Source organism: Amborella trichopoda, chromosome 2 (genome assembly GCF_054954075.1).
Source record: "Amborella trichopoda isolate Santa Cruz 75 chromosome 2, AtrichopodaSantaCruz75HAP2 v2.0, whole genome shotgun sequence".
NCBI lineage: Eukaryota > Viridiplantae > Streptophyta > Magnoliopsida > Amborellales > Amborellaceae > Amborella > Amborella trichopoda.
The window spans coordinates 1,481,849-1,544,988 of record NC_142337.1 but is presented as its reverse complement, the minus strand read 5'-3'; the positions used below and the strand labels follow the sequence as shown (position 1 = coordinate 1,544,988).

The 63,140-nt window shown below is 36.5% G+C and overlaps 4 protein-coding genes and 1 long non-coding RNA gene across 10 annotated transcripts; 1 reads left to right on the top strand and 4 right to left on the bottom strand.

Moving 5' to 3' along the window:
- Nucleotides 1-6,931: 6,931 nt before the first annotated feature.
- Nucleotides 6,932-9,465, bottom strand: LOC18427249 (F-box protein At5g46170). The gene has a single exon (XM_006836302.4). It carries the CDS (start codon nucleotides 9,178-9,180, stop codon nucleotides 7,999-8,001), a length of 1,182 nt encoding a protein of 393 aa, XP_006836365.1. The 5' UTR covers nucleotides 9,181-9,465; the 3' UTR covers nucleotides 6,932-7,998.
- Nucleotides 9,466-15,308: 5,843 nt separating this feature from the next.
- DELTA-OAT (ornithine-delta-aminotransferase) lies at nucleotides 15,309-21,637 on the bottom strand. The gene is made up of 10 exons (XM_006836303.4): nucleotides 21,462-21,637; nucleotides 20,104-20,212; nucleotides 19,474-19,704; nucleotides 18,790-18,949; nucleotides 18,592-18,647; nucleotides 17,865-18,017; nucleotides 16,968-17,065; nucleotides 16,767-16,847; nucleotides 16,307-16,540; nucleotides 15,309-15,762 (listed from the first exon to the last, which is right to left on the bottom strand). The coding sequence occupies exons 1-10, from the start codon at nucleotides 21,602-21,604 to the stop codon at nucleotides 15,600-15,602; spliced, it is 1,428 nt and encodes a 475-aa protein (XP_006836366.1). The 5' UTR covers nucleotides 21,605-21,637; the 3' UTR covers nucleotides 15,309-15,599.
- Nucleotides 21,638-35,055: 13,418 nt separating this feature from the next.
- On the bottom strand, nucleotides 35,056-43,652 carry LOC18427252 (RNA-binding KH domain-containing protein). Of its 2 annotated transcripts, XM_020662978.2 has the most exons (9): nucleotides 43,397-43,507; nucleotides 43,085-43,197; nucleotides 40,947-41,562; nucleotides 38,673-39,173; nucleotides 37,511-37,756; nucleotides 36,906-37,157; nucleotides 36,673-36,731; nucleotides 36,297-36,390; nucleotides 35,056-35,655 (listed from the first exon to the last, which is right to left on the bottom strand). In XM_020662978.2, the coding sequence occupies exons 3-9, from the start codon at nucleotides 41,520-41,522 to the stop codon at nucleotides 35,524-35,526; spliced, it is 1,860 nt and encodes a 619-aa protein (XP_020518637.1). In that variant the 5' UTR covers nucleotides 41,523-41,562; nucleotides 43,085-43,197; nucleotides 43,397-43,507; the 3' UTR covers nucleotides 35,056-35,523. The 2 variants fall into 2 exon arrangements, with proteins under 2 accessions (XP_020518637.1, XP_006836368.1); XM_006836305.4 differs by lacking the exon at nucleotides 43,085-43,197 and having other exon boundaries at nucleotides 43,397-43,652.
- A 3,967-nt stretch (nucleotides 43,653-47,619) lies between these two features.
- On the bottom strand, nucleotides 47,620-62,228 carry LOC18427253 (Leucine-rich receptor-like protein kinase family protein). Of its 5 annotated transcripts, none has more exons than XM_088857279.1 (4): nucleotides 58,185-62,228; nucleotides 55,500-55,883; nucleotides 54,115-54,156; nucleotides 47,620-47,638 (listed from the first exon to the last, which is right to left on the bottom strand). In XM_088857279.1, exons 1-3 carry the CDS (start codon nucleotides 61,105-61,107, stop codon nucleotides 54,140-54,142), a joined length of 3,324 nt encoding a protein of 1,107 aa, XP_088713405.1. In that variant the 5' UTR covers nucleotides 61,108-62,228; the 3' UTR covers nucleotides 47,620-47,638; nucleotides 54,115-54,139. The 5 variants fall into 5 exon arrangements, with proteins under 5 accessions (XP_088713405.1, XP_020518699.1, XP_020518700.1 ...); XM_020663040.2 differs by lacking the exon at nucleotides 47,620-47,638 and adding an exon at nucleotides 50,018-50,572; XM_020663041.2 differs by lacking the exon at nucleotides 47,620-47,638 and adding an exon at nucleotides 52,746-52,905.
- On the top strand, nucleotides 48,281-50,581 carry LOC110006672 (uncharacterized). Its single transcript, XR_002279803.2, has 2 exons — nucleotides 48,281-48,639; nucleotides 50,140-50,581. It is a non-coding gene; the product is annotated as an uncharacterized LOC110006672 (long non-coding RNA).
- Nucleotides 62,229-63,140: the final 912 nt, after the last annotated feature.

Sequence of the window (63,140 nt, the reverse complement as noted above, 5' to 3'; positions counted from 1 at the left end):
AGATGTTGTTCTCTATTATATCATTTGATGGCATTCAAATAATCACCTTCTACAACACATAAATGGCTCGAAAGTCTTTCCTCAAATAGCTTTAGGCCTTGCAGCAAAGAAGCAAATTCAGGTTTGCTGTGGCAAGCCCACAAAGACCGGCATAACACTACAAAATCTCTGCATTCCAATCTCTTACAACCCCCACGTCACCACCTCTGGGTTACCCATAGAACTTTTATCAAAATTAAGCTTATAACTACTAAAAAGAGGGGGCCTCCCATTTCATCCTTTGTCAAAACACTCATCTTTACAAGATTCGCTACATCAATCTCGGAAATTCCCCATCGCTCTTTTGTTTTTGAAAACCAACACCACAAAGTATGTATAATATTACTCCAAATCCTCTCCATTGACAAAAAATTACTCTTAAATGTCGTGCGATTTCTCTCATTCCACATCTCCCAAAGAATAACCCCTTTAACGATTTTAGCATGTCCCACTTTAATACAAAACTCCAGCTCCAAATGATTGACACAAAGGGCAATGTAAGAGTGTGTTTTTTTTAAAGAGAGACAGATTCCTACTTCCAGCCATACAACAAACCTGTCAAAACAAGGAGTAGAGGGCGTCCTTACTTTTAACCAAACACCTTACCTTTCAATAAAGAGTAGAGAGAGAGAGCTTTAAGTTCTAACCAGACAACCTTGCTTTCAATAGGTATAGTAAATGCTTATTTTTAACACAAATTTGGAGAGTGCTTATATTGTTGAGAGAGTGAGAGAGAGAGATGGTGGTGAGGTGCATTTATGTGAGAGGTTCGCTGCCTCTCTGTCTCTAATTCTAAATGCTGGCACATGGGGTGCAGGGAAACTTAAAGGGGATCTCTCTCTCTAAATGAGAAGTTTCTTTTCTTCAAAGTGACAATCAACACTGTTGCTGTTGTCCTGCAACTGTTCTTTCAAAATCCCCCCCAATTCTCCACCTCTCCTCTCCCTATCTCATTATGAAACCTACACTCTCTCTCTCTCTCTCTCTCTCCATTACAAATACAGTTTTAATAATTTCACAGTGAGTTCAAATAAGATCTTCCTCCCTCTCTCTCCGTCTTCTAAATTTACAGTCGATTATCTCAACAGAGGGAAAATGTGAAGATTAGATTCAACAAATTTAAAATAAACATTAATAAATAGTAAAAATAAGATCTAAAATAGTATAAATTATGACTCAAAGTTTATTTTTTCAAATTCATGATTGTAGTTGTCGATATTAGAAACCTTTATGTCCAAAACCAAGATATAACGGTATAAATGTATAGTTGCACACCAAAAACCCATCGTGGTATAAATATCTCTCTCCATATTTCCAACTAAGCAAAGTAATACTAACTACTATCATCTATACTCCTATGTTTGTTGGGTCATTTCCTAGAGGGTGTAGTTTATACAAGACAACTTTATAAAAATAAGGTTTTAATATTCGACATTATTTATTTTAGTTGGACGGTGTAAATTTCATGTAATATTAAAAATAGTATAAAAAAGTGACATGTCGTATCAGACATTATCAAATCGACATGGTTCAAATAAAATTAACAATATACATTCTTCGAACCTTGCTTCTACGAACAAAGTTGACCTTACATCAATCAATTTGTTAAGAAAGCGGTTCTTACAAATTGTATGGGCTATATATTGGGATATGGATATCTTTGGTTCATATTGATATACATCATTATATATATATATATATATATAAGGTTAGGTATCTAAAAGATAAAGACCAAGTTACTTGGTCATCAAGTTATCATATCATAATTATCTTTTCTAATTGTGTGATTATCCTCTATATATATAGAGGTACTTCAGATTAAACTAAAATAGTGAAGATGTAGCCGGTTGGGCTTTGGATTTGTAGACGTAAGGATTCGGTCTGAATCACGTAAATCTTGTGTTATCTCTGTTCTCTCTTCTTCTTTTTCCATTCTATGCTCCCACAAATTATAACGCTATAGTTCATAAAGGGAATCATCTACCTTTAATAATGTGGTTCCGTTTTTTCTAATGCGTATGAAAGAGAGACTCTAGGGGCCAAGTTCATGATGACCAGAATGAAATGGAAATGTAAGCATAAGGGGTTGTTTTAAACGACTTTTACACAATATGAAAAGATTTCCTATTCCTGTGGGAGTATACTATCTTTTTACTCCATTGGGCAAAACTTATTTTAGGGATTTTTTTTTTATCTCAAATTTTGGAGATGTGATATCAAGAATTTGGCAAATGACTCCAAGAAAAAATTTAACTTTCAGTCTCTATGTTCCTAAAATGTACAATTGTCCCTCTTTTTATCACTTGGGCATGGAAGGTTCTAGAGAAGTCTAGGTGGTCCATGTGAGCTCTAGAGGGATTTTAGAATCAATCTAAGAAAAAAAACTAGCAAGGAGCTCCCTAGAATAATGTATAGCTAGAATGTTCCTAACTGTTGGATGCCTGACACTTGTACATAATTTTGACCATTGGTTGTAAGGCCAGTGCCTATATATCAAGGTGAGGACCCCTCATTTGTAGAGCACCTCAAAACTTGTAAGCATTTAAGTTTTAGTTTAGTGGAATACTAAGTGCTCTTCCCATTCAACTTGTGTGTCCAGCAGCTATCCTTCCGTACTTAGTTGGTGCATACTTATGCTCGTGGTTGGGAAGACTAACTTGTCCTTGACGCATTGAGGTGCCAGTGCAGCACGGCCAACGCACGTAACTTCACTAGGGCCATGACAAGTGGTATTGGAGCCCAGTTCGTGTGGGCTAAGAGGGAGACGCCATGGCTTCTAGGGTGACTGATGGTGACCAGGCTCGTCCCGGACCATCGCTTGGGACAAGTCCCGGGACCCTTTGGCTGCCTTCGATAAACTACTTCCACAATTAGATCTCATTGTGGCTGATGACAAGACCAATTTCGTGAAATTGGCTACAAAATAGAGGGTGAGGAACTCAGGAATGAGACATTGGTTGCACTGAATAAGATGACGGACACCCAACAGAAGGATGGAGAATCTTTAGAGACCAAGATGATGGCCATCCTTATGAAACTGTAGCAGCACTTACAGAAACTGAGAGGTGATCTGACTCCATACAAAAAAACTGTGGGCAACGGAGGCCTTGTGGTCCGAGATACACCTAAGGTACGAACCCCCAATCCTAAGACCTTTGGTGACTCCAGAGATGCTCGAGAATTAGATAACTTCTTGTGGCAAATGGAAAGATACCTTGATGTCACCTACACGAGGGATGAGAGGGCCAAGGTACATAGCCACTATGAACCTCATAGACACGACCACCCTGTGGTGGCGAAAAAGGCATGCTGACATTGAATGAGGTAGTTGTGCCATCGATACTTGGGATGATTTCAGAAGGGAAAGTAAGAAGCAATTCTATCCCGAGAATGTGGCATACTTGGACTGCAAGAACCTAAAAAGACTGAGGCACACTGGGTCAATTTGATACTATGTCAAGGAATTCTCGATCCTCATGTTGGAGATTCCTGACATGGCAGAGAAGGATATATTCTTCAACTATATGGATGGCTTGTAGCCATGGGCTGAGCAAGAGTTGCAACAACATGGGTGAAGGACCTCGCATCGACCATGGCTATGCAAGCAACCGGTGGAATTCAAGAGGAACGGCCCATAGTGGCTAAGGAAAAGGTGGGGGAGATCTAGAGAGAGCCTCCACCCACAGAGAGGTTTCTTACAAGCCTCCAAGCTGGAAAGATGGCAAAAGTGACAAAGAAAACAAGACACGGCCAAGCCCCATATTGTAAAGTGCTTCATTTGTGATGGAGCACTCCGGGGAAAAGAATTCGCCAAGAGAAAGGTCCTCATTGCCCTTGCAGTGAAACTAGATAACCCACCCACTCAAGGGAGATGATGCAGAGTCTCAGATAGGTTTGTTACAGCTCTTTAATGGAATAAAGGACTGTGCCTGAGAAGCCCGTACCACTAAGCAAAGAGCTCATGTATGTAGAGACAAGGATCAATGGGAAGCCCACAAAGTCCATGGTCGATACGATACGGGTGCCATTCATAATTTTGTCTCCGCTGAATTGGTCAACCGGTTGAAGTTACAATTTGCCAAAGAGACTGGATGGATTAAAGCTGTTAACTCAAACGCCAAGCCTATGCATAGAGGCCGAGGGGTTAGACACAAGAAAAAATGTGGAGGCCTATGTTAGGACTTGTGTACCAACTAGACAAGGTAGAGCAACAACGACCAGGAGGACTCTTGGAACACCTCCCCATGCCAGAAAGTCCATGGCAGAGCGCATCGATGGATTTCATCTCCTCCCTACCCGAATCTGAAGGGTTTGGGTCAATGTGGACACCTTCATTGTGGCAACACCACCGAGAAAGCTAGACGGCTATTCAAGAAGAATGTGATAAAATACTGGGGTATGCATGTCACGAAGCATTGTCAATAATCGGGACCTGCGGTTTACCAGACGGTTTTGGATTGAGCTATTCAGCCTATTTGGGGTCTGACCTACTTTTCTTAACCAACTTCCACCCACAAATTGATGGACAGACCCAAAGGATAAATGTGCTCTTGGAGCTACACTTTGTGTGAGCGCTAGAGAAAACTTACTTGACATATAGTTCAACTTTCTTATAAGGGAAAATTACAGATAACTCAAAAAAAATAGACCAATTTACCCCGACCAATTTTTTTTTTTTTACTTTTTACCTTAAATTTAATTTTTCTAGTAAATACCCTCAAGTCATAGAAAAGGCAAAATGAAAACCAAAATACCCTCGGGAAAGCATGCAATCCCCCACAAAATGGGGCAATCCGACACTTTGCTTTTGGAAAGCGTTGGGGCAATCCGGCACTTTGTTTCTGGAAAGCGTACATTCCGTCATAAAATAGAGACAGTTCAACACTTTGGGCATGCAATCTGACACAATGGGGTGGCACTTTGCTTCTAGAAAGCAAGCAGTCCATCACAAAATAGAGGCAGTACTTCGGACGTGCGGTCTGGCACAAAATGAGAGCGGCCCGATGCTTTGGGCTTCTAGAAAGCATGTGATCTAGACACGAAAAAGAGGCAGTCCAGCACTATAGGTATTATATGAATTTTTTTATTTGAGAGATATTTATTAGAAAAATTCAATTTAAGGTAGAAGTTGCTTAAAAAACTTTGTCAGGGGTTTGAATTGTTTCTTATAATCGTGAGTCTATTCCCATTTGAGTCAGTGACGCTCCTAATTCCCTCGTGGCTGGCCAGGTGTGGGCAAAAGCCCTGCAGCTTATCACGTGAAAACACAGACTTGGCCCGATGAAAAAGTGGGTAGATAAGTAAATAGGGTTGGTCAATGTGGGAGATTTGGGGCTCCAACCCCAACAGTTCAAAGTGTTTGGGAAGGTTCACAAGGGTTTGGTATGAAGGACCTTTCCTTATAACCGAAAAGGTAGAGGTTCAACTACACCGAGAGAGAGAGAGAGACAACTCCTTCCCTGGCCCTAATTTTACCAATGTAAAAACAAAAACCAACATGGACATAGATGGGCCATTGGCCTTCCTTCCACCTATGTGAATCGTGAAGTCATTGCATTTCTATTAAGGCCAGGCATTTACGCACAAAGCTATTTTACAAAGGGAAGTTATCCTAATTTGGTTTTGATTTCTCAATAGTGGCCTTCAAATTTAGCTATACTTTTAACAAGGAGGAAGCAATCAGTTATCATCAGGTGATGGGCTTCCATGAAATTCAAAGAGCATTAAGTGATGTTTTGATACTTCACATGGACCTCTGTGTGAAGAATTAATGGCTTTGCCTGTTAAAAAGTTGGGTTGTCTTCCCACATTAAGGCCATACAAAAGAGAGGGACCATATTCATGCATGTTTCCAACATTTAGTTAAGAGGTGAAAGAGAAAGAGTTGCATGTTTCCAACATCTAGCATGATACATTTAGTAAGAGGGGAGAGAGTCAATACCTACACCCACTGTTTTATGTATCTTTCCAAAATTTAGGAAGAGGTAAGAGAGACTTGAATACTTGATACCTGTGCGTGCTGTAGGAACAGGTTATGCTTTCCACATTAAAGCATTATGGCCCTCAAGAAGCCACATCAATCCTGATATTTTTCAGTGATTGAAACAAAAGCAATTACACTGAGTTGGTCATCAGCAAAGACCCAAAGACCCATTTATGAGACCCCCCACTCTCTCTCTCTCCACCTTGACCTCTTTCTTTTCAGCGCTATTATCAGTTATCACATAAGAATCAATAACAAAAAGAAGTTCCAAATTTTGTAATATTATTTTTACAAACGGAAAACAGTTAGGAACAGACGAGAAAATGGGAGGGCGGTGTTTTAAAATATAGAATCAAGTTTTGAATTGGCCCTCAGGTAAAACCGAATCGGACCTGCCGAAAAGGGCATAAGCCAAATGGGGAAATTGGAGAAAATAATGATAAAAAAGTTAAAAAGGGTGAGAATTGGGCAATTCCAGGCGCCACAACCCAACTTCCCCACCCAACTAACCTGATCCAAATGGAGATCCAAACCGAGCAATTCTGACCAATGTCTCCATTTTTTTTATAATCACCAGTCAATGGCTTTAAAGATAGGGAACTCCAAATATTCAAGTTTATTATCCATGACATTGAGTGGAAAAACAAGGCCAGTATAGAGAAGGGAGAGAAAAACATTAAGCTCCATTCACATATTTCAAACTATCAAATGGACCTTAAAGAGCAAAAGAGACGAGGTGAGTGATGGATGAAAAGCAACATTAAGGTTGCAAACTCTCATATGTGTATGTGTGTGTGTGTGTGTGTGTGTGTGTGAGAGAGAGAGAGAGAGAGAGAGAGAGAGAGAGAGCAACTGTGCATGGCCACACACGACTATACCATATTTCTACTATGGATGGCAATCAAGATGTTTTCAATAAAACTTCTTCCCTATGATTTATACAGGTACATAGTCCTGGAAACATTTCAGAATTACAGCCATAGTATCTAAGCAATTTCATTAACACTATTCCTAAATGAAGTAGAGATGGCACATTGATTCAGAGTATGACACTGATTTGGTGGGTTTAAAGGAGTACTTAGCCCCGGCAAGCATTAGAAGCAACAATTGTACAACATCTAAACAATGAAAGGTTCCTGATATCTAAGATTCCAAAGAGTTTACAGACACTATAAAATTGACTGGCAGGGTTGATGCAAATAAAGCACTCACTTGGGTTGATTCCACAGTCTACATCAGCTTTTCTTGTTTGATAGGCGTCTCACACCACAACATTCCTTAGGCTTTGGAAAAGGACATTACAGATGGAAATAGGTTCCATACAGCTAAGCCATGGCTCCCTGATCAACAGTGAATATAAAGCAACTTACACAATGGGAGACCAGACCAAGATTCCAAATGACCATATTCTCCTTCCTGTAAATGCCCGCCATTAAAGCACCAAAGCTATGTTAAAAAAGATCGCTCATTTCGGTCCAAAAGTTCCCCATTATGAAGACTATAAAATGAAATACAGGGAATCACCATAACTTAACCAGTCATAGATCCACTATAGAAGAAAAGAAACAAACCCATTGATCTTGAACTTGTTTATTTCATAAGAATTTCCTTCTAACAAGTTCACATATTTTATGGGCCAAAGTAACCTTCACCCAAGACCATCTTTCTAGTTGCAGCGAAGGAGCCCCATCATGGATAAGCAAACATCTTCTCTGTACAACTCGCCCCTTCCATAGATCATTCCATCAAATACCCATAACATTTATATATAAGAAGACTCGTAAATCAAAATAAGAACAGCAAAAAGTTTCATACTTTATCTCCTCTATACAACCTCTCAGACCCAAGCATTTTTTCGCTGCTCTCCAGCTTCCTCTGATCACTTAAGAAGAAGAAAAGTCACAGATCTTTCCAGGAAACCCACTTCAAATTTTGCATTATCTGCACCCAATCCTTCGAATTCCCATGGTTAGAACTTAAAAGGAATTCATCTCTAGACAATAAGTCCGGCGCTTAACAAGCAAACTTGCAGCTGTTCTAAAAGGCTCTTCAAAAGCCAAAGAAACCCAACCATCAGGAACCTTTCGAATTGGTTGCTCACTGGGCCTAATGGCCACAAGAGTTGCACCTTTCAATACCATACCACCAGGTAACTCCATATAAGGTGCATACCAGAGTTTCATATTAAGAGCTGGAACTTGGGTTCTGCTTGATGAAGCACAAGGTGATAAAGGTTTGACCCTAAGCTCGTGTAACTGCTCTTTATTCATCGACAAAACGCCTTGACCATCAGAATCAGTTAAAACCAGATTTTCCAAAGTTGGGTGATCTGAAATAATCTGCTGAAGAAGATAATGCCTAGCTGATGCAGCAATTAAGGAGCTTATGGTCCAAACTACTCTCAATTTCAACCCCCCATTTGTGTAGAAAGGGTCAGGGAAATTGGCCCCATCTTCAATAGCCCCAGGGTTATTCTCGGAAACGAAGCCATCTTCTTCAAAAGACACCGTAGTTTTCTCTTGGTTTGTAACAGAAGAGGCCCCTAAAATCACACAACTCTCCAATGTTGTGCCAAAATCTGCCTTCCATTTCAACAAAACCCCCTCTTCAATCCCCAATTCACCACCAGGAAGAACAATTCTGAGGCTTTGGATCTCATTGAAGTTTTTCAAAACCTCATTGGGAGAATGGTGAGATACCTCGGTTAAACCAGTTTTTCTTGGGCCTAAAAGGTGTTGCAGAACCTGTAATGGCTTTGAGAAACTGCACACAAAAAACTTTAAAAAACTGCTGAAAACCCCTTTCCCCTTTCCTGATATCCCTGTTTCTTCATTAGAGATGACGCAATCTACCTTAACAACAACGTTATCTACCTGAGGAATTAGGGCATGGAACCTCTTTGAGACAACACAGCATCGACCTAGAGCTTTAACATCCCCGATCTTGTTGAAGACCAGTAAAAGAAGAGAATCAGGTAGCCTATCAAAGTGATCCAACTGAGAAGACGGCGATGGCTTACCTGTAACCACTGAAATTTTTTCCGGCAAGCTCTTTCCGGCGTGTTTCGGGAATATATCACACAAATGAGACGCTTTTCCGGTCACCTCTGCAACTTCTTCCAGCCAGATTTCTCCGGCGAGATCAGGCACGAGAGCCATGGCTACGTATGACCCTCAGCAGAGATAGAGCAAGTGTAAGAGCGGGCGACTCAAACCCTATTCCGCCATAACAGTGGGTAACGTCCAACGTCTCTGCAGATCTAGGGTTTGGCCATTAGGGCAGGGACCAGGAACACAGGCAAGAGAGAGAGCCTGAAACCCTAAGCCCCCATTAATGCGAGGGTCTCTGTAGATCTAGGGCTTGTAGTTTGTACAGATCTAGGGTTTTGCAGATCTAGGGTTTCGTGAATCAGGGCTTTTCCTTTGGCACTTTCTCTCTCCTGCAGGTTTTTTCCTGGGTAGTTTAGAGAGAGAAGGAGATCGCAAAGGGAGGGGTTTCAAAAGATGATTGGACAGAGAGGAGGAAAAGAGCCAAAAAATGATGAAAATAGCCTTGCGTTTTATGGAAATGACGAAGCATCCCGTGACGAGAAAAGACGAACGCGGTGCCACTTTGTCTTCTTATTCCCGAAACGCCCTCGACTCTTCTGGAAATGTCAACAAATTAAACATAACCCTGACTTATATGAAATTGTCAAGAGACTCCCTTGCATTTATTTTTCGAGAAATTTACCGAATGCAACTAAGAATTGAAAACTGTTTAATTTTGGTTCTAGGTGTATTTTCATAATAACCTCCAAGTTTTATTTTGATGTGCTATTTGAAAATCGAACGAAAATCATGGTAGACAATTTGAAAACAAATAAATAAAAAACACGAGTAAAATATTAAATAGTTCAAAACAGTGTTTTGAAACTATGTGATTTCTGTTCTAGGTCATTGATTCAATGAGCGGAATCTAGCCGAGATCCAATCGGTTCCAGAATGTGCTCCCCTAAAACCCTCATTATCATTTTTTTTTTTTTCGTCTTTCTTTAAACTTATACAATGTTTCATGTGGCCCATGTATCCCTACTCTATGAACCTCTATTGTAATTTTCATTTTATCTTATTTATTTTTTATTTTTTTGGATCACCAATCAAGATGATTCGAGAACTATTTGGATCGCCGATCTAGACCGAGATTCGGGGTGGACGATCGGCACAAGGAAGGACCTTTCGATTGATCATTTTGACATCTATGAATAAATACAAAAAAAAATCTAAAAATAATGCTATTTGTAACATATTATCTTTAAAAAGAAAGTATGTGGATAGTGGAATTAATAAAAATATGGGAAGAGTAGGATATTGTTATTTGTAACATATATATAAGATGTATATTGTAATCAATAAATATGGAAAGAGTAGGATATTGTGTCTTGTATTTTATGGTAAGTCTGTGTATAGTTTAGATGTCTATGATTTAGTTAGTGTCATCCGTAATTTGTCTATAAAAGACAAGTCTGTATATTTATATCAATTAATGGACACAAGGAGTTTCTTCATAGAAATATGAAACTGTTCACATGATATCAAAGCTAAATTCATCTTAACTGTATCCATTTCTTGTCTCTAAAGTATTGTCGCCGATTTTCAAGGTGAATCTGTTGCTCACCTAGTCGATGCAACTTTTGTCAAGTAGTGTTTCGCCTTTTACGATGTGCGATCTCTACCGAGTTGTATTTCCACTTTTTGATCTGTCTATCCGTGGAGTTGTGTTTCGACTCTCTGATCTGTCTCTATGCCGAGTCGTGTTTCGACTCAATTGGTGGACACAAGGAGCCTCATCAGAGAAATCTGAGACTCTTGATATTATCTAACCTATCTATTTCAAAAAATAATTAGTATTTACATATCAGATCTACATCATTTTTTCGATATCAAAATTAGGGGCCTAAATAGATTTTTAGATTATTAAAAGGGTTTCCGACACCTTATTTGAATTAGGGGTGAAAATAGATTTTTAAACCATTGTAAGGGATTTCCACACCCGATCGGTATCTTTCAGCAAGATGTAGATATCTTGATTTGAAGATGACAACTTATACAAACTGGCACCTCTAAAAAGAACACGCATCTAAAATTAATTACTACTTAAAAAAAAAGAGATAGAGACTAGAGAGAGGGGGGCTTTTCCCTCGAGAAAGATAGGGTGTACAGAGAGTTAATAAGAAAAAAAGCTTGGACTCGAGGACATAAGGCAAATATGGAGTAGAGAGAGATTAAAGCAGCTGTGGAAGAGAGAGAGAGGGAGTGTTTTTTTTTTTTTTGACAAAAAGAAATGGAATAAAGAGAGTTCATAAATAAATAAATAAATAAATAAGAAAAAAAAAGAAAAAAGATATGGTCTCTACAGAGAGAGGAGAGAAATGGACATCTCTGGTTGAGAAGGGAAACATGGAGTAGAGAGAGAAAGATGGGTTATTGTTCTTGAAAAGATGTGGTTTATCGAAATGGATGCGTGAAGAAGAAAAAGAAAGTGGTGACGCATGAAAGCTCCTTTGTGAGAAGGCATGGGTTGGCAATTGGTAGTCCACTAATCTAGAGAGAGAAAGAGGAGTGTCATTTCGAGTAGAGAAAGAATCTTTTGTGGCACCCACTTCACTTTAGGTGTTTGCCTCTTAACCAGTCTCTCTCGCTCTCCAGACAATGTGTGGGATTTGGTGGCACCCACTTTAAATGTCGTCTGAAATGTAGCATTAAGTAGTAATATCTCTATACTTTTCTCTCTCTTGATCTCAAATCTAGCATTTTGAGCGATCTCTCTCTTGATCTCAAATCTAGCATTTTGAGCGATCTCTCTCTTGATCTCAAATCTAGCATTTTGAGCGATCTCTAGAGAGACCCATGTCATCAAATCTCCCCTCTTTTTCTCACCCTGTGTGAAAATTAGTGGGGTCAGGTCGGGGGTGCAGGTGGGTTCAAGGTTAGATACGAAAAAAATTATGATACGACCCGAATTTGAATAAAAAATAAAAAATAAAACTAAATATTTTATTATATATATAATTAAATATTATAATTAAAAATATAAGGTTGTATTTAATTAAACATTAATAATTAAAAATATAAGATTGTATTTAATTAAATATTAATAACTTTATTCAGATTGGGACGGTTGCGCATGAATCCGGACTTGAATAGTATTCGGGTCCAATTTTTGGACCCATACCTAGGTTAGGTCTCAAGCCGGATCCGGGTCCATTGCCATTCCTATTAAGTGATAAAGAAAATCACTGGCTTGACTTGGAATTCATGGAGTTCACTAGCCCCATAGCGGTACCACTGCCCGAGTCTGAGTGAGTCGGCTTCGCATATAGTATGGTGAGAAGAACATGAAAAAAAAGTATTTAATTTTCAATTTCTTAACCGCTAAACATATCTTACCTCCTTTTTGACCGATTTAGACACAATCAATCCCTCTTTGCCCCAAACCTTTTTTTTTTTAATCAACATCTGCATTTAGGTGATGTTTTTTTTTTTTATATATAAAAATCTCATCATTTTATAACTTTAAAATCTGATACACCTTTCTTGCACACTCTTTCTCATTTCTCAACCAAATCATTTTAGTTCAGAAATGTTGGTATTGGAGCCCTTTAACAGACACTGATAACAATTTGTTGTCCTGAAAGGTAAAAGATAAGAAATTAGGATTCCAAATTTTGCGGTTTTCTTAACCCAAAATTGGAAAAAAAAAATTTCCCTCATTTTCCATCAAATTTATTCAAACTTGTCCCAAATGTTCCTAATACATTTATCTACAAAGCTCTGACAAAATCTTTTGAATCAAATGAGATGTTTTATTTTTCAGCCATTTTTTGCCATTCAATTATTAAAAGTTTTTAGTTTTATTATTTGATTTGATTTTGATTTTCAGATATATGAAATCAAATATTTGGCTTCGAATATATGATTTTATAATTTCTTGTTATTTTTCTATATTTTCTCCTTTCTCTATTTTCGAGCGTTGACCCGACCCATCGGTCTGATTTTTAAAACATTGCTCTCTCACTCTTCGCTATATGCATGTAGCCTAACAAAGGTGCATTTGGCATCAAATATCTTGGGTTTGGCCCTGTTTGGACAGACCAATAATGACGGGTAAAAGCATCTTTTTCAAATAGAATATATTGAAAAAAAAATATCTGTTTGAAAAAATAGCCACTAATGAACGGTCTAATTAGACATTTTATCCAAGTTGCCCCATTTGCCCTTGGTGATAAACTGCATACCGATAAATTTTTTATAAGGTGTTAACTTTATACTATGGAAGTAAGGTGCCCTCCAAATCTCCATTTAAAAGAGTTGTTCTAATGTTGGAAACCCCCATCTCGAGGTGTGTTGAGATGAAATATATTTTTAGGTCCTCATAGGAGTTCGTGATATCACAATTACATGTTGTAATAGGATTTAGAGATGTGAAATAATTTGATTGTTTAAGGTTGACACCTTATACAAACTGCACCCTTCATTGCATATAGCTTTTTAATTTACAAATTGGAATTAAAAATAATAATAATGCGTGGACTTTGAGAAAAAAATTAACTAAGCTGCTGCTATCGAAACTATAGGGCATGTTCGTTTCGTGAAAGTCATAGCGTTCGTGTTTCTTATATGGGAAATACGACATTGTTTTGAAAGTTGTTTCAGTAACTTCCAAAACGATGTCCGGTAGACGTTATTTTGTGGAAGCCACTGCCTCCATGCTAACCCCCAGATGAGATGCTGCAGATTTCAAACGATTTGGAAGTAGGGACCCCCAAACTATTGAATTCACTAAAAAAGACTACCCAACTAGCGTTTGAAAAACCTCCTGGCCTGATCAAAATCACCCAATCCAACATGGGATTGGTAAGGGAAGATCCAGATTTCTTACAGGACCAGAATTGGCTGCTTTTTGCCCTTTTCATCATTTGATTGATTCCTCTCCTTTTGATCCCATCTTTTCTCTAAGGACCGCATGACTCCCATCGTTTTAGATGCCTTGGGACAGTCTACGGGAGCTCGAGCAAGTCCCGAACCTAATCTATGTTGTTTAAAACACTGATCCTAATGCATGTATTGCAAAAAGATTACAAACCACATATCATCAGACTGACAAAAAAGACTAATTGTTACAAAAATAACATTTTTCTAATTGTGAACTTGGGATACAATTAGGCAATGTTACTTCTACTTTGGGGAGATTTGCACATGGTGATATACTCTCGAGCTGGGAAGTTTGCGACTATAAACTTCTCCGAATGCATACACACATTCGATGAGGGTAAAATGGATTTTCAAAATTTTACCCTTATCGAGGCTAGTCTCATTTTTAAGCATACTTGCACCACTTTCCTATCACAAAGGGTGTCACAACCAAACGCCTCCTAAAGGACTGTGTGCATTGTCGACTACTTATGTGGGTGTCCAAACAGACCCTAGAGATATATCATGCACATGTGAAGCCCCACTGCTAGAGTATGACACAAAATATAATTTCTTTCTTGTTAGAACTAGTACTGCTTTGGCATGCTATTGTTCTTTAAAAATATTGGCAATGATCATTTTGGTTAGGGAAATGTCTGGCCAGAAGCCCTGCTTAGGGGAGTGAGATCAATCAATGGCTAGCTAAAGTGAGTCCCTTTTAAATTTATTTGATTGATGAAGAAGGGCACATTTGTGGAGAGATTTGTTTGAATACAGTGAAACCTTTATAAACTAGATGTGTTCTATGAACACATGTTGATGCATCATGGATAAATGATTGTCGGATATTTAAGAAAAATAACTTCTTTTTTTTTACCTCACATCTTGAAATCTTACTGTAAAAATACTTAATTTCACCTAACTATCTCCTTGTTCATTAAATGGTGTGACAATTTAAGTCTGGTGTTTTTGACACATTTATCAAATAACTCGTGTGCCTACATATGCATATGGGTATGTGTGCGAGGTAATACTAGTAGGCATATATGCATGCTATGTACTTATCTACCTGTGTTCATTTATGCATGTTGATAAAACGGGGCAGCCCCCTTTCTTCTCTAAACACTCACCTGGAAATTCTAAGGTGGATATCAGAATTCCTAATAAAGAAAACCCTGGTCTTTTGCCTGAGGGAGCTAGTGTACAATTTGCTCAAGCAAAAGCACAGTTTTCGAGTGTTCATTTCAGAAGCCAGTCTCAATATGTGAACTGACTTTTTTGTTATAACTGTTGTGAACAGTTGCTCTGTTTGAAGGAAACCGAGAGATGCACAATTGAAATGCAAAATCTGCGAGAGTGCACATAATGGTGCACATCCCCTTTTATGTTATGATATTATTCTCACGGCAACAACAATTCCAAACTTCTTTCCCCCAGGTTAATCTTACAGTTCAGTCATAACAAGCACCCATCTGTGACCAACTTGAGCAGGTGACTGCTCTCTCTCTCTCTCTCTCTCTCTCTCTCATATACGTGTATAGTGGTACAAGGTTCACTCCGATTGCTATATATATAACACCTTGGATTACCTGTTGTCCTTTACTTTGTATATCCAAAACCAAAAATTAGGATTCTGTATCCGGGACTTTGTATGTATGACGCCAGCACCTGTCGCAAGGTTCATGAGGAGTTGGTTTGTGAGCATTTGGCATTTGTTTCCTCATCACTGGTAAATCCATCTCTAGCACATTTTGTAACACCATCGATGCTTCATTTAGCTCCTCCAAACTGGACAAATCACCAAATTTTATCATGAGGTTCCTCTAGAGTCCACACTAGTTAATAAATAGTGGTTCCACACTAATTTATAAATAGTGGTATAAGTTTCATTGAAATGGGACAATGGGTGCACCTTATTCCAGTTATTGGCATAAAAGGAAGCCTCGAGTCAGTAGTACTCTTGCTATAAAGAATAAAGATAGTAGAAGTTTGTATCACCATGACAACTGATTTGAGGCTCGCACATGGGTCTTTTCTTTAGATTTTTACAGTTGATGGCAAGTCCATCAAACCTTGTGCATGGGTTTCTTTCTTCAAATGTGGATTTTAAATTTAGACCATGCTAATTACGTCAATTAATGACTGGGTTATGGACTAAGATTAACTGGACAGGAGAAAACTTTGCTTGCAAGTATGGTGCAAGCAAGAGAAACAAGTTGGCAAGAATGATGCAAGCAAGAGAAACAAGTTTGTTGACCTATCTGAAGAATGATCTCTCTCTCTCTCTCTCTCTCTCTCTCTCTCCATATTGACACAAGAGGTAGCGGCAAACCTTATAGTCAGTGGAGGCGCCAGTCTGATTATGGTGTCATGAGTGGGTTTCGCCAAAATCCCTCTTTCCTTCATTTTGAGACAGATATCATAAGCAGAAACAGGAGATAACTCCTCCTTATTCAGCTCCACAGCATTGAGCAATCCTCTTCCTCTAACCTCTTTAATTATTTGTGGGAATTGCTTTTGGACTTCAAAGAGCTGCTTCCTGAATTCTTCCCCCATCCTAATAGCCCTGAATAAACAATGACAAACTTTGAACAATAGGAGAAAAGTATGCTTTCATTATTCAAGATTTTTAAGATTCTCAGAAGTTAGGAGATTTTCCTCAAATGAAGAATAGTCACTGGAGCAATATTGTTGTTCCCTTCAGATAAATTAGAGGCTTCTTTTCTCAATTCGGCATTGTATGAAAAAAGGAAGTACTACTTTACGGCACTGAAAATTATAGAAAATAGTACCTCTCAGCAAGCCTTTCGTTTTTTACAACATCCAGTGCAGCAATTCCCACTGCACTTGCCAAAGGATTCCCACCAAATGTGCTGATAATCAATATCAAAAAATCAAACCCCAAGCCAAACATAAGATTAACAAGAGAAAAGAAACAGTACAAAGTAAACTCCGTAAAGCTAGATATCAGAAAAGAGAGCAGGGACATTAACCTTCCATGTTCTCCTGGTTTGATGCAGAGCATGATTTCCTTGTCAGAGAGCACTGCACTCACAGGTATTACACCAGCACCCAAAGCTTTTCCTAGTATCTGGATTACATGGGTCCCAGTCAAATTTGCATAAAGCCTAACGAGAAGACTTTTAAGTTCATTTACTCTAGATGTACTGTGGTTTGAGTGTTTAATCAGAGATATATGAGAAGCTCATTAGATCATCACACTTGAATACATGAAAGTCTAGTAGAACGAAAGTAATATTAAGCTCTCAGTGCAGTTGAAGTTCAAGAACTCGGAGAGAAAAAAGAGACATATTAAAGGGCTATGCTTGGATTTACATAAGGCTAAATTCGATAAACCATTTCCTATCACCCTAGATGAAGGGGTAAGATAAGGGTAAAAAAAAAAGAGAGATCTTCATCAGATATGACACTTGAATCTAGATAAAGCAAATCAAAATGACCTTTTAGGTTTCTTGGCCTAGACTCTAAATACAGTTCATGAATTCAGCGAGAGAAACAAAAGAGCAGCCTTAGATGGTTACAACTCAAATTTACATAAAGAAAAAGCAATAAACTATAGGTGTCTCCTATACGAGAAAGTTCAAGATTGCAGTCAGAGAAAAAAGGGAGCCTTATTAGATTAGTTCCACTCAAATTTATATACAAATAAACAAGATGAAATTTAATGATTCTTACTCCAGATGTAGCATGATATTTGTTAAAAGAACATAAGAGCAGCCTTAGATGGTTCAAGAATTCAGTCAAGAGAAAAATGAAGCCTTATTAGATAGCTCCACTCGAAGTTTTATAAAATCAAACAAGATAAATTCTGAGGTCTCTCACTTCAGATGAAGTATGATAATTCAGTAAGAAAAACGAGAAATCCTCACCACGACATCAGGGCGGACGTCTTCCCAGTCACAAGCCAGCATTTTTCCTGTGCGTGCTATACCAGTCTGTATTTCATCTGCAATCATCAGAATGTTGTAGTTGGAACAGAGCTCTCTGACTTGTTTCAAGTAGCCATCAGGGGGAACAATAACCTGGACATAGTTGTCGATAAAGTAAAGGAATTGAAGTAGAACATGCATGTATTGGTTATTAACTACTTATTATTACCAGGCACTAACTTCTGTCAGAAGGTTATCATTCTACTAATTAACTACTCAAGATTAAAAAGCTAAAACAGGCTAAAGCATACCACTTCAAACATTTAATGATCATAGATGAGAGAGCATAGATAAAAGAAAACCTACGACTATATGGCTCTCACACCACATTAAGGTGCTCAAAAATGGAAAATGATAGTGGAATCATATACTCCAAGTGCATGGAACTACTGACAAATATACATTTACAATATGGTAGAAGCAAAGAGAACCAAAAGGCATATTAGACTGTCCCCCATGCAGGTCCAAGTACAACAATTGAGGAAAATTTATCATACCACCCTTTATACATGTATAAATAAAATACATCTATGTCGAGAATAATTTCTGAGATTAGAAGAACCCAATTTGCTGAAAATCCGTAAACGGAATATTCACAGAACTGTACATTTGTAGATGCAACTGAAGAAAACAGATACACATAAGCATATGACTAATCAGTACTTACTCCTGCCTCTCCTTGAATGGGTTCAAACAAGAATCCAGCGATTCGATCTCCATGAGCTGTAATTTCAAATAATGGAGTAATAAGCATTGGGGAAAGTGATAAAAAGAGTGAAATGCATTCTCATGATCAACTAAGAATCAAGTTATGCATTTGAAATATAGTCAGTGACATCACAAGGATATATAAGTGAACACAAACCTTCAAAGATGTTTTCAAGTGCATGTGCATCACCATAGTCAACCTTAAGGTGGCCAGGTAACAAAGGTCCAAATCCACGAGTTGCTTCATTATCACAGCTCATAGAGATCACAGCCAAGGTGCGCCCATGGAAACAGCCACAACAAGAAACAATGATAGCCTGCACCAAAACTAATCCTTTAACCTTGGGCAAATCCATGCCATAACAAATAAATGTTGATAGGAAAAAAGCAAGTATTTCATGCACATTATCTTGTGCTACGCGATTTAGATCTCTGAAGTATTATACATTTAGTTTTTGGGGGTAGATAACTGTGCAATTACGTAGTTGTGTAAATTTGCAAAGATCAAGTTCCTCATCATGATGCAAGTTTTCTGTCTATTTTGAAATGGTGGCCAAGTTTTCTGTGTCTATTATGAAGATGTGGCCAAGAAAACATTGAAACTAGAAGACTTCCATAAGAACAACTCTTTTTTGAAATTCACTAAGCAAAATATAATAGAGCTCAATGGTGTCTTATGATAATTCCACCACAGGAGAATCCTATGCTTTAGGTCAAAACGTATATTAAGAATGTCTCAGTACAAAACTTAAGAACAGAAATTCGCCCAAATGTGTTTCATTTGTAGGTATGCACATAACAATGTTATTAAAAGAATCTTCATGTGTGAATCATAATTCACCTCATTTGGTTGTATCTTTTTCTTCTCATAGCCCCATTTCCTCACCAATTTTAGGGCTGTTTCGACACCTTCAGCACCTGTATTCATTGGAAGCATCATTTCATACCCAAACATGGTTGTCAACCGCTCCGCAAATATAGGAAACTTATCATTATAGAAGGCTCGGGAGCTCAAAGTGAGCCTTTGAGCCTGCTCAACCAATGCATTTGTAACCTTTGGATGGCAATGACCCTGTCAAATAGAAGACATGGAATAGCCATGAAGATGCAGAATCTATGCTCATATCTCAAAAAATAAACCCCATATTTTTTTATGGAAATTAGAAGGATAGAAAAAACACAGTTGACTGAAAGAGTATGCTACTTTCCAATAAACTATGGGACAAACACAGTTCATTGGCTTGTCACCATCCAACCAATAGTGGACAGTGATGGGAGGGAGCAGGGCCCACCAGCAGGGTATGAACTGTTATGGTGGGTCCCCACTCTCCCTCCATCACCATCATTTCGAAAGACAGTGTGTCCGAATCAACCATAGTTTCATCATAGTACATTTAGTTATATTATACTTCCCTCGTAAAATATGGCAGTCTAGATCTTAAAAAAAAAAATCTGATAATGTAGTCCTTACCTGATTGACTGCTGAATAAGCAGAAAGGAAATCAAGATATTTGTTTCCTTCAGGATCCCAAATACAAGCTCCCTTAGCTTGTGAAAACACCATAGGGATAGGATGGTAACTGCATTCAACCCACAGAAGAAATCAAGTCAAGGAAAAGGATAAATTGCAACTCTAAATTCCCCAAAAAAAGACTTCCTTTTTAAATAATGAACGAAATATGCAAATATCGATTCAAGGAGAAGACCAGGGGAGTGACATAATAGCGATGATCATTTAACTAACCTGCATAACTGGATAAAACAGTGGGAGAACATATAAATTCTTACAGCTTGCAAAAAGCAGACCTTTTTATTCCACGTGAAAAAATAAATAAAAGTAAAAAAAAAATTTGTCACATTCAGATTTCAAAAACAAGAATAGATGAATAATAAATAAGAAGTAATTAGTGACTTAACAAATATAAGTGGAGAACTGATAAGTTTCTAAGGATAATGATTCTTATAGTTCCAAACAGAGAAATAATTTTAAGCACCAATTCCAAAAGATCAAATTTCATATCTCCATGTGTTAAAAAAATGCTACGGGCATTTCTCATGGTGAGAGTGACAGAAGAACTGGGCTTCATGGAAAATAGATTCTAAAACTAGGAAGAACAGAAAAGAAGTGGGTTTTCTCCTTGACAAAGATAAGGATGAAATTTGTCGAAACAGAGGGAAGAGGGATGATTCAGAGTTTCAGACTTAAAAAGGCACATTTTAGCAGGGAGTTCCAAACCATTGATTTGTAAATGCGAACCCAATCACATATACCTACATGTTGATTCATCAGAACAAAGAAAAAAATTGAAAACAAACAAAAAAAAGGCAAAAAATTCCTATATATTCAAAGAAATAAAAGTTCAGTTGGTACTGTGTACTGTTTTGGTACTTGTTGCAATCACTATTTAAGCCCAACCACTAATAGAAGAATGGTCTTCAAAGTTTTTACATAAATAGATGATGATATCTCTCAAAGGCCAAAGCCTTAAACAAGATGTCATCTCTCTCTAGAGTACCAAAAAACCAAACCATGGCAAAATTCTAAAAACCTAAAACAACTAGTAATGAAAAAACAAACGACAGTAAAATCAGAAACTAGAAAGTAATTTGAGATACAACTTGCATCAACAAAATAAGGATTGTTTTTATCCTTTCAATTGATGCCAATGGCTTATTAGAAAAAAAAGATAATCCTTTCAAAGTTAAGCCTACATGATCATATCAAATATATACTCATTTTGAAAATAAATGATCCCAAAAGATAAACATATGCATCAAATAAAATTCCAGATAGAAAACCCATACCCCAGAGCTTGATGCAATACTTACTTGTGTGCACTGTACTCGTATTCATATTTCATCAGTTCTTCAGAAGAGGAAGCCATTCCCTCCGGGAGTGCACAAAAGTTCCTCTGTAAAATCCTCTTCAGAGGATGGAAAATCTGCATTCTACCAACCACATAAGCCTTCATATTTCTCTCTCTTGAATTACTAAGAAACCTCTCTCTCTCTTGAATTAGCAAGAAACCTCTCTCTAGAATTATTGACCGAAATGGAAGTGGGTGATTCTGTATCTGGAATCACTTAGAAAATGGGAGTGGGCGTCGCTCTATTCCTTAAAATAGTGAGACAATGGAAGTGGGTGATTCAGATTCCATTAGAGAGAGAGAGAGAGAGAGAGAGAGAGAGAGAGATTCGGCTTTGTGGTTCTTCCAAGGCAGATTCAGAGAATAGATATCGAACAATGTGCCATGAATGGATAAAGCCCCGCAAATCAAAGCTAATCGAACTTCATCATCATTAATACGCATCAGAGCGTGCGTATAACTGGGCCGTAATTTCTTTTGTCTTTGAGTGCGGTTTGTATAAGGCGGAGGATCTAAACAATAAAAGTAAGGCGCACCTTCAAGTAACATTGAATGAGGTTAGTTTTAGTACAAGAAAACTTTGTGATGGCTTAAAACCTTATTTTTATGGGTGCGGTTTTCAAAAGGTTGCAAGTTTAAATAATTTAACTAAGGTGCACTTTCAAATTTTATCATAATATATAATTTTGATGTAAAGTGTTCTTAAGATTATTTCAAAATCTATTTTTATGTGTAATTATAAAATTTTAAATTTCAAAAATGATTAAAATCAAGTAGATCTATAAATACATGAAAATCTTGAAAATGGACGGCGTAGATAATATGTTGTAAGATGCATTATTTATGATACTCAAAATATTTTTGTTTTTCATAGTCATACATCTCGATGTTGAGATGATCAATCACAAAGTTTTTCAACATTAAAATAACCTTTTCCGATGGATTTTTTAGGTGCATATGTAGTTCTACATTTTAAGGTTGCAACCTTATATAAACTTTTTCTTATTTTTATTTCAAATTTTAAAATTTGAAACTTTAAAAATTGCATATATCGAGCAACATCTCTTAGCACTGAAAATTTTGAAATGACAGTCTAAAAAGTGCAATACAAGATGTACTATTTTGAAGATTTCAAATCTATTTTTTCTCATGTATACATCTTGAGGTCGAGATGATCAATTTGATTATGTTTGGGCATCAAAACAACTTCTTGTAGTGAAATTTTTGAGGTGCGGCTTAATTTGATTGTTTAAATACTTACTCACATTTATATTAACTTTTTCAATTTTGTTTTGGAAAAAGTTTATATAAGTGCGAGGCTCTAAACAATCAAATTAGGGCACACCTCAAAAATTTATTATAAGATGTTGTTTTGATGCTCAAATATCCTCAAATTGATCATCTCACCCTCAAGATGCATGGAAATCAAAATAAAATGGATTTAAGTTTTGAAAATAGTGTATCTTGCAATGCATTTTTTAATTGTCAATTTTTTAGTTTTCATAGATATGCTCGATTTACACTATTTTTGAAATTTAAAATTTCACAATTAGAGATGAAAATATATTTTAAGTCTATCACAAAGATTTCTAGTATTAAAACCATATTTTTTAATACTATTTGAAGATGTGCCTTACTTTGATTAGTGCCTCTGATTTACACAAACCGCACCCTTATGTTTTTATGGGAAGAGGTTGAAGTAGATGATGATAAAGGGTAGCCCACCACATCTGTTTCGTGTGATTTCGTTTTGAAAGTTCAAATGCGGCTCCCTTCAATGGTACCCATTGCCAAACACATATTCAGACTCATGATTTTGCGTTGTAGCAAGGAAAAGTTCTCATCAACATACGGTTCACAAATATCCCTAAATAAATTATATTTAAAATGTTGAAATTTTTATTTTAGAAAAGTATATAAAGAGACATTTACTTTTGAAAAATAGTTTTATGCGGGTTGCACTGCATTTCTACAGTCCACACGAGTAAAACGTCCATCTTAAAGATGGATGCAAATGGGTGGTCTATCTAAAAGTAAAGGTAACTAAGAATCCAAATGTTTTCAAAAAAAGATTATTATTTTTCTATTAATGAAAAATCCGATAGGGGACTTTTTCCTCCACTGATTTACCCAATATATATATATATTATCTCTAGTCTTTTTTAAAAAATTCTTTTTTCTATTCATGATCTCCACGTTAAAGATTATATATTTTTTAAAAATTAGGATCAAATCATATTTAAAAAATATATTTATTGCCATGCCCATATTTCTATACTATGTGGGCTGGCCGCATAAAAATTGTGTCATTTACTTTTTTGTATAAGGATGTGACAATCAATCTTGTCATGTAAATTTGAAAATGTATGGTTGTATGAGTGTCATGAAATAGACTCAAAGTTTCAAAATATATTTGTTGGATTTTGCTACTCACCTCAACCATCCAATTTAGTATCTAATGAGCGTTAGTAATTGTAACATCCTTGTAACAAAAGTGAATGTCTATTTGTACATTATCTTTTCTTTTTTGAAGTTATCTTGAAAAGAGTGTGGTTTAGCATAGGAATACATTGTGCACCAACGCCCTCGGGTAAAAGGGCTACTCATGAGGATTTCTTCCATTTGAAATTTTGAGATCCAACTTAGAATCTCTAGATGAATACTTAAAAAAACAAATGGATTCTGAATTATTATATACTTTTATCTTGCCCTTCATAAATTACGCAGCCTTTCTTTAATATTAAGATGCTATTTTTTTTTATCCTATTTCCTCACTAACTAGTCGTTATAACAGCTTCAATGTGATTATTCCCTTTTAATTTATATTAAAAAAATTTGCTTTAGTACTTTTGAGGGACCATTTATCTTTGATATAAAAAAGTGAAAAATTACTGAGGCATCAAATGTGGAACTTTTTGTGTTGATGCCCATACGAAGTTCAAGATTTTTTTTTATCTTTTTTGTTTTGTCAGACTTTGAGCATAATTAATGATAAGAAAAAATATATAATGGGATCATTTATCTTTGTTACAAAGAGGTCATAATTAATTTTGACCATTGGATGTAAAATTAGATAGTTGCATTTATTGGAATGACCATATCCAAACTTCAAAAAAAAATTTCTCGAACTTTGTGACACACCCAAGCTATTAGATTCACCCCGAATGGTTGTAAGTAATTTTGACTAAATGGTCTCATGGTATAGAATCCTGATATAATAAAACACCCCGTTGTTATCTTATTTCGACTTTCTGTTCACTTTTTGTATGATCTCATTGTATATGGTCTCATTGTATATCCTCATTTTCATATATCTAAATTATTTTTATTGATTACATCGATATTTTGTCATTCCTCTTTACCATATATAAAGCTCAAGTCTTGAAATATTGAAAATTTTGTTGCTATGCTTCCAAACTTGGGCTTAATATTTAATAGCTCGATAAAATCAATCAAAATATTTAATATGCATAAAATATAAGTCGTTAAAATGCATTTTACAATCTCTTTGATTTGGTGGGTTCCAAACAATGAGAGCAAATTTAGAGTTACATGTACCTCCGAATGCAGACTTAAACTCATTCAGTTGAGGACAATTTTATTTGGTTTTAAGCTGATAACAGGATATAAGGATTAAGACATCTAAGTTCACCTAGTTAGCATCTTACAGTTCCATCTAAACTGGCCCTAGATTTACAGATATCAAATTTTAAGTAATGCATTAAACAAGACCTTCATGTTGTTGGTACCCATAAGTCTTCAATTTTTGTATGTGATTCTTCATATGCATATTGTGTGTTTGGATGTTGATAAGGTCCCATGTTGCTTCGCATAGGAAAAAAATAAGACGGTTAAACATATCTACCCTAAAGAAAAAACAGTTGAAATTGAGATATCGGGGGGCGACCAACAACAAGGTAATTCCATTTTTAATACTGATTGGGTTGGATTAAATAAATAAAATTGTTTAGTTTTGAGTTTTTGATTTAAGAAAGTAACGTTTAAGGCTTTTGTTTTTCAAAAAAAATGAGGGGCATTTAAAGTTACTTTTTCGATGTTATGTTTTCTACCGTCTTTTCTGTAATTTTCTTTTTATCCAAAGTTATTTATAATGCATACAGATTCCCATGATCTATTATGCAAACAAGTGTTTGATGCTTCCTGACGATGTTATGTTATGATTTCAGGCAGTGAAAAATCTCATCCATTGACAATTGCATGGAAGTTATTGTACATCAAATTGGTAAGCTTTATATCCTGGTCTTAGATGAACAGTCAGTGAAACCAAACAATGTAGTTAAGACTACTAATTCGAATTTTAGAAGCAAACTGCATGCAAGTAAGTACTGCAATAATCCCTAAATTAGAATTAGACGGCAAGTAAGTACTGCAATAATCTCTAAAACGTTCTACAGATAGTGTCTTCCCATTAAACTCAAAAGTTTCATTGTTTCTTCAAGGATATCTTCTTCGCATCTTCTTCGGGTTGAAAATCAGCTTCTAAGTGTCCTAGCAATTGAAGTGAGGGCTGGGCTCACTTTGGTTCGCGTGTTAGTGAAGTGAAAACTTGTTTATAAGCCTTCTCGTGCTTTCCATGAGTTGTCTGACTCACGCTGCGAGAAAAATGTATGTTAGCTCAGTCCCGGAACAACAAACTTTTTTAGTTTCTTCTTCACTATAGCTTCACTATTGTTGCTTAAATGATGATGGCTGCTCCTCATAAGCCATGTTTCTATTTCAATGTTGGGAACATGATCTCCTCATTTGTGAAACCCATCTCCATTATTATTCTTATTTTTTTACCCTTTTCTTTGTGGAACTCAACATGTTTTTACCATTGTTGAAAAAACCGAGCGAGCTTGCTAACCGTCTGGTTAGATCGGAACCAGCCGATTCTGGTTTTGGAGGGTTTTGGTGATCGATCGGTATTTAAGAAAAAAAACCAAAAGAATGTATAAAATTCCCAAAAATATATTCCCAGTCGAACATAGCCCGGGAAGTAAAACAATATATATATATATAATAGAGGGGGAGAGTATTGCATGGAGATGAATTGAGCTTTCCCTTTCTTAACAGTGAATGACTTTTCCCCTTTCTTAACAGTGAATGACTTTTCTTTTAGAATATTTAATAATAAATTTCATGATAAATTTAAAAGTTACATTGGATTCTTCATAAAATTAGGATAACAGTTTCAAGATATTTATATTTAATTAATTACATAACTCATATTAAAATATCTACAACTAATTTTCAGTTTTTGTTCAAAGTTTTTTAAAAGGGAAAAGTTTATAAAGAGCCGAGGCTCTACTTCAAAAATTTCATTAGAAGAGGTTGTTTTGATGGCCAAAAAGTTGATGGGCACAGCCTTCGGAAATGGCGTCCCTCTATGGACACACACGTGTACGCTGCCATCCTTTCCAAAAAATATTTTGCAAGATGCTTCCTCTCTTCCTCTGCCCTATGCACAATTGCAGACTCTCACCTCAGAAGCAAGAGCTCCTGCTTGCTTCATTGGTAGAGACCATTTGCTAAGTAAGTGTGTTGTGCGTCTTCAAGCTGCCAAGGAGAGCATTGTGCTCACGTTTCAACTCATCCTCGCTTTACTGATAATCATGTATCCAGTGTAGTTTAGACGATTAGCGAGGACGAGGACGAGGACGAACAAGGTGCCGCAAAGGTCGCGTTTTGGACCTTTAGCAATGGACATGCTACCCTTGGTAGTGGTTGATGATAATGATGAGTCTGTTACAGCGGATGTAGAAGAGGAACAGGAAGAGTTTTCTCTTGAGAATGGGGAGCCACCACTAGTTATAATGCCAAGGGAGGACGAGGAAACTCCACTCTCTATGGTTCATGATGACTGACCTTTGCTACTTGGTTTCTTCAGGGTAGTGGATGACGAGCAGAGACGAATGGAAGAAGCAGCTTTGTCACACAAGGATTCGCAGGTGCCTGGTTATGGGTGTGGATGAAGTGCCCATTCGAGTGGTCTATGAGGCGATCAAGGACCAACGCAGGAAAAGGGCTTTTGCCTCTGTTCCAACCATTCCGGAATTGGTTAACAAGGACGTTGCTTCGGAGGGATTTCTGGCCGGTGGGAACAGCACAATGCATACACCCGTCAAGGAGAAAGAGAAGAAGGTGGCAAATTGGGGGATGCGCTCTTCGGCCATGCTGGAAACCTGTGGGGTCATCAAGAAGGGACCTCCAGGAGGAATTTGATGTCATGACCCGGAGTTGATTGAAGTTGGTTATTCTTCTTCCTCTTTCTCGAGTACTGATTCCAGTGGAGATGATGATGATGAGATCGATGCAGCCTTGCTCTTGGAGGAACATTACTTTCGTTCAGGTCCTCACGGATCAGGTGCTTCTTCTTCTAACCCTTAATCTTATGAATTTTCTTTGTTGGAATGTACGTGGTCTGAGAGATCCCAATAGAAAAATGATGTTCGGTTTTTGGTTTCTAAGTTTAAACCAGTTATTTTACTTCTACAAGAAACCAAACTTCCTCAGCCCACTGTAATTGGGGGTAGGAAAATTTGGGGTTTAGGGGTTGTGGTTTTTTGTGGGTTAGATTTTGTAGGACAATCTGGGGGAATTTGGGTTTTGTGGGACCCGCTGGTCTTACAAATTTTTCTTGTTATTGTTAAAAAAATTTGTTTCTTTTTGGGTTTTCATGGTCCGAGGTATGGTTTTTCTTAGGGGCTTTTGAGTGTTTGTAGCCCGAACTCTTCTACGCTTAAGGAAGATTTCATTTCTGAGTTGAATTTTGTTATACATGATTTCCATTTTCCAGTGGTTGTAGGGGGGGAAGGGGGGGGATTTTAATCTTATTCGATGGCCAGAGGAGTGCTTATCAGCCACTCCTATTAATTCCTCATGAGACTCTTTAATCGATTCATTGAAAGCAATGCTTTAATGGATTCGCCTATGGTTGGATCCAAGTTCACTTGGTCTAATAATTGTTTAGTGAGGCCAGTGATGTCTAAGATTGATCGTTTTTTGCTTTCAATGGAATGGTTTGAGGAGTTCCCACTTACAACTGTCAAGATGGTACCGAGGTTAAGTTCTGATCATCAACTTATTCTTTTAAATACATCTACAATGAATGGTGGCCTAAAACCATTCAGATTGAATTTGGAATGGTTGCAGCTGGACGAGGTTATGGATTTGATTAAAGGAGCCTAGATTAACTGTGTGGTTGAGGCACAATGGACTTCCAATTACACAATAGGCTGCTTATTATAAAGCGCAAATTGATTGATTAGAAGAAAGAAAATAATTTCGATGTCAAAAGAAATTTAGACAAAGTATTACATGATTTAGAGTGTCTAGATCAGAATATCCAAGATAGTGGATCCGTCTCTGAGCAGTTTTTTGTGGATAGGAGTGAGAAATTGAAGGAGTTAGGTGATTTAAGAAAAGCTGAAGAGATTTATTGGAGGCAAAGGTCACGATTCAAATGGCGTAAAGAATGGGATCTCAACACAAAACTCTTTCATGCAATTGCTAGTACAAGAAGACGTCATAATGATATTTTAGAATTGACTTTTCCTGGGGTTGATCCCGATGATGAGCAGGCTATTAAGTTAGCAATCATTAATCACTTTAAAAAGGCTTTCTCTAAGGAGGTCTCCTTCAACCCGAAGCTCCAAAGAGTTCTTTTTAAAGTTCTACCTGGTAACTTGAAGAGCGATTTAGAAAGAATAGTAACTATGTATGAGTTGGAATAGACGGTTTTTGGCCTCCCTAGAGATAAGGAGGCGGTTTTTGGCCTCCCTAGTTGAAATAGGCGGTTTTTGGCCTCCCTAGATATAAGTTATCCTCCGGGTCCTGATGGATTCCCTTTAGCCTTTTTTCATATTTTTTGGGAATTAGTTAAAGGGGAATTGTTAGAGATGGTTAGAGGGTTCATGATCTCAGGGCATGTGTTTCGAGGAATGAATACTACCTTTCTGACCCTGATCCCTAAAAAATTAGTCATTTTAGATATCTCGGACGTGAGACCTATAAGTCTGCTCACTAGTTTATGTAAGATCATTGCGGTCTTGATTGAGAGGCTGAAAAGAGTGCTGCCGCAGTTAATCTTGGGCACGCAAGCAGCTTTTATTGAAAATAGGCATATCACAGATAATGTATTGTTGGCACATGAATGTATCCACTCACGTATGATGGAAAAGAGGCCGGGGGTCATGCTGAAATTGGATATGGAAAAGACATATAATAGAGTGGAATGGAGAGTTTTATTAGAGATTATGAAAAGGATGGGGCTTGGCGGTAGGTGGCTAAGTTGGATTTGGGGATGTATATGTTCAGCACATTTCTCTGTTATCTTCAAAGGGAGCCCTATTGGTTTCTTTAAGGCTTCCAGATGGTTGCGTTAACGAGACCCTTTGTCCCCATTTCTTTTCACAATCTATATTGAATGCTTCAGTTTGATGCTCTATAATATTGAACATCATGATTTTTTTTCAGGTTTTAAGATTGCTAACTCCTCCATTGTGATTTCTCACCTACAATATGCTGATGATACCCAACTCTTTTGTGATGCCGATACTAGTCAAGTTAGTCAGATTGCAAGGTTTCTGGAATGTTGCGAGGTGACCTTGGGCATTAAAGTTAATTTCAACAAATCTTCAATTATTGGAACTAATTGTATAACTTTAGAGGTTGTAAATTTGGCAAATTCGATTGGATTTAAGGTGAGAAGCTTTCATGTTATCTACTTGGGGATTCCGATCTCATATTCGAGACCCTCTATCTCGGTTTGGGATAGGATTATAGAGCAGGTTCAGGTAAAGCTTGCTTTATGGAAGCCCAAATATCTCTCATTGGGGGGTAGAGTAACCTTGCTTCGTACTTGCCTAGCCAATCTGCATGTTTACCAAATGTCTTTGAATTTTATCCCAGGATTGATTGCAAAAAAACTGAAAAAAATGATGAGAGACTTTCTATAGGGGCTTCTTTGAAGGCAATAGAAAGTATCACCTTTTGAGGCGGGATAGAGTATGCACTCCGAAGAAGGAAGGTAGTTTGGGGATTCGCAAAATAAAAACGTTTAACCTTGCGTTACAATGTAAGTGGTGGTGGCGCAGCCTTCCTTTGAAGGACCATCTTTAGTGTAAAGTTTTACTTGCTAAATATGGTATGGATAGATCACAATTGTGGTTGGGTAGTAATAGAAAACAAAATTCGTCACTATTGTGGAGATCTCTATTGAGTCGTAGACCTATGATTTCAAGCTATTTTCGCTGGGCTGTTGGAAGGGGTGAGAAGGATTCATTTTGGCATCACAAGTGGCTAGGGGATTACCCTTTGAAGTCGACTTTCCCGGATCTATACAACATTGTAACGAGCCCCAATTTAAAAGTCAGTGAGGCGATAGATAGAAGAGGGAAAAATGTTTCTTGGGACATACAACTTGCATATGGACGTTTATGCAATGAGCTTCTCGGCCAATGGTGTCAACTTATGGAGTCACTTGATGAAGTCTATGTTTCTATCAACGGTGAAGATGAACTGATCTGGGAAATTGAAAGTAATGGCCTATTCTCAGTGAAATCTTGCTATAACTTATTTTTCTATGATCAATGGAGATGGTCGAATAGTAACATTGCACAGATGTGGAAATGGCCAATTCCCCATAAGGTACAGATTTTTATTTGGTTGGCAGCACAGGATAAAATTCTAACTGTGGACAATTTGATTAAGAGAGGAAAAATTCTACCTAATGTGTGTCTCTTATGTAAAAAAGATGTTAAAAATGGAGCACACATTTTAATTCATTGCCCTTTTACTACGAGGTTGTGGTATTGGTTGCTAGGGATGGTGGGTGTTTTAATTTACCACAATCAGTAAGGGGTTATTGTATCCTCTTTGAAAGTCACGTCTTTACCAAAAACAGGGCAACAAATTTGGAAAATCTATGTTGGTACAATCCTTTAGGAAGTGTGGAGGGAGAGGAATCAAAGGACCTTTGAGGGAGTTGTTTGCTCCTTTGATCGTTTGCTCCACGTTTGTAAGACTACGATTTGGGCGTGGTTGTCGGTTCAAAAGGAAGGATGGGATATTAGTAAGGCGGATGTTATGGTCAATTTGCATAATCTATTCTCTCTGGGACGCATTACTACTCATCTTAGAAGTATCTGGATTGCTCCATGCCCTGGTAGTTTTAAGCTAAACTTCAATGGAAGTTCTATTGGCAACCTAGGGCCGACTGAAATTGGTGGTGTTTTGAGGGATTGCTATGGAAGTGTTGTTTTCTCCTTTGCTGGGAACATAGTCGTCAAAACTGTTAATTTTGCTAAACTAAGCGCTTTATTGTGTGGCTTGAAGATTTTTTTGGAGAAGAATCTACACTCAAGCTGCGTCCTTGAAGGTGATTATCCAAATGTGATTAAGTGGTGTAGATTGGAACAAAAAGTTCCTTGGGAAATTCGGTCTCTTTGGTTGCATGTCATGGATTTAGCAACAAGTTTAGTAGAATCCTTCTTGCATGTTTATAGGGAGGTTAATTTTGTGGCTAACCTTCTTGCCAAAGCGGGTACTTCTTTATCCTCTCTAGTTGTTTCTGATGATGTTATTTCCTTTGATTAAAGTCTAATAAAATTTTTGATCTCGCTAAAAAAAACTATCTTCAAATTGATCATCTTGACATCAAGATGCAAAGACATGAGAAAAAAATGGATTTCAAGTTTTGTAAATAGCATATTTTGTAACCCATTTCTGGACCGTCAATTTTCAAAATTTTCAAGTTTTCATAGATAATCTACACTATTTTAAAAGCTTAAAATTTTATAAATAAAAATGAAAATATATTTTAAGGCTATCACGAAGATATTTGATATTAAAACTACATTTTTCGACACTATTCGAAGATAGCTCTAATTTGATAGGCTCTATACAAACCTCACCCACCTTAAAAAGTACATATAGGATACATTTTGTAAGAACGGAAAACTCCTTCCTTTAATAATCTTCAAGTAGTTTATATTTTTAGTTATTAATTTTTATGCAATAAATGTTTTATATCTATCAATTTAGTTCTTTATTGTAAATTTTTTAGAAATTTATAAAAGTATGTTCTATTTACCACAAAATTAAGAAAACCGTCCTTTTATCTTTATTTTTATGAAATTAAAAATTTTAACTATGAATTTTCATGATTCAAAACTATTAAGATAATTTCTTCAATTTCTATTATAAATTTAATAAACAATTTTAAAATTATGTGTCTTCTCAAAAAACAAAAAAGGAAATAAACTACCATTTTTATTTCCTTCTAAATTTGTTAAAATCTTTTGTAATCTCAGTTTACTCTTCCTTGTCTAAATAGGGCAATTTTGATCTAGATACCAAATTCTAAAAGCCCTGAATTATTCTATTTGAATTTCATGAGCACGTGTTTTACGTCAATCTCGTTCACATTCTTAATTCATTTTTTTATATTTTATTGATTCTAAAACGCATTTTGAGATATTTTTCATTAAAATATTTGATTTTGAAATTTTGAGAGCTCATTAAAAAATGAAACATGTGGAACCAGACGGGTTCCATGGAATCTAGACTCATTCCTGGAATTTTGGTCACCATCAGTTTCTAGTTCAACTTAGACAATTATACTTCAAATTACTAATTTTTAAAACTCTGAATTATTCTATTTGAATTTTAAATTTCAGGGGCATATGTTTGATGGCAACTTTGTTCATGCTCTTATTTGATTTTTTATTATATTTTATTCATTCAGAACCGTATTTAGGGATATTTCCTATTGAAGTATTTGACATGAAATCTTTTAATTTCCAATAACCTTTATGTACCACCCACATTTATTGGTTAAATTTTGTGCGTTTCATAAATAAAGACCTAGTATTTTTCCAAAGATAATAAAAACAAACATGCAACGCACGAGCATTCCACAAGGGAATTGTTAGCCCAAATACAAAAGTTTGAAGGATAATTAAAGGTAAAACTAATAAGTGGAATTTGTAAGAACAATATTTATTCTAAATGTTACAACCAGAGGAATATATCTTTCAGGTTGCACCAAGATGATATCTAAAGAACAAAAATCTATTTTAGATAAATACTTTACCAAGAAAAATATTTCACAAAAAATAATGTTTTCCGGACAACGTTTCTCCAGGGAATTCTAGCAACCCCTAATGGTCAAGTATAAAGGCGTGCCCCGTCATAAGATTGTAGTGTCCTGCCATCCATTTTCATTGGACAAAATAGATTAATCATCCTTAAAAAACCTACTTAACTCCATAGTTCTTACCTTACATATCATATTTCAGTTACCTCTTCTATATTCTCAGCATTTGACTACCTTCCCACTCCAAAAAGAGGAACATATCATATAGAACGAAACTTATTTAAAGATCGTATACTATGAGATGATTTATCTTTATTACAAGGTCACAATAATTTCTAAACGTTAGGTATCAAATTGGTGGCATGGGGTATGCCATGAAATTCCAAAAATTTCTTCCGGAGTCTGCCATGAAATTCCGAAAATTTCTTTTTGAACTTTAAACCAAGTCAATGACAGTCAAACCAAATTTCTGCATTAACTTTGAGTTTAGTAAATGCCACACTCGCAACCACCCAATTTGACATACGAAGGACATCATGATTCTAAAAATAAAACCAATTTCCGAACATGTCATCATTCCAACATGTTTCTCCAAAGCTCTACAATTTAACTAACAAATGTGAGAAAAAGAACTACAAGTTAATTAATCTTTGTAAGAAGAATGGAGGGCACCCCAACCCAATAAAAAACAAAATGGGGCAAACGAGCCACCATGGCTCACATCAAACAAGAAAAAATCACAGATATGATACATCAGTTTTTTTTTAGTACTGAGAACTCCCATCACCGAACCCACATTTCCACAAAGCCCATTTTAATAATAAGAGAGTCTGTATGAGATAAGGATCACGATAAGGCTGAGAGAGATAGAGGAATAGGCTTCATCAGTTCAACTATTGGCAGTAGAAAGATTGCATGGATGCTGCCAATAGTATTCTTTGTGGGAGAACTACAAACTGCTCAAACATACATTCAATATCTGAATGAATGAAGATATACAGAAGGGCTCAATATGGGCCTATAGCAGAATACAAGAATGGATACAATAGATTGAGCTGCAAAGATGATGTACAGAGAGAAATGAAGGAAGCATAGAGAATGCCAAGGCCCATTTCACATAGCAGAGAAGGAAAGAACAGATACAAAAGGCTGAGATAAAAAATATGGTATATAGAAACAAACTGAAGTGGGCCCTTGTGAAAAGCAGATTGAATAAATGAATATAACAGGGTTTACTATATTTACAAGGATTCCGCTGTCTCAAGAATTTAGACTGTTTAGTGTGTGAAAAATTAGTAACATGGCGGAAGGACGAATTTAACACCTGCTAGCTGGATTGTAAGATAAAGGATCATGCAACTAAGAGGTCAATGATCACTTGGCAGAGTGATTAAAAAAGAGAAGTTTTTAAAAAGAACTTTTCTTGACAACATATAAGATCCATGAGAGAAGAATAGCACAGCGACCAAGCAAATAATAGTAAGGATCTGTAAAATACACCAGATAAGTATGTAATGAGTCAAATTTTAATTCAGATAAGGGTTGAAGAAAAGAAGCACAGAACAAGCAACGAGAATGATCCTAAAAGATAAAGAGTTCTAAGGAGGTGGAAGAACAAAGTTTTCCACATAGAGAGAATTGAGAGAGAGAGAGAGAGAGAGAGAAAGAGAGAGAGAGAGAGAAAGAACCTCTAAAAGTATCAGCTGAGAGTCCCCTAGCATCTGATGGGAACTGGAAGACAAGAGGTGAAAACCCCCTGTTAAGTTAGAGGATCCTAAAATTATATGTATATATTCATAGGGCCTCCCCAGAACCAAAGCAAAGATAAGCTCAAACAGGCCAACATTCAAAGACAACGAGCACCTTTCGATGAGGATGAGAAAGCTTCTCTCTAAAAGGGGGAGTTTTCTCTAGAAGGGGATTTTTAAGTAGACATTATAAACGCTTGGATTAAATTCTCAGCTAAACTCTTCTGTTCTGTAGTGCCAGATATATGTGCCAAGCGATCACCATTGCGGGTTTTTCCATCAAGCACCTCTATGGTTGCTCCAGATATCTGCAGAAATATTTAAAAAGAAAAGTATATAACAGAAAGCTTTATATCCAGCATTAAATATAAGAAAATTAAGACTAGTTATAGCTATCAAAAAAAAAAAAGGTTAAATAAAACTTGGTTCATGCAAGAATTCCCCTAAACACAGGCATCCAATCGAGGAAGGCCATGAAGGAAAAGTAGACTAGAGAAATCACACTGCATAGGGGACTACACAATCCAATTAAGTGATCAATAGGTCATTGGACAGAGATGCCCAATGTCTGTGATTCCAAAGGTCCAAGGCACTAAAGTACACTTGCCTACCCAAGGACCATGCTTTCATGGCCCATTAAGCTATAGTAAACTTCCTCTAGCCTAAGAGCATCAGTATAGATTAAGGAAATTTGAATTTCCAAGCAATACTGCCAATACAGAAACACTAAATACACAAACACCAAAAATTGACAAAAAGGAAAAAAAGAAGTGTAAAGATGAACAAAGAAAAATTGAATTCTGAAAGCAAGTAGGTAAACACCCGAGTTGCTACATTCACGAGAAAAGGCTCATGAAGACAGAAATCTCGTGAGTGTCATTTAACTAGAACAGACACCCGATCTAAAGGCTAACCACATGCAAAGAATACAGATAAAGCAATATCCAACCTTGCGAATGTTTGTTATGTTAGCACCGCCTTTCCCCATCACTTTTCCAACAGCATGTGCAGGAATCACCAACTCCAAGGAAGTTGAAGACAATCTGAAAGTTCATAACAGCAAAGAACCAAATATTCTTCTCAGGAACTGAGGCATCACGACAGCATAGGAATAAATAACAGTGCCAAATACATGCTAGTTTTCTGCACAAATATTACTTCCTACAAACTTCTGTACCTTTTAAGCTTAAAACAAAGCTCAGTGTTTTTGCTTCAACCCAAAAACAGTTGCTTTTTATATTAAAGAAAAGATAACAAAAATTTGTAGATACTATTCATGCAGAAAATACATTGGTAGGAAAGAAACTCAGATTCAAAATACCAACCCTCCATATGGCTTTGACGAGTATGAAGAAAGAGCGGAACCATATCCATTCTCCCCAACCTTCAAAGGAATTGACAAAAAAGAACAGAAAGCAATAAAAAACAAACACTAAGGTAAAAACTGGTAATAAACAACAAAATCATTTGTGTTGCAATCTCAAAAAATTCTAGTGGTATAAAATCAAATGATTCCAAACATTCTAATTCAAAAGAAAAAAAGGAAAAGCAAATATACCGTCAAAGATCCATATCCACGGAGGCCACCAGTATGAAGCATGCCCAATCCAGACCCCGTATCATGCCTCTGATCATAACTAAAGGGAGCAGCAGAGGGACCACCAGGCAGGCTTGAGTATGTTGAAAGACTACCCGAGTAAAGAGGTTCAGAAGGAGCCTGATCCCCTTCCTTGTCCCTCAAAACATCTTCTCTGAGCCTCAAAATAATTTGAACAAGCGCATCTCTCACACAACTAACTTCTCCAGAGGTCTGCAAAAGCCACAGCCAAACAGCTAACATAAAAATTCAAAAAGAAAATAAAAATTCCGAGGAAACCATAATTACCAAAAAAATATCACCAAAAAAAAAACAACTACATAATCCAGTCAACTAGTTAAGACAACTCAGATTACATCCACTGTACATTCAGTGAGAGAGATGCTTGAAGATTAAATATGGTGGGGCCCAAAGGGACATTCACCCTCTCAACGTTTAATGTCCAACCACATGTAACAGGGAACTGACAGTGGATAAACCCAGAGCCATGATCATTGTCCGTTAGATTATGGTGCCCAAAAATCAATAAGCAACAAATATATGTCAAAGAAGTAACAGGCCAGAACCTCAACAAGTTCTTCATTACTAGCGCAACACTTTGGTTTGTCACCCTTTGAGATGCGAATATCAGCCTTTGTTTTCTTGCGCATCTCAGTTATGATGGCACCACCTCTGCCAATGAGGCAACCTACAACCTTAGAAGGAACAAGTAGACGCATTGTAACAGATTCATCTTCATCTGAGTTGTCATTTATCTTCCCTTGAAGGAGTAAAACTGCTTCAACTGCCGGAGACCTTGAATCACCATTAGACTGCAAAGAGAAGTTTCCCGTGACAAAAACTGAAGGCATTTAGAATGAATGAATGAAATGTTCGTAAATACATACATATGTTGGATACAACATAGTTTGTTGATGAAATGAAATGTTCATACATAAATATGTGTAGTTCATACATAAATATAAATATACATATATTGGATACAACATAGATCGTTGAATACTGTTGGTTTAACAACAATCAGGCAAGAAACAGGGGCAGAGAAAAATCATCATCATCATCATCAAGCCTTTTGCCAACTAATTGGGTTCAGCAACACGAATCCGAGCAGAGAAAAATGTGGATGGTTTAAAGAAACATTCCCCACAATACAGGCAGCAAAATAGACAGAGCACTTTCACAATCATTAATCCCTCACAATGATATCATACAACAAGAAGAAGGACAGGATGAGGTGATTCACCCTTTTAAGAAACTGAAGCTCAGTAGTAAGAAATAATACGATAACAAACAGAATTGGCAAACAATCCATTTAAGGAATAGGAAAGGAATCCAAAAAATATTCATAAATTTCCAAAAAGTCATCAACCATTTCTCCAACAGCGTTTAAAAAAAAAAAAGAAAAGTAATTGATTAGTGTGGTCCTTCAAATATTTCATCACTACACTGCAGTTAGGCTTAAAGGTATTTCATCACTACACTGCAGTTAGGCTTGAAGGAAGTGACAAGGAATTAAAAATAAGGCAACAGCCAAACTCACGAACTCCAACTAATCCACGAGACTTAAAAAAAAAATAGAGCATCCCAGAAAAGCCCTCAAACATATTCCCATTCTTGCTCAGCAAATAAGTGCTTTCAAAAAATTAAACAACAGACTAATGGTACTTCCAAATTTTTCATTACCATATAACAATTACCCTGAAGGAAAGAAATAAGAGAATGGCAAACCTCAGTAGAGGCAACGATAATCACGCATTCATCGCAATCATCCTTCGCATCTTCAACATCAACTCGTGCTCCAGTCGACTGCCTCACACTTTTGATGGAACCACCACCCTTGCCAATGACGCGCCCAATCTTATCAGTAGGGCATAACACTTTCACAGTCAATTCCTCCGTTCTAGAGGATACACCATATCCAGGAGCAACAGGCAGTGCAGAAGAATAAAGAGAATAAGCGCTTCCTAGATCACTGGAAAAGCCAGTAAGGCCTTCCATGTGGTGTGTGGCACCAATAACAGGAGCAGCAGACCGAGGTGGTACAATAGAATCTACACTTGGATAATAGCCTCCGCTTGGATAGATAGGCATATCTGAAGGAATAATAACGGTAGGAGCAACATCATGAACCTCTGAGCCCAAAGGAATCTCTTCTTTTGGAGAGAATCTATACATAATGGATGATATTGCATGTACTGCTCTTTTCACCGCATCAGCATCTCCGGAAATCTAATGTCCAAACAGGAAGTTCACATCAAAAATGATTCTTTTGACAAGTCCATCAAAAACAACTTTTTCACAAGGCCATTAAAAACAAAAATAGAAAGATAAACATTGTAGGAAATTGGAAACTACATACATACCACAAAAATATGAAAACAATACAATCAAAGGATTCCTACGCTGATCTTTTTATCATTAGTGTTCTATTTTCTTCAATTTTCGTTCTATTTTCTTCAATTTTCTTTAAGTCATTATGCTCAGATTTCCACACCTTCAAAACTTCTATCATAAAGAGAACTTTGAAAAATGGTTTACAGCCCATCTTTCAGAAGAACATCATGTATACATTTACATTTATTTACAAGAAAATTCCAAGTGTTAATTGGGGCCTACCCAAGCCAGGCCAACAAAAAGACCTGATTTACCCGAGTCTGGGGAGTCAGGATCCCAACAAAAGGACTCCAGTGACTGGTTCGAGTCATTTACTAGTACCTGCCATAAAACTCTAAACCCATAATTGCCTACTTGACTCTTTTGTGATGGTGAATGTATTTTCAAGTACCAATAATTTACTGTAAGAATCCCATTCGCAAGACAGGCCTAATTAGCAGAAGACCTATCTTCTACTTGATGCAGCAACATTCAAACTGAGGGCAAGCCATTGTCACCAAAGCCAGCGAGTCTCAAGCCACTTTGCCAATAGGAAAATGTCCAAGTTCAATGTAACATAATAAGGATTGAAACCAAACTGACCCCGTCAAACTCTCAACTACTCCCCAGAAACTAACATTTCCCTAAGGTTAACAGTAGCTTGTAGCTCCTATACCTAAATAAATGGCATGAAGATGTGATCCACAGTATAAAAGTTCACATTTGGTACTAGCATATGCACACAAGATTTATGCTGTATTTAGTATGCCACAATATTACTCTAGAAAATTCAATTAAAACAACTTTATGGAGGTGTGCTTTACTCAGAAGTAAATCCAAGCACTCTGGATGAGCAGCAAACCTATAAAATCATAACTCATCTATTTCCTTTATAAAGAAGTCCACCCATCGACATATTAACCTTGAGACTTTGGTACAGAACAGCACTTCAAATGGTGAGCATTAAATAATAACAATTTGCAACAAACAAGCAACAGCCACATTCAAATTTTTTGATTCATATGCCATAGAAACATTACTTTAGAGGAAAAAGTAAACATTAACCAATAGTTGCAATGCAGGTACACCCTTCCATGAACTCCTGCACCACATTTCCCAGTCACACCATTTTTCTGATCTCTTTCTAACCATTCATATGTCTACATTGTGCCTTTCAAAACTTCAAACGGATAATGATATGGGCATATCTTTTCAATGTCAGCATGTAATCCTGTGCCAATAGAAGTTCTTAAAAATTTAGATGATCGCCGCGATTCAGAGAATATTACAACACAGGACCAAATCCAATAAGGTAGTTCACAAAAAAATTAATAATGGTATGCTAGGACTTCCCTTCATATGAAAAAATCTTCTCAAAGTAACACCATAAAAAACTCAGACCTCGTGGACCAAAGTTTCCTATCTATAGAGTTAAAGGTGAGGATATATTTGTATCTATCAGGGGAAGAGAGAGAGAGAGAGAGAGAGAGACTAAGGCACAAAACCTATAAGGAAGGTCAGAAAGGTTATGGAAGCCTAGAGCATTTTAAACCCAAAATAACTAATCACACTGATTTGCATAAAATTTCACACACAAATAACATTTTGCAAGAGGGGTCCAAATTTTACCTCAACAAAATTATCCCAACTCATCCCACACGAATGATTCGGCTCACTAGGGTCCTTTGGAGTAATCTTGATTCGAGCCTTGGTCTTGCTTCTCAATGTTTTGACTAGGCTTCCATTTTTGCCAATGACATTTGCCACTTGGCTGCCAGGGATAAGCAAATTCGCAGTCACTTTATCATTCTCTCTCGAATCACCAGCATTAGCAATCACTGAATGGACCTTTAGTAAAGCATCTTGAGCAGAACAAAATATATCCGTATCATTCTCATTGAACTCAAAACTAATGTTCTCCTTTGTATTCACATAGCAATAAATAGTAATAACCCTCAAATTTGAACCAGGAAATGGATCAACAACCCTAATCTTTGCGTTTGTTTCATTCCTGATTGAGTTTATCACCTTTCCAGCTTTACCAATTACACTTCCAATAATAGTGTCCGGGCAAAGTATACGGTAGACAACTAACTCCCCACTCCGATTCTTATCCGCAGTATCAGACTTCCGCCTTTGTGATTTCCCATCATCAGAGAAGCCAAAATCTCTCTGTGGACGGGATCGCTTCCCAGTCTCTACCATGCTGATATCGGGTAGTTAAAGAGAGAATGAAAGCCCCTTCCTGTACATGAAATGCAAACAAGTATAACTAATATCATAATCTTAAGCCACATTAGATAACAAATGCTTCTATAGTAACCCATGTCCATAAAAAAAATCTTAAAGGAAAAATATAGAGACGTGGCACCATAAGCATGAAAGGAACAAGCACTAAACAACACCCAATGGAGGGAAGGAACCCAATAAAAACAGAACAGAAATTTGATTCATGTTAAAACAAGGATGGATAAACTCTACCTAATTCAATAGCCCCGTATAATCAAATGGATGTGACATAATATTTTCATAGTAAAATAAGATCAAAAGGAGAAAAGAAAAGTATACAAAGAGACCATTTACTTTTTAGTACAAGAAGGTCACAATCATTTTTGTCCGTCAGATTTTAAATCGGGTGGTCGTACGCATGTCATTGACTAGAATCAAAGTTCAAAAAAAAAATTTCAAACTTCGTGATACTCCCCAAGCTATCTAGTTTGACATCTAGTGGCTAGTAGTGATTGTGACCTCTTTGAAACAATGGTAACTAGCCATATTATATACAAGCCCTAGGAGAAAAATACTAAAGAACTTCAATTTTCCCATATACAAATGACCAAATCAAGGACACTGCACAACACATCTGGCAATTAACCCAAATAAAGAAGTATTAAATTTCAACATCAAGAAAAAGCATGAATAACTATGAACAATGTTATATGAAATCTCCAATAGCATGTAATTTTTTTGGGTTTAGTCTCACAGAAAAACAATATAAAAAATATTTTGATATGAGATATGAAACCAAAACAGACATAAAATGGAGAAATAATAACAAAATAAAATGCAGACCTTTGTGAAACATACTATATTTGTATGTGGAAGTAATATGTGCATCAAGATTAAAGAAACACCAGAAAACCTAGTGAGGAAACCCGGGACAGTAAAGAGGCAAGACAAGAAGCCTAGACAAGAATGAGCAATACGGAGAAAACTAATGAATCGGAGTCCAGGGAACCGTACCAAGAGAACAGAAATATAGAGAAGAAGACTAATTTGTGATATGAGGGAAATAAATGGGCAAGAAACCCATAAAAACAACTAAAGGTGGTATCTTTCCGAAAGATAGGGTCTCCCTCTCTCTGCCCTGGTTTGGAGGACAAAATTATGAAAAGTAACTGGAAATGAATCCTATCAAAACGATATGAAGAGGAACTAAACCTCATAATAAACCTGTAAAAGGATGAGCAACAGAGAAATATGGTGAAGAAATCCTAGTGCTAAAATGAAAGAGAAATCAACCCGAGAAAGTGAAAACGGAGACAGATGGCACAGCATAGACAGAACCCTTGCAAATAAAGAGTGGGTAGATATCCTGCTGGTAAATAAAACGAAATCAGGCCAATAAAGTAAAAACGGAGATTCATGGCATAGAGATAGAACCCCGGATAACTAAATGGAGAAAGAACAATGTACTACAAGAACGAGAGAGAGAAAACCCAAGCCCTAAAATCTTCGGTGACAGCTATGCATTGAAGGAAAATTACCTAGACAGGGGTAGAGGTCTCACTGTGCATAGACAAAACTACAGTCCTGAACTCTTCTGCTGCGTCCAGGAAATAAAGAGAAAGAAACCCAAGAAAACAGAGGAATCCAGGTCCTACAAAGAAAATAAGAACTCAAGCCCTAATTCCTTCTGCAACTTCCCAACGTTTGTACAGACAGAAACCCTAAAACACCCAATGGCGATGAATCGAGTTCCTACCATATAAAAAAAGATAAAAGCCTAAATTCTTAATTATTTGCACACACAGGAAGAGAAAGAAACCCTAGAAAGTGGAGAGGGCGCGATGTCTTACCAGGACCGAGAGAGAGGAGCTCGAGTCTCCAACTTTAGAGAGAAAGAGAGAGAGAGAGAGAGAGAAAGCGTCGCGGGCGTTTTAGGGGTTTAAGGCTTTGAGCAAAATCTAGGGCATGGAACCTGCGAGTACGGTTTTATAACCGGAGATACCCGGTTTCTCTTTTCATTGGCGGACACGAAACGAGAAGGGTGCATGCCAAGATATTAGAACCGGGTCAGACCCGAAATAGCTGACACGGTTCAACTTATGGTCTAACAGGTCGAGCGACCGGGCCGGATCACAGCCACAAAGTAGGAAATAAAATAATGGGACTAAGTTTCTATGCGGCCAAGCCTGCATATATAGAAATACAGGCCTCTTGATAAATTTATTTTTTAGATGGATTTTAAGACTTAATTTTTAAAAGCATGTACTCTCTAACTGAGATAATGCATGTGAAAAAATAAATAAATTTAAAAAACTAGAAATAATAACTCTAGCAATAAAACATTCGGGCCGTTAGTTTCCATTGTTTTTAAATGGAACACCTATTTGCCTCCATCTTTAAGTTGGATGCTGTACACTTTTCTAGACTGCATATGTAGAAATACGGTCCAGCCCGCATGAAACAATTTTTCAAACTAATATGAGATTCACATTTTATATTGTAGAATTAAGATGCATCTCAAACATCCATATGAAAAGGTTCTTTTGATTTGGAAGACCATCTAATTGATTATCTAAACATTTAGATATATGGATTGAAAAAAAGATTATAAATCCTAAAAATAATATATCTTACAATACATTAACGGGACTATCTATTTTTTAAGACTTTCATGCATTTAGCGATATGCTTGATTTGAAATTCTTTTGGAGTATAAAATATCATAATTAGATATAAAAATAGATTCTCGAGGCATCATAAGAATTTTCGACATCAAAACTACATCTTATTGACAAAGTTTGAAGATGTGCCTTATTTTGATTGTTTGGGGTTACACCCTTAGACAAATCACACCCCATGGAAAGTGCTTTGTGTGTCAGGGATGCAATTCCTCACATATCCTACCTATGGATGTATTTGTAGAAGTGTTAGTCGTTATGAAATTAAAATAAATGACCTAGATTTATTCTTAAAAAATTGTCATTATAAATTTTAAAGTTTATTTTGATTTACATACTAATGATCCACATGTTAAAAAATACATATTCCTGAAGAACTAAGTTCAGAATATTATAGAGCGATGGCGCATATCTACATATGAATCAACGGATTCCTAAAAACCGTGTCCAAAGTACATTTATAAAAAGAAATTTGCACACGTCCCCTTAAAATAGTAGAAAGTTCATCTCAAATTTTCAAACTTACAATCATATCCCTTTTATTTTCTTATTTTTATACCAAAAAAGCCCTTATCTCGGATTTTCAAGATTCAAAATTCTTATAATATATTGAATTCTCAATAGGACCAGTTTCTATGAAGCCAACCCCACATATGTAAAAATACGGGCCCCTTAATAAATCTATTTTTGAGATAGATTTTAAGACTTGGTTTTTAAAGACATGTAACCTCTAACATGGAGATATGGAATATGAAAAATAAATAATTTTTAAAAACTTAAAATTATAATTTTAGTAAGAAAACATCTAAAATGTTAGTTTCTATTGTTTTTAGATGGAACAACTACTCGCGTCCATCTTTAAGATGGCAGCCCACATGAAACAATTTTCCTTCTCAATATCCAAAAGTTATTCGAGCTTCCCAGGCATCACAAACCCAATGCTAGTGCACCGTGGGAACAAAAGGGTTTTTAGATTTTCAAAATTCGAAGTTATGGAAATTTCAGATTTCAAAAATTCAAATGCAATAAATTCAGATTTTAAAAAATCCAAAACTTCCAATTTTAGATATTTAAAATATGGATATATGGCAAATTTGAACTTTCAAAATCCAAAACTTCAAATTTTGGGTCCAAATTCTGAATTTCTGAAAGTTTTAGATTTTTTAAATTTTGATTATTCAAGATCCGAAAATTTACAGACTTCAACCTATGAATTTATGATATTGAAAATCCAACATATAGGTAATTTGGTCATTTTAAAAAAGAATGCAAAGAAAAAATTGCTTATTAACATTATATCACTTTAAGTTTTATTTTGTTAGTAAGGTTGTCGCTCACTATAAACTTTTTCCTATTAAAATAGTTTGTATACGTTAATGCTATTTATCTTTTGCATAATTTTACAATCACGTGTAATGTGAAAATCTGATGGCATGAGATGCTTCACAAAGTTTGAAAGTTCCTTATACCAATGATAATGAGATGATTTGTTTTTTTTATGGAAAAGTTTATAGGGAGGTCATTTACTTTTGATGCAAGTGGCCACAATTAATCTTGACCATCAAATGTGAAATTGGGTGACGGCATTTATTTTATTGACCAAGCTCAAAGTTCAAACGATTTTTTTTTCTAACTTTGTCACACACCCATGCAATCAAATTTCACATCGGATGGTTGTAAGTAATGGAAGGAAAATGGTCTCATTATATACAATCTTTTTTTTTATTCTCACTTTACCCAAGTAAGGAAGTATAACCTTTAAATAGCCCAAATTACACACCCTAAAAAACACATGTTTTGGGCCGATTCATAAGTACAACTTCCCAACTGCTTGAAATATATATTTAAGTGGTTTGAAAGTCTAACTTTTCAAATTTATATTTATTTTATTTTAAATTTGCATCAAGTACCCTAGGTAAAAAAGAATAAACTCGAGTCAGATCTTCAAGTTTAGGCTGGAGGGCATCTTGAGAAAAAACAAAAACTCGATACAATCCTGAAAATTTAAATACAAGGGTCATTTTTCAAAGGAACAATTATCAAAATAAATGTAAAAGATAAACAATTTAATATTTTATTATATATTTTAATTTAATTTCAAAATATTATTATACATTGGCTGTGACTTAGAATAGTTGAAAAAGGCTAAACTTTAGTTTTAAAATTTTAAAATTGTTGAAAAGCAAGTATTTTAATCAAATATATTTTTTACATATCCAAAAAAGTGTTATTTACTAAGATCCCCCTTTTTGAAGTATTAGAATATTTGTAATTGGAAAATGGTTTCAACTGCAACTCTATCCAAAAATAAGTAAAGCTTATCTTCACAACTCATTAAAATTTGCAATTTAAGTGTTGAAAAACCTTTAAATCAATCATCTCAACCTGAATATTATATGGTTATGCAAAAAAAAAATAGAATTTTAAATTTTAAAATAATATATATTGCAACAAATCATCTAAACCATCCATTTCGTCTTAAAAGTATTTAGATCCACAAGATCTATACTAGTTTTTTAGTTTCAAATTTTATTGTCGGTGTCGGAATTAATTTTGGAGCCATCATGAAAATTTCTAATGCCGAAAGTGCTTTCTGGATAAGAATTTGAGGTGAGGCTTTATTTTGTTTTCGTAAAGCCTAAGCCCCATAGAAACTTCATCCTGACAATTTATTAGAAGCTGAGGATAATTTTGTCAAAGAAACAAAAAAAACAAAGGTTTTTACAGAATGGCCATTACCCTAGAAACTGGTATGCAAGGTCTTAAAGCTTGATTTCCTTGGCGGTTTGTTGCTTTTTGTCTTAATTTCATTTGATAACCAGAAACACAGTACTTGTATTGTAGACTGCTGAGTTCTATCACTTAGTAATTTTGAGGCAGCTGTGTATTGATTATATGTGCTATTATCTTATGCTCGATCTCTTTCTTAGTTGAGGTTAGGGTTTCTTTGCCCTTGAATGTATGGAATTGGATTTTTTTCTTCTATTGAATTAACAGTAGTTAGGGTTACTTTATTATTGCTAAATCTAAACTCTTTGATCTTTTTGGATTGAGGTTTCTTAATTTTATAGTTATTCGATATTAGATATATCTCATGTGTGACTGCACTACTTTTTTTTAGTGAAGCATTTCTCCCTAAAATTTGTGATTTCATTTTCATATGGATTTTAACTTCTCAATTTGGAATTTTGTATTACTTGTTAATCTCCAGCTGTGTACCATCTCTGAGTTCAATTCACTTCGTTGAATTTTACATCCTGTCCTTTTTGTGCAAGCAACTGAGGCCATAATATTAGATTTTAAGGTATCTCTGATACCAGTCCACTGCAGTTCTTGTTGCATCAAGTTCACTTGGTTCGGTCTCAGGACCCGAGCTGAGTGGCTCGGGCCAGTCTAATGGGACTCGCCTGAGTCCTGCATGAGCCAAAAAATCGTTAAATGTGCAAAATAACTACAAAAAAATGGCAAAAAGAAACACTTAAAAGCGCGAGAAGTTATAAAAGGCATTGAAAGTCAATAAACAGAAGGAAAAAAGTGAATAAAAGGTGGTTTTTGGAAAAATTTGATACATAGCTTGAAATGATTCAGAAAAATTTCAGAAAAAGGAAACATAGAAAATTAAAGAATGTATTAAGACAAATTCACATACCATCATAAAACACAGCTAATTGTATATGAATGTATTTATATGTCCTTTATTAACAACAGTTTATAGAAATATTATCAGAGTTTGCACACGAAACTCGCCTCAGCACCCTGCCGAGGTGGAGTCGACCCAGCACGCACTCGCCTGAGTATATGTTAAGAGCCAATATTTTTATACTGTGTTATTCTAGGACTTCTCTGTGTCTCTCATCATTGCAGAGGTTTATCAGTAATTTGTTGCAACTTTTTTATCCCCAATATTTTTTCATGTCTGAATCTGTGAAGATGACTGAATCATTGACTGTCACATAAACAACTGATTGCATTGAACATTTCTTATGGGTTGGTTATTAGGGTTTAGAGGCCCTAGCCTTTCATTAAATTGGAATGGAACATTTACCATAAAGATGCAAGAATTAAAAAGGTGCAAAGCCAATCTCCCTTACATGTAACCTTTTCCTCTTGCAAATGCATGATTAGCTAGAAATTGATATCTCAAAACCAGTGTCCTAAAACTCAAGCGAGTCCACTCAGACTCACCCTAGTGGATTAGGTCGGACTCGGAAGGATGCTGAGTCCGAGTAGGAACGGGCCAAACTTAGCCAGTTCCTATATCTTATCACACTATACCTAGCAAGTTGCATGCCCTAGATTTTGCCCAAGGCTTCCCTAAAATGCCTTCGACACCCTTATTTCTCTGTTCATCTGTCTAAAGTATCTCTCTCTAAAGTTGCAGTGCTCGAGCTATCTCTTTCTCTCTGTTGGGCCTGGTAAGACATCGATCCCTCTCCACTAATGCTTTATAGTGTTTATCTCTCCTTATATATACGTAAATAGTTTGTGAATTTAAGGCTTTTATCATTTTTGATATGGAAGGAATTCGATTCCTCGCAATTTTAGTCTTTTAGGGATTCTCTTTCTATAAATGTTGGGCTTAGAGTTTTTATTTTCTTCACAAGACCTCGATTCCTCTCCATTTTAGCTTTCTTGTGTCTCTTTATTTCCTGGATGCAGAAGTGTTTTGGACTTGAGTTTTGTATATGCACTGTGAGACCTCTAGCGCGGTCTTGTTGATTTTCTAGGGTTTGTCTCTCGCCTGTGCTCTCTTGCCTTCCTGGTGTTGCAGTCACCGAAGAATTTAGGGCTTGGTTTTATTCTCTGTACTTCTGGTAGGACATTGTTCTCCTCCATTTAGTTATCCGGGGTTCTTTCTCCATGCCATCAAGCTCCATTTTCACTTTTTTTTCCGTGCGTTCCTTTTATTTTACCAATCTTTATTTTTAGGGGTTCTCCCTATGTGATGCCATCGATCTCCATTTTCACTTTCTTGGGCTGATTCCCCTTTCATTTCACCACTAGGATTTCTTCCCCGTCTCTCTCTCTGGGCATGGCTTTCTCATCCTTCTACAGGTTTATTAAAAGGTTTGCTTCCTGTCTTACATCGTTTGATAGGATTCAATTCCAGTGTTTTTCTCGATTTTATCCTCAAAACCAGAGAACAGAGAGAGCCCTACGTATTAGAAACAAGGGTGTTAAAAGAAAAACCAGAGAACAGAGAGAGCCCTAGTCCGTAATGGATTTGGCCGGAATTTGCCAGGAATTTTTCATGAATTTTAAAATAATATATTTCCTGCATTTATAAAAGGCCCAAACTGGCCCCATTTTTCGGGTTTGGTACCAGTTTTCACTTTCTTGGGATAATTTCCGTTTCATTTTACCACTGGAATTTCTTCCCGTGTAGACTGTTGCGTGGCTTTCTATCATTCTAAAAGTTCATGGTTATTACGAAGCATTTCACATTCAATTCAAACCAGATCATAAAGTATCAATTGTATGTTTGTGTCTGTATATGTTAGTTACAAGATTCAATGAAATCAATAGCTAAATACTAGTTAAAAGAAAAATACATAATTACTATAACATACTAAAACTTTTCGACTTGTGGACCACATCTCGCTAAACATCAATGGAGAACAGGTTCATTTAGAAAATTTCAAAAAAAAAAAAAAAAAAAACATGAACCATCCCATGGAAAAGCTCTTAAAAACTTAAAACAATTCATGCAAACTTCAAATATGAAAATTAATAATAGAAAGGATCAGATGAGAGCTCAAATATCAACCCCAAGAAATTTAAGTACAACTAACATGCATCTCGAAAATTCAATAAACAAACATTGACACGTTTGACAGAAATTGTGCACTCTCTCTTGTCCAAATAAATTGCTTTTTTTCTCTCGTCCTAATCAAAATTCCCTCATTTTCTTACAGGGTATCGTGGCGATCAACTTTTTCTTACACTGGAGGTACACTTGAGAAGGATGCTTGAACATTCTTAGGTTCTTGATTAAGGTTGAGGGTTCCTCTTCTCATCACGAATTCAACCTTTAGAAACTCATAGACTCGATGGACCAAGTATTTGCATCATCAACAAGCAAGGGAGAATTTTAGGGTTTTGATACACCTCTTCAATTTAGGGATTCAGGGTTTGGGATTCCATAGCGCCCACAAAGAGGTATGTTCTGAGCATGTATTTTTCTCTAAAATACATCACTGCAAATGTTGTGGATCGAAACAATGGTCGAATTGTAGCTTTGCTTCTTCTGATTTGAAGAGTAATTTTGAGTGTGGTCGCTTTTGTAACTCAAAGGCACCCGCTGTTGTTGGTAAGATTTTGGCAATGAGAACAAAAGTGGATGAATCCCTGTAAGTTTACTCAACTTTTCAAAACGAGCTACTCAAATATTCAAAAAGTGGATGAATCCCTGTAAGTTTACGCGAATATTCAAAAAGAGCTCGATAAGGGTTTTAAGAACCATACAAAGATTTGGTCTCATATTAATGCTCTCAAGAATCATGGTGACTTATATAAACATAAGAACTTTTAGTGAAAATTATTGACTATTCCAAATTAGACGACAATCATTTTGATATCGGCGTGGTTTGTATGTGGTTGCATCCTTGAACCATCAAAGTAAGGCGCATCTCCGAATTTTATCATAAATGTAATTTTGGTCCAAAAAATTCTTAGGATGGGTCGTGAATCTATTTCCATTTCTAATTATAAAATTTTAAACTCAAAAAATGTTTTAAATCAAGTAAATATATAAACACATAATCATTTTGAAAATGGACGGTCCAAATAATGTGTTGTAAGATGCACTTTTTTCAGATTTAACAACGTTTTATCTTTTGATATTCATAATCTTGATGTCGAGATAATTAATTTGAGGTTTTTCGAACATCAAAACAACCTTTTATAATGGATTTTTGAGGTGCACTTTATTTCTCCATTTTAGGATTGCAACCTTATATAAACTTTGTCCTTATGTAATTTGCTAAAGCTTGCATTTTCCAACTTTCCATCGCTGAAAAAAAGGGCAGCATTTCTAGAGAATGTCCCTAATTTTCCAGACATCTTTCCCTCACTTCAAAACTCCAGGGATTCCCAGAAAATCCCAAGGAAGCTACACAAAATTTTAAATTGGGCTTTAAGCTATGTTTGATAACTGGGAAAGCTGGTACAAAATTCGATTTCCCTAATTAATGGAACCTCCCCCATTTGTTTGATCATTTATTCGATGAGAGGGAACTGTAATTTCCCTACCCAATCACCCTCTTATAAGATCCAATGTCCTCACTTAGCGGAATTCTGCATTAATTTGGCTTTAAGCCTTTTCAATGGCTTATTTGACAAACTAATGATATTAACTCTTAATATTGTAAACTCTTATCAAAATAGCTCTAAACCTCTTGAAAATTTCAGCAATTACCTAAAAAATATTGAAAATTAGCAATATGGAAAAGGAAAATACCTAGCATGTCCATAAAATTGTTTTGTCTTCTTTTGGGATGAATTGACTATTCTTCAACGCATGGATTTTTTTTTGTTAATTATTAGTAGTGTATGCCTTACCCACCACGGTAACATGCCAATTCCAACACAATTATATATGTTTCTGAATTCACGATCAGTCTTCTTTCTTCTTCTTTTTCTTCATTTTTAATGTTTACTTAAAAGCAAAAAAATTTATATAATATTACATCATTAAAATGTAGAATTACAGATGCACCTCAAAATCTATCAAAAAAAGTTGTTTTAAGGTTGAAAAAACTTCTAATTGGTAATCTCAACATCGCGATGTATGAACATAAAAAAAATAAAAAAATTGCGTTTCAAATATATTACATCTTACAATATATTATCTAAACCGTCCATTTTCAAGATTTTTATATTTTTATAAATCTACTTGATTTTAACCATTTTTCGAGTTTTAAATTTTATAATTAGATATAAAAATAGATTTTGAGATAATCCTAATAATGTTTTTCACCAAAATTGCATGATACAATTTGGAGCACCTTTATTGGATTGTTTAAGGTTGCAACCTTATAAAAACCACACCCATACTTGAAAGAAATGAAGTAACTTACTGGTGCTCTTCCAAATCGTCGATGATACATTGAGACCATTTATCATTCATATAAAGAAGTCACAATTACTCCAAACCATTAAATGTTAAATTAAATTGCTTAAGGTGTGCTGAAATGCTTTTTTGGAACTTTTAAGTCTATAGGCAGCTCGTAACTACTCAATTTGAAATCTAAAAGACAAGAATGTTTATGACCTCCTTGTAAAGTAAATTGTCTGTTTATATACTTTTCCATAAAAATAACGAATATGCATCCAACCCACAAATTATAGAGCACAGCCTTTACCACTTTAATTATGGAGAATTTTGAAGTGATTTAAGATGTAAACGGTAAAAGATTTATAATTTCGAAGAGCCAAAATTGCCACTAAAATTTCTTATGTATATAATTAAACCTGCAAATAAAAAGTGTCTGAAGAAAAAAAAGTAAAAAAAGGAAAATCAAGGCCTAATGAGGTTTACCTCATGATTATTGAGAATATAGATTAGAAATAAGATCTTTATACAGTTTTTGAAACCCTTATCAAACTCTCTAAGAAAATTCAAGTAAAATTCAGAAATTTCATTTCATTTTTGCTGTAGAAACCTCACTGACATTGGCGACCTGCTTGGAGTTGCAAAAGAGTACACATCAAATACTTCCTCAAAAGTCTTCTCCATAAGAGGAAGCAGAAGCCACACTTTGACATTGTTCGATCCAAAACACTTGTAAGATGCATTTTAGAGAAAACTATATTCTAATACCATGCCTCAGTGTGGGATATATGAAATTTGAAACCACAAATAGAAGAGATACTATTAAATCCTAATCCTATGCCCTAGAAATCCCGATTGCATTTTGCTGAAACAAATACCTTCTAGAAGTTTATAAGGAATGAATTAGTCATGAATGGGGGAACCCTCTGTCCAAATCATCATCATTATGGCAAATCCTGAGCTCAAATGAATTGTTCAAGCATCTTTCTCTAGTGCACTGCTAACGCAAGGATATGATCATCTTAAATGGAACATGAGGAACTTCGATTAACTGAGAGAGAGACGGTAGTTTTCTTAGATATTAGAGGCGTATTTTCTTTTCCTTTTCTACCATAGTTGGGAGGCGAATTGTCATTGTGTTCTTGCCTCTATAAGTGACTTTTAGCATGTTTTGTTTGTTGAACAAATGTTCATTTACACATTCTTACACCTTTTATTGTATTTCCATACAAATTTTATGAATCATTATGTTGTATTTCCATTATAAATTGTCGGGTTGGTCCATGCCATCCCCGACCTGATCCCAGCCATAGTTCCTGGTCAAGGTCAGCCTGACCTGACCCAAATCCACACTTTTACACCCTTAACCAAGGACCATATGGAAGAGATAGGATGATCAAAATTGCAACGTAAAATTTAATACCGAAAGAGAATGAAAAGGATTTCAATAATATCCACATTTTTTTTTTAACTTGGGAAATGATTTCCCTTTGGAGCTTGCTCAAGCAATTATAAAATCTTTTAGTAACTAATATCAAACCTGCTGAATTTTCAATAAAAACTCTCTTTCTCCCCCCCAACCCCTTGAACCAGATAGTTTACCATAGTATAATGCTGATTTGTTAGCCAACCTTTCTCTCTCTAGTCTCTATAGTATTCGCTACAAAATCAGATGGCCTTCAAAATGAGTTCGATCAAATCAAGAATAATTTTTTGGGAAAGAACATGTAAAATTTTATTGATATCATGCTTCCCCAGTGAATTACATAATGTGGACTATGAAACTAATTTATATCATTAGCAGCCGAGAAGAAAAAAAAAGATGTTATTTAATTACCTCAGTGTATTAGACCAATAATCAGTCACGAGTCCATGCGTCCTGTACCAGCAAATAAACCAGCAAGATTAGAAAAATTTTGGCAACGGTAAGCTCTCTCTCTCTAACAAATGCACACGAAAAATTGACTCGCTCTCTCTCTCACACACACATTTGATGACTCTTTCAAGACCAAATGCCAGACCAGTAAGATCAGAGAGAGTGGATACCTTTCCTCTACAAAAACCACGCATTTCATTGAGATTCATGTGCAAGGTATAAGAAAATAGACAGTGGAAATGTCACCCATAATGTAGCCAGTGCTGACATATAACCTTTTGAGGGATTTGTCTTGTGCAGGGCTTGGTCCCATAGTCATGCCTCTTTGCTCTCAATTTTTACGGAAAATATTACACCGATCCTCGATTTCTAAACTAATTTTATGGTAGGATGCCCCAACTTTTCTCTTTCAAGTAGGATTAAATTTTCCTAGAACTGTTAAGGTGCCCATTCATCCCCTCCATTCCCTCTTTTATCAATACTTTACACGAAATTTGACAACAACAATTTCTCTTATATCACACAAGGAAATCCTCCTTCCGTCCCTTTTTTACGTCACATGCAATTGTTGACCTAAAATTTAATGTTAAAAAAGTGAGAAACGAGGTGAGGGAGAGGACAAAGGCATGTGCTGATTGTCTCATGTGCCGATAGTCTTAGGAGAAATTTAATGCCACTTGAAAGAGAAGTAGGCAGAGGCTGCCGCATATAAGTTTGGTATTGGGGGCCCATACGACATTTTCCCTAATTTTTAGAATTGGGATTATATATAGCGAGACGTTTTCTACCTGAAGTAGTCAGATGGAAAATCGGGCCGGCTATGTTGTGCCTTTTTGTATGTAACTTGTCTCATGTACTTTCCCTTCAAAATTTCAGAATCCCACAAAAGTAAATCCATTTACTTGGCTGTAATGAATGTGTGCGTGTGCTTCGATGCATTGAACATGCATATATGCTTATATATATATACAAAAATACCAGTGCAAATAAATTCACATGCATACACATAATTTTGGATATACTCATTATCACTTATAATTCATTGTTTCAATGAAGTTAATTATGATATGAAGTATCTGTCTGTGGTTTGCCTACAAGTGTATCTTTTTTAAAAGCTTTTTTCACTTTATTCCAAATAACTTGCTGAAATAATATTAGCTACAAAATTGATGAAAATTCGCTGAAAATTGAGACAGTATAGGTAAATGCAATTCACCAATGTCTTCAAGCTTGCATAGGTTACATGTTCACCTATATTAAGACAGTTATTGAGAAACAAGTAAATATATTATATTAAGAAAAGTGTATTTAAAGGAAAGTGCATTTGAAAAGCATATAGATCTCACCTTCTAGTGCAGGGTCTTCTTCTAAAGGTGTTTCTGATGTTGGAGAGTAAAGAGAAGCACAAGAGGATTCTCTGGCATCAATCAGCATGGCCACTACCTCTCTCATGTTGGGCCTATCAAGGGCCGACATGCTGGTACAGAACAAGGCAATCTTGAGAACCAGAGCCATCTCCTCTTCTATCCTCTTCTTGCTGAAATCTATTCGAGAATCAAAAACCTTAGATCTCAACTCTGTGTTTGGAATTGACCTCCGGACCCAAGTAACCAGATCGCCTCCCTGATCAAGGGGCAGAACTGGGGATCGCCCGGTAACCAGCTCCAAAAGAACAACTCCAAAACTATATATGTCACACTTATCAGTGAACTTCATTGTGTACGCATATTCTGAAATAGGGTGGACAAATTGGTAGTAAGAATGTGTACCGAAACATAAGGTTTGAAATATTGAATATGCCCATGAAATGTCAGTCATGCTAAAATCTCAGTAGTAAGAATGTGTACCGATATTTCTTTTTTTTTTTGGTAAATGAAGGGTTGCTATTACAAAGAAATAGATCATAGAATAAATTTGTATAGTTGAAGCAATCAAATTGTTTTAAAAGAATAATTTCTACTTTTTTATTTTATTTATAAATTGCAGAAATATAGATGTACTCATCAAACTAAAATATTATTTTCCCTATCTGAAATATCGGTCATGCTAAAATCTCAGTTGTTGAGTTTATATTTATCCCTCAATAATACGCTACTTTTTGGTTGTCCTACTTCTCAAATGCATATAGTGCAAGAATGAGAATCTGCAACTCGCTTTCTATGCATTTCAAATACGGACTCATATATGAATGAAAATGTTTACAATAATATTTTGATTTCATTTTTTACATGTTAGATTACACATAATTCTTCAAGAAATAGTTGTTGAGGATTCATCTCATGTTTTTGATGCTGTTAGCAATAAAACAGATATTGTAACTGTTATTCAGGAGGCTAATATAATGATTTGATATAAGCATGGTCGTGTTGCATGTTCCCTTTCCCTCCTTATAATTGTAGTTCAATTCAACACCCCCCCCCCCCCCCCCCCCCCCCCCCCCCCCCCCCCCCCCCCCCCCCCCCTTATTTTTTTTCCTCTCTTTTTTTGGGGAATAATTTGCAGGTGGAAAGTTCCAACCAAACAAGTCTTTAATGGGGAAAAATAGTGATTAATAACTTATCTGGATAAAAAAATATCACTTGTGGGGAAAAATGGGCACACTTGTATAGATGATTAATTTGTTGTTGCTCCTCCAAATGATCCAAACCTAAGTACATACTTGGGAACCTTCAACATCAACTTCATACATCACCATACAGTTTCATCAGTCATAACTCTATCAATTTACAAAAACTACTCCTAAATACTTGCACTAGGGCGAGACCAAGACCTTTCACAGGATAAGTAGGTAAACGAATGAGAATGCAAACATTTGTCAATGAATTGTTATGTTCATGTTTTGAGAGATGGGAGCTCTAGGGAATGTTGGTCACCTCTATAATTGTAGAAATTCCAAAGACGGATTTCATGTGATCATTGGTAGTTGGTTGATACCACAGTGATCGAAGGAGTAGAAACCAGTGTTTAGATCTAGTGAATAGTATAGTTTACAGTAACAATTTTTTTTTTTGGGTAAATACAGTTATCAATTTAACTGTAATAGGAATGTCTTGCTACCGGTTACTTTTGCATGGTATAGAAATTCACTCCCAGTGATCCTAGTAACATGACTATCAAAGAGCTATTGGACATAAACATACCTCATGACACCTGAAAATGAGACATTACAAACCTATTGGGATGTCATTGGTATTTGACGGCAAATGATTTCATACAGGAAATGACCAAAGAAACAAACAACTCATAGGTGACATGTGCTTCCAGACATGTTGCCTTTTCAGCTTGACAATGTGTCAATTGATGTCATTCTGTTAATATGCAGCTATGTACATAGTACAGCATATTCATGCAGAAAAACCAACCATTTGGAAGTCTATCTTATTAGTGGCACATTCTAAGGCAACTTTACTGGGTCAAGCATTCTGACTCTGAAATGAACCTCATAGATAATATCCTTCAGGTGAACAAGTTCCGCTAAGAACATTGATGATTAACAGAAACTCATGGGGGGGTCCTGATCAGTAACAAAGATATATCTAATTGTTGAAAAAAAAACGTTTCATTAGCTCATTTCCTTTCTTTGGAAGATAATGCATTTACTTTCACAACTAGGACAAAGGTAAATAGTAAATATTACGCCTTCGATATTACCTCTCTAAAAATGAAATGGAACTGACAAAACAACAGTTCAGATAAAAAGCATGTTTAAGAACACTACCTTGCCTAACAATTACATATGAAATTTGCACCAAGATTCCTGGTGCCAAGCTAGACATATTGCTACTTCAGGTCATGCTGGCAAAACATTCCAAACAAGGATTGCAGAAAAATGACAAAAAGCATACATGCAACAGCAAGTCACATAAAGCAACAAAAAGAAAAGATCACATGGTAAATTGTATATTCTGAAGTTCAGGATGCATGTGAAAAGAGAAAAAAGTAGATTGACTACTCAAGGTGATCCTAGCGACCAAAGAGAAACAAAGCCTCAGTCTGCAAGTTACTCCAAGCAAGAGATGTGGCATTCGTACCAGGTGCAATATAGCCATATGAACCTGCAACAGAAGACATGGTCTTCGAATGTGACAGGTCAATCAACTTGGCCAGGCCAAAATCTCCCACATGAGCTTCAAAAGTGCCATCCAATAAAATATTATTCGACTTTATATCACGATGAACAATTTGAGGTCTACAGTCATAGTGTAAATAGGACAAGCCTTGAGCTGCTCCAAGGGCTATCTTATAGCGAGCATCCCAGTCCAACAAACAAGGCTCACCACGAAGCACTTCACCTAAGCTCCCATTCTCCATGTATTCATACAAGAGAAGATTCGAATCCGTGTGATTGCAAAAACCATGGAGCTTAACGATGTTGCGGTGCCTAATTTTACCCAAGGTTGAAATCTCAGCACTAAAGCTAGTGTCGATATTCGATCCATCTCCATGAGAGGCCAGCTTCTTGACTGCAACAAAATCCCCATTGGCCATAAAAGCTTTGTACACGGTCCCACAAGCTCCTCTCCCTATCACTGCACTCTCTGAAAAATTTCCAGTGGCTTCTAGAAGGTCCTGATAGCTGAAACCACCTTTGGGGAAATAATAGGTATCAGTTTCGTCAAGTTTATGGTTTTCAAAAGGGACAAACATAGACCCTGGTCGCTTTATGAGCCAGCAAACGCTCACTGTGAGAATTAAAGACACCAACCCCACAAACACCGCACTTATGCTCACGATTTCCTCCTTAGCGTTTTGCTTCTCAAGCCAATGGGGGTGTAGAGAATTGGGCTGCGATGAAGGAGACAGGCAAGGATTCATCATGGACCCACAGAGGTCTTTGTTTCCCATAAAATTGCTCGCATCCATCCTCCGAAAAACTTGAGTGTTAGGTACCTCCCCCCCAAGACTATTATAAGAAAGATTGCACACTAGAAGGCTGGATAAGTCACCCAAAGCCACGGGAATTTCACCATCAAGTTGGTTATTGTTCAAGTAGAGAGCTTCAAGCATCTGCAAATTTCCCAGTTCCATTGGTATTTCTCCAGAAAGGAGATTGTTACTAAGGTTCAGAGCAATTTGCAAAGTAGTGAGACGACCCAATTCAGGAGGTATAGAGCCAGATAAATGATTTCCTCCCATTTGCAAGTCTGTAAGGTGAGACAAACTACCCAACCAACCAGGAATGGTTCCATTTAGTTGGTTATCAGACAACTTTAGAAGTTCTAGGTTTGTCAAATTGCCGAGTTCTTGGGAGACAAAACCGGTTAATATATTTCTGCTCAAATCAAGCCTTTGGAGATTTTTACAATTGGTTAAACTAGGGGGAATAGTCCCTGACAATCTGTTTGACGAAACATTGAAGCTAACAAGATCTGCCAACTCACCAATCTGACTAGGGATCTTTCCAACAAAGTTGTTATCTGACAAATGCAGCCTCTCAAGTTTCTTAAGCTTACCAAATTCTGGAGGAATAAACCCAGAAAATCGGTTTTGATACAGCTCAAGAGTAGTTAAATTTAGAAGCCCAGATAATTCAACGGGGAGGCTACCACTAAGCTGGTTATCTCCCAATCTCAACTGCACCAAAGATTTGCAGGTCTTGACACCATAGGGTATGCCACCCGTTAATTTGTTAGACCAAATGGTCAGAAAGTTCAACTTCTGAAACTTACAAACTTGTACCGGTATTCTACCCACGAGCTTGTTCTCAGATACATCAAGAACGGATAAATTACTGTTAGCCCCTAACTGAGGAGGTATTGTGCCTTCAAGATGATTGTCGAAGAGTTGCAGATACTCTAGAGAGGTAAGGTCCTGAAACCCAATGGGAATCGTACCTGTTAGGTTGTTAATCGAAAGATCAATCTTTCTCAACTGACTCAACCGCCCAAGCTCTCTAGGGATGGTTCCCTGCAAAAGGTTTTCAAAAAGGTGAAGTAGCCTTAGGGTCTGAATCCTCCCAAGCTCCGCTGGTATGGTCCCTATCAACCTATTCTCTGAAAGATCAATCTCTACAGCAGATGTACAGTTCCCCAGCTCTTTTGGTATAGTGCCATTCAGCTGATTAGTGTAGATATAAAGCTTCTTCAATTTAGACAATTTACCCAACTCCTTTGGGACTCCACCACTGAAACCATTCTTATTTAACGCGAGCATCTCCAAATTGCTGCAATTCCCAATCTCAGGGGGTATCTCTCCTGTTAACTGATTTTGCCAAAGGATCAGAGTTGTGAGATTCCTAAGCCTTTGGAGCTCCTTCGGAAGAAGGCCCTGTAGCTTATTCTGAGCCAATCCAAGGATTTCTAAGCTCCCACATTCACTGATCTCTAGTGGAATAGGACCTGAAAGAAAATTGAGACCTGCCCTTATAATCCTCAGTTTCTTCAGATTACTAATGGAGTTGGGTATGGAATCAGTGAAATTGTTACTGTATATGACAAGTTCTTCAAGAGATGAGAGGTTTCCAACCTCATCAGGGATTTTGCCAAAAAGGTAGTTCTCATCAAGGTAAAGCCTTCTCATATTGGATAGCTTACCTAATTCTTGGGGTATCTCACCATGAAGCTTGTTGGTACCTACATCTAGAACCTCCAGACGGGTGCAATTGAACAAACCTCTAGGTAAAGGGCCGAAGATCATGTTCTTCGATACATTGAAGACTTTAAGATGACGCAGCTCACAAATGCTCGGAGATAATGCACCAGATAAATTGAAGAGATGAAGGTTTATGGAAGTTACCCTGTAAAGGGTGCAGCTAATGCCTCTCCATTTACAAGGCGTAAAGTCAGACAAATTCCAGTTCTGGAGATTTCCATTGCTGTCATTGAGGCCATCTTTAAACTCGAGAAGTCGGCGCCCTTCGTCGTTCAAGGAGTTTACAACGACAATAGAGAAGCAGAGAATTGAGAAATAGCGAAAAAAGGTTCTTTTGGATCCAAGGGTCTCCAAGAGAGTCATTTCGGGATGGTTAGGAATCACATTATAGAGGGAAAACACAACAACTACCTAGGAGATGGACGGTAGCCTACATCATGCTATCCACGATGTTGAATGCAAAACTACTGCCAAAGACAAAATACAATATGTTTGTCATCTAGTGCTGGTAAATGAGAGATGGCCTAGGAGGCAAAACTTAGCGGGGAAATTGAATCATACTGGAAGTTTAAAAAAACAATTAAATCATCCTACAAGAATTTCAGTTTCCACAGGTCAAGATACAAACCCATTCGGAAATCCTCATGACATTCAGAGAATTCTATGCATTATTCTAGTGTCTGTCAACTGAAATTATCAAAAAAAAGAGGAAGGAAAGTGCTGTTTATTTGTAGCAAGAACAAGAAAGACTAAGGTCATGAGTTAGTAAGAAAAGATAATGAAGATCTCATATATGTTTCTGAATTGATATTAGGAAACCATGAAGATCAACATTACAGCTGTAATACTGAAATTTTTGACACACTGCTGAAAAATATGTTCAAAAGCTCTGCAAATTCTGAAAAATTATTAGGCAAAAAAATGATGCTCTAGATTTGGGATTCATAAGGCTCAGATATAAGGATCTCTAAAGAGAAAGGCCAATTCCTGGCCAAAAAATGATAGGAATGAATACCCAAACAAAAGAATTCTTTAAATAAATATGACTGGATAAACTCATGTTACATGATAAGATGCAAAAGATTGAACAATCAAACCAAACAGTGCAGTCATAAACTCTGACAGGGAAAGTAGCAGATAGGAGAGAGGGAAAGCAACAAAGGAAACTTCAATAATTCTTTTCAAATTGAGAGAGAGAGAGAGAGAGAGAGAGAGAGTACTTCAATAGCAGTTCGAGCAATAGAAATGAACTTAAGGAGCACAGGGCCTGTAAAAAACTGTTTCTGGGTCAACTTCTCGAATCCATACTGAAAAAAGAGATAGAATCCAGCAATTAGCTAAACCTCCAGTTCAAAGGCAAAAGCATTTTAAATTCTGGCAACAAAAAACTGCAGAATTTAAAAGCGCGTCCAGAAAACCTCCAAATCAATAAGACTTTCAAGTTCCAATAACAATCCGTTGATACCTCCACAAACCCTACGACTCAGTGCTTTTAAGAGCCACACAAAAGATCGATAGCTCTGTAGAGAGAGAGCCATAGGAGAGTGACAGAAAGGCAGATAGGTAGAGAGAGACAGATCATGTGAGAATATGAATGATAACAAGCAAGAAAGGTCTTTAAGATTAAGACTGGTTACTGTAACATCAAAAGACTATAGAAGCTAGGGCAACAAGAAGCACGAGACGCTTGTCAGTTAGGAGCCTATTGTGTCACGATCCAGCAAGTTGACGAGTCAACCACGCCTTTTTGGGAGCGTGCTTTCTCCTCTGTCTTTGGTGTTTCACTTTACACCGTGTTCCTTTTTCCATGACGTATTTAACCAGCGATCGTCGATAAACAAACCCCTAGTCACCATTCTACGCCATTAAAGACTGTTGCTTTGCTGCTTAAACGCGTACTGTTTCGGTACAAAAACCCTGGAATCTGTTATTTGTGCACAGAAACCCCATAGTCCCTTACTTATGCACCCAGAAACCCTAGAATTCACAGGGCTTTGCGCCATCAAAGACTTTCCTCCACTACTTCACGCAAAAAAAAACAAAAAAACGAAAAACCCCTAGGGCACTCCATTATTAATTCTACCGCTTTAAGCCATTGAAGACTTCTGTTCTACTTAGAATCCCTAGATCGCCACATTTAAGAACACACAAAACCTATAACTACCTTCACTCCATTTCCCTGTTGATTTATACGCCGTATTTATGGCAAATACAGGTCGAAAGACCTTAAAATCTTCAGCCAGAGCTCCGCGCCATGGATCCAGTGCCGTACACGAGGCACTTATGAGCGGGCAATGTGAAACCCTATACTTCGGCAGCGGCCCACCAGAAACCCTATAAATCGCGGCCATTGGAGACTGGGCCATGGCTGCAAGGATGAGATCAGAGCGGGCCAT

Coding starts and splice junctions, on each gene's coding strand:
- DELTA-OAT (XM_006836303.4), bottom strand. CDS start 21,604: ATGAAGGCTTATGTGGTTGGTAGAATGCAGATTTTCCATCCTCTGAAG. Junction 20,213..21,461: donor TACGAGTACAGTGCACACAA/GTAAGTATTGCA, acceptor GGTTGAATGCAG/TTACCATCCTATCCCTATGG. Junction 17,066..17,864: donor ACGTCCGCCCTGATGTCGTG/GTGAGGATTTCT, acceptor CATGTAATCCAG/ATACTAGGAAAAGCTTTGGG.
- LOC18427253 (XM_088857279.1), bottom strand. CDS start 61,107: ATGACTCTCTTGGAGACCCTTGGATCCAAAAGAACCTTTTTTCGCTAT. Junction 55,884..58,184: donor ATATGGCTATATTGCACCTG/GTACGAATGCCA, acceptor ACCCTATTTCAG/AATATGCGTACACAATGAAG.
- LOC18427252 (XM_006836305.4), bottom strand. CDS start 41,522: ATGGTAGAGACTGGGAAGCGATCCCGTCCACAGAGAGATTTTGGCTTC. Junction 37,158..37,510: donor GTAATGAAGAACTTGTTGAG/GTTCTGGCCTGT, acceptor TGGCTTTTGCAG/ACCTCTGGAGAAGTTAGTTG. Junction 36,391..36,672: donor TCGTCAAAGCCATATGGAGG/GTTGGTATTTTG, acceptor ATGAACTTTCAG/ATTGTCTTCAACTTCCTTGG.
- LOC18427249 (XM_006836302.4), bottom strand. CDS start 9,180: ATGGCTCTCGTGCCTGATCTCGCCGGAGAAATCTGGCTGGAAGAAGTT.